We start from the raw sequence: 72,089 nt of genomic DNA, 5'->3' as shown, positions 1-72,089 counted from the left end.
CCAAGTTTTGGTCCTAAAACTTTTTTGTGTTTTGGTTTTGCCCAAAAATTCTCAAAGGTTTTGGCTTTGGGTCTGGAATTAATTAAAACTTGTGAAAAATAGGTAAAATCATGTGATTTTGAGCTGTTTTTGCGCCTACATAACTATTTTTAGCATTACCGTTAATTTCCGGTCATTTTATCTATTAATAATTATTGCATTCATTATCTACATGCAGTCACTGAATACTGAAAATTACATCCTCGAGTTTTTCCAACAGATTGACACCAGTAGTAAGAATAAGAGGTCATTAGATGGACAGAGACAGCAGTAGACATTTAGACAAGTAGATAGACCAAGGTGGGCTGCAACCAGAATAAAAATGTTGAAAGACCACACATACTATATTTTGAATGCTAGAGGGCATTCATAATTGACAGTCAAACTACAGTAAGCAGAGGTCATTAGACGGACAGCAGCATTTAACAGATAATGATAAACCAAGGTCATAATGTAAAGTAGTGCAAGATGGAATTGTCCTTGGGCCCATGCACCCACCCATATGTTGAAGAGGACATGCACATAACTTAACAAACCAAGCACTTCAGCGACAGGTAATGACACATTTGTGGCTGAAGTGCTTGATTTGTTTGGGCCCCCACAAAAGCGAACATTTTGGTTGTTGGTTGTTGAAATGAAGAAAAGATAGGGATGTTAACAAATTACTCAAGGGCATATGGCTAACAGTGGTCATCTATGTGACAGACCTGGGACCTATAGTGGGAATATCGTTCCAATCCAGTCTGTCCTCAGTGGGCCAATTGAACAACCGTGGCCCACTCTGTTATTAAATGCCGCCCGGTGGTCAGATCTGTTGTTGCAGTGGTGTCCGGAGAGGGTGGGGGGAGGCAACTCACAGGAAGTGTGAAACAGCTGTGGACCCTGTGACATCAAAAACGAGTGGAAGGGGTTATAAAGAGGAGGGTCGGGATCTTATCTAAATTCAGGAGGGGGTCTCTGCCTGTTTGCTAACTATTGTGCTATAGGCAACATCTCCACTTTTTCAAACCCACATCTTGATAAATTTACCCCCAAGATTTGGACCTGTGATACTTTTGCTGGGTGAAGATATGATTTGTTACCATTAAATTACACCAAATTCACTGGTGTAGGGAAATTATTGTACTTAAAAAACTAAATATACACACAATATGTTATTTTCCTTGTTGCGCTAATGATTATCAATATATACTAAGTTTAATCCATAAACAATTTTCTGAACAATGTATGACAATCCAAATAAAGTCCATGTAAAATCCAAATAAAAATAGCAGTTTCTTTCTTCTAAAATCCACACCCGAAGTGGAATTATCTAAACACAAGAAAAATAGGAAAAAAGGGTGATCATAGTGTAGTAATTAGTGTCAAACCAATAAAAAGAGGATAACTGGGGAACCTGCCAACAACAAATTTTTTTCAAGCGTCTGACAGATAAGCTTTATTTCTGTTTGAAAAATGTACGCTGCTTTTAATCAATAGTTTTATTGGTTTAACACCATGGGGATATTCAATTAGGTTTCCGGTCTACGGGAATGCGCCGGAACGTGCTGCAAAGTCATTCCACGATAACGCAATAACGTGGATTTTTGTGCGAACCCCTTAGGGTTGCGTAGGAAAATCTGCATTATTGCGGTACCGTATTACCGTCAATACTGCGCAGGTTCCGCGGTAAATCGCGTTACCGCGGACCGGAAACCTAATTAAATATGCCTCTAATTATTACACTATGAGCGCCATTTTTTCCTATTTTCCTTGTGTTAAAAAAACATACAGCAAATTGTTTACACAAGGTATATCAAACTAACGCTTTTATGGCTGCATGGGCCCCTCTCTCTGAGTTATATTACAGCAGGTTTTTTTTACTGTTGGAGAATTTGCGAATAGTGATAGCATTAATTAAGGCACTTAACATAGCCTTGACTGGACCAGTTATTAATTTTGAAGAGACTGTAAAATCGCACATTACAAGGAAAAAAAAAAAGCACTGAAAATGTTGTAGTGAAAGGGTCAAATGAAAGTAGTGTCGTTTGCAAACAGGTCATAAGTGCTGAGGATAGTTGGTAAACTTAAGTAGCTCCTAAAACTGTTGTTGGTGAATTATGCTAATTGATAATATCAAAAGATGAACATATTTGCACTTAGCTTTTTGGTGGCCATATTAGATAAGCTTTCATGAATTTGGGTGTCAATTAAATTCAGATTAACAATTCTAAACCATCTCATTTAAGGTGGTTTCATATTTTACTCATCAGGAACCTGATTTTGACTTAGGAGCAAAGCAAAGAAAAGGAGCAAATTTGCACATTTTCAAAAACATGTTGCATTAGAGGGGAGGTAAATTTAAAATGTAGGGACAGATTTATAGTTGGTATACGGCATGTCATAGATCAACTTTAATTTCAGTGTAAAAAATAAAGCTATCAAGTATTTCTGTGCTACATGAAAAACAGCCATTTCCTTGTGTGCAAAATATAAGTCAATCTGTACCCCTGGCATTGTAGCATGGTTTTCCCAGGTGCAAAGTTATTTTTAGGTGTAATTTAGTTGAAAATTTTACAATTTGTACAAGTAACTTATAAATAAAGAAAAAAATATATATTTAGGGTAGATTTATCACACATAAAAAGGAAAAGTGGTAGTGTTGCCCATAGCAACCATATTCTAGCTATCATTCATCTAGTACAGTCTAGAAAATGATAGCTAGACTCTGATTGGTTGCTATGGGCAACACGTTCACTTTTTAGAAGGTTTGGTGGACACTTAGCCAGTAATGCTCAAGTTTAATTCTCAATTATTGACTGCTCAACCTTAAAGAAATGAAAGCACTGTAATAGTATTGTAGTAACAAAAATATAAGGACGGCAACAGAATAGCATTAATCATCTAGAGTGAGATTGACAATTCCGCTGGACATGGAATTTCTCTAGTGGAATTTGGTCTTAAGTATTTTGTGTGAAATTCACCCAATTAATTTTGTTGCGCTCAGACTTTGATACCCCAATCACAACAGAGACAAAAAAAGAATTGATACCAGTATTGTCCCAACATTTATAGACTATAAGCTAAGCAAAATACACAGTGCGGAATACATCAATTTCTTCTCATAAGTAAAATGCAGGTCAAAGTTATGGAAAATTGGGAAATGAAGAATAATGCTGAGAATTATTGGCACACCAAAAACAAAAGATCTACTAGCTGTTACGACAACCAGTGCGGCATAAACTTACAGAACTGGTCTTCACCTTTAGCAGCCGCCTTTACCGTAGAGACTGGTTATGCTCACAGGTACTCAGATGCCCCCAGGTCTTAAACTCAGAGTAGTATATGTTTATACTCACACAGCTGCGCACAGGTACAGGAGGTAACACAAGGAACAGAGGCAGGCCAGCGACCTGCAGACTGGACAGAGCACCAGAGGAGATGTCAGGTACTAGCACGATCAGGGTCACAGGCAACGTTTCAGAATCCGGGGACAGGCAATGGATCACGATCAAAGGCAATGGTTCAGAGTCCGGGTACAGGCAATCGGTCCAGGTCACAGGGAATGGTTCAGAATCCGGGGACAGGCAAAAGGTCATACACGGGTAATCAATCCAAAGGTTCACACCAAAAAATAGCTCAGGAGAAGGCTAGACACAGGAAGACTGAAAGTATAACTGGCAGGGAGGCTAAGCCCTCCCTGCCCCATATACAACCACTGACCAATGGCAAGCAGGGGAACCAGCCATCTAATAATCCCCAGGAGGTGAATAATATTATAAATCACTCCCCATGTTTTGCGCATGCGCCCAGCTGCCCCTAATGCCAGGATGCGGCGATACATACACGGAGAGTCCCGACCGTTGTCTAAATACGAATAGAAATAGGAAGTGATGTTCCGGTCGTCCTGGAGATGGCCGGGACGCTTCCTGTTGGGCACAGAGAGTCGCGGCAGCCTGAGGCACCGCCGCGGCTCATAACACTAGCCTACATTTACTGTTGCAAGACAGCTCCCAAAGTCAGGAACCAATACAGATGCGGAAACTACTACCGTAGACCATTTAACAAGTAATTCTCAAGTATATACAGACATTAAAAAGCTGTAGAAACTGTTAGAGACACAGATTTAGAGGAGGCTGCGGTCAATAACAAAACAAGAATTGGACTATGCGAGAAATATATTCAAATATTACTGGACAAAGTTGAATTTTTTTTTATATACAAAAAAAATACACACATACACTATAAAATTCAAAAGAGATCCTTTATTTATAGACAATATAACATGCTATATCATTATTGAAAGATTATCTCCTGATACATCTATATATTTTGACTTTGACACCATTTAATGACCCCCTAAGGGATATTTTAGTAAATATTGTGAGTATCTCAGAGAATAATGTAATAATGATAAAAGCCAGAATCTTCACATTAAAAGAGCATCAAGCCTTTCAGCTCATATTTCTCAAGACTTGGCACCACAGAAAATAATTAAAAGAAAACATATGAGACCTTTGGTTTAATATTTTCGATGCCAACAAATTTGCTTGTTACATTCATTTGGAATTGCATTTAATATTAAAAATTAAAATCTTCATTTCAGATACTTAGAGAACGCCCAGGAAATTTTGAAAAAAAATAAATAGTAATAATAACAATAAGTTTATCAAGAGAATATGTTCAAACAGAAGCTGGTCCTGGAAATCCTGGTTCAAGACAAAACTCTTTACATCCATGATGAAAATGTGACGGAAAACCCTGTCTAGGAATGAGACACTCCGATCGAACGCGTGTCAAGCCACGGTTGCCTACTGAAAGCTCTGATTCAGAATGAGATTTCTTAACTATGTAACATCAAAAAGAATCTGTTCAACACACTGACACTGGTGTTTTCAATGAACATCACCCTGATAAACCTCCACTGAGTTCACACAGTGACCAAATCCTAAACCAAAAATTCAACAATACTCTTCATTTACAAAAAAAAATAAAAAAAATAATGAGGGACATGCAACTAATAAATAATCTAAAATATATCACAAAAAAAGTTATGCACAAAAACTAAATTCAACTCTTCATTTAAAATGATTAGGGAGACAAAGAAAATATGTATTGGTGTAAATCTTTTAATATATTTTACACTGTAAACTATCATTCATCTACTCCAAACATAGCAATTATGAACATTCAGAGTCAACTATTTCTCCTCCATTTTCAGTGTATTGCAATATGGAGTTTCTTTGGTTTGAAAAGATAACAGGCTTAAGAAGAGAACTCTGCAAAATACTCATAACAATATAGAACTAATAAAAATTTTAACTACACAAGACAATTTTTTTTTTATATGGGAGGGGTGTTACCCATGTTTTCAAATTTCTGACTTTAATATACAGTATCTTGTCAGTTTAGAGTCCTGGGGTAAATGTACCAAGCTGCAATTTTGAATTTCCAGCAATTTTCTCAGGTGATTTTATAATCGCCGATTTATTAACTGGCAATTTGATGTAAAATCACCAGAGATGTGTTTCTTTCAAAATCGCCATTTTTAAAATCACCACAAATTGCAGTCCTGGGGGTAAATGTATCAAGCTGAGAGTTTTCTGGCGGGTTTGAAAAGTGGAGATATTGCCTATAGCAACCAATCAGATTCTAGCTAGTATTTTGCAGAATGTACTAAATAAATGATAGCTAGAATCTGATTGGTTTTTCAAACCCGCCGGAAAACTCTCAGCTTGATACATTTACCCCCTGACTTCCCCCCACTATAGCTATACAAATTGCCAAATGTATGAAGCTACGATTTTGCAAACTCGTCTGAGTTTGAATTCAAAATCGACAGATACAACACGTTACTTTCTATAGACGGGATTGGCAAACACATCACTGTTACACTGCAGGGCGATGTTAATATAACAGGAGGCATAATAGAAGTTTCAATAAACCATCTTTCTTGTTGTAGAGGGGCAAAAATTTTGTTACGGGGGACAATTTATTTTAAAAATAAATTAGTGCCCCAAATGTAATTATAGATTAAATATAAGGGTTTTTTTAATTTATTTTTTTATTACAGTGGCTTACTATATCATCACCAGTGGGACAATATTTATATTTTTATGATATGGGAACACTTTAAAATTCCAGATGGGGTCACCAATTAAAATTGTCCCTCGTAAGTAAAATTCATAATCATGTTTGCCCCTCTACAACAAAAAAAAAAAAATGGTTTATTGAGACTTACATTGTGGCTCCTGTTTTATTAACATTGTCCTGCAGTGTAACAGTGATGTGTTTGCCAATCTCGCCAATAGAAAGCAGCGTGTTGTATCTGGTGATTATAGTTTGACTATAAGATTGGAGAGATAGGTGTTTTTAAATCTACACAAATCACCAGAGATTGGATTTAGGAAACTCAAAATCGCTTGTTAATACATATGGCGATTTTGCACTTTAAATCACCGGTTATATTTTGTGATTTGCGGCGATTTTAAATCGCCAGAAAAATTGCAGCTTGATTCATTTACCCCCAGGACTTAGTTCAAAAGTTACCCACTCAGACATTTCTGTGGTATGCCCCCCCACCCCCCACCCACTTTGCTCTAATCCTAGCCGATTTTTAATATTGGTACTCCGTTAAATTAACGTTTTTTATTGCTCTGCATAACAGTGCAACAGCAAAGAAAACTTGTTGCACAAAAGTTACCTCAATTGTATATATTTACTGACCATCTAAATAATTAAAAAATATTATATGCTTATTTTATTTATCTATGTTAATTGTTAAAATAAAAATAGTAAAAGTTTTTGTAACCAACTCAGTAAAGTACAGGCCTGTAGTGAAGGCTGAATCTGGTTTGTCCTTTATTTTATTCCCTCTGTCTTTCATATATGTAGTTAGCAACTCCTTGAATATTTGTACAGTTCCAATATAACTGGACCTTATACAAATTGCCAAATCAGCAACCTTTAGTGTATAACATGAAAAATAGAGGACACTGTCACACTCTAAGGAGCTGCTTGCATGCACTTCACAAGTCGGGTATCAGATTTATTGTGATGATTGCAAAAGACATGGGTGAGTATCAGGGTGGGAGAGACCCAGTAGTATAAGTAGCCAGGGATCTGAAGTAAAGACAATGGATCTTGGAACTTAATAGATTCTCAGAAGAGGAAATTGGTGCTACAGGCTATGGTCCAAACCTGCATACTTGTTCCCATGATCGCCAACAGAGATATGGCAGAGACTGTAAGCAGGGCCAGGGATATAAAGATCTGCAGCAGGTGCTGATCATTAGGCTGAGAAGAGGAGATTAACTCATCAGAGCCTGAACTGAATTGCCACAAAAGCAGCGCTGATGGAAATGAGATACTGCAACAGTGATCTACCAGTGTCAAGATGTATATACAGTGTTTCTCAATAAAAAAACAAATTCAGCATATACACGGAATCAGCATTGTTATAGAAACACCATTTTTCATGTGGTTTGATGTCGTTAGCTGTTCAGTAGCATTTCTGTCCATGGGTCAAGTTTTCTTATTAAAACTATTGACTGATATATTGAATTTCTTACTATACTGCTGTATTAATCATTAATCATTATCCATCATAAGGGAATAGCAGAGTGTCTTTATTACATGAGTCTCTGTTGTAAGTTTTAATGTTTTTTTCCCTATAAATGCTCATTACCATACAAATGCACATTACCAAGTTGTACATGGGTAATAGCATTGCATTGAAGGCATAGGCTGAGGCACTATCAGCGCCACTGACAAAGACATGAAATAATGCATTCATTTTATGGGGGGGGGGGGGCGCTACTTGATTACCCACTGAGGAATAGCCCTATAAATGTGCTCTGACCACCCCTGGAAAATCATTTAATTATATTGGTGCATAAATTGAAATGCTGTCCTTGTATGTGGGCGAAATACAAGTGCACTTAGCCCACATTTAGCTAGGATCACATCAGAAAGCACGTCACAAAACATTATTTGTGCTGTCAGCCTGCTTCTTTCCAGTTCCTAAATTATGTTTTGTGATTCTTTCTACTTTTTACTCTCATGACCATTTCTGTAGCTTAGTTATTCCTGGGCTTTAATAAATATGAATATGCTGTAGTGGATTCTCAAAAACAAATCCACAGCAAATCCTATTTTTTTCTGAAAACTGAACACAAATCTCAGGGACAACACTCTGCTCACTTTGCATGTCATTGTTTTGATTTTATGTATTAAAAGTTCATTATTTTCATATTATAATCCTTTACTCATAAATCTAGATAGGACTGAAAGACTTATTATTTTTATACATTTGGAGTATGGTAGGGGTAGGGTCCATTGAGAATCCAGCAATGGACATATATCAGGTTATGGGAAGGAACAGGAAATAATCTCATATTCATAATCTCCTGCATTGACTTTTGCATTTCCCTCCTAACTGCTTATACCCTAATCTGACTTTCACTTTTACAATCAATTTTGAAAACAGTGACTAGAGTAATTTTTCGCGTAAGACGCTCTTCTACTGCTACTCTGCTCTGTCATTTCATATATTGATTGCCCATATTGTACCAAATCCAATAGAAAACACTTCTACTGAAATACAAGGCCAAAGACAAATTGTGCCAAATTTCATCTACTCCCTTGTTTCTGTGTCTCTCATCCACAGTCATTACCTGCTTCCATTCCGGGTTACAGGACTTTTTGGGCTGCACCCACTCTTTGGAGTACTCTCCCTCACACAACAAGCCTACAAACCTGCTAGCGTTCCCTGAATACTCACCTCTTCAGGCAATCTTATAAAATTCCCAAACCACCCTTTTATCTTCCCTAGAGTAATCTGTCCAAATACCTCCCTTCTACGCAGTTCACACAAGATCTTCTCTTTCTAAGTGCGAACAACACTCTGACCCTCAGACCGACATTGCTATGTGACTGGAACATACAGCCCCACTAAACACTTTCAAACCTGGAAAACTAGTTGGACCAATATGCAATATGTGGCACTTAACCTCATTTATCAAACGCCTATTGTCCTATAGATTGTAAGTAGGGCCCTCTTACCTCCTTGTCTGTATGTCGATACTTAGTCTTCTTTTATTACTGAGTTTATTTCCAATTGTAAAGCGCTACTTAATATGTTGGCACTATATATACGGATCAGCCACAAAATTAAAACCACCTGACTAATATTGTGTAGGTCCCATTTGTGCCGACATAACAGTTCTGACCCATAGAGGCATGTACTCCACAAGACCTCTGAAGATGTCCTGTGGTATCTGACACCAAGAAGTCAGCAGCAGATCTTTTAAATCCTGTAAATTGGGCGGCGGGGCCTCTATGGCTTGGACTTGTTTTTCCAGCACATCCCACAGATGCTTGATCGGATTGAGATCTGGGGAATTTGGAGGCCAAGTCAACATCTTGAATTCCTGAACAATTTTTGCAATGTGGCAGGGCGCATTATCCGTCTGAAAGAAGCCACTGTCGTCAGGGAATACCGTTGTTTAGGTAGGTGGTAGATGCAAAAGTAACATCCACACGGATGCCAGGACCTAGGGTTACCCATCGGAACATTGCCCAGAGCATCACACTATTTCCGCTGACTTCCCTTCTTCCCATAGTGCATCCTGGTGACATCTCTTCTCCGGCTGTCCACATGATGTAAAAAAAAGTGATTCATCAGAACAGGCCACTTCTTCCATTTTTCCATGGTCCAGTTCTGGGTCTCACGTGCCCATTGTAGATACTATTGGCAGGGGACAGGGGTCAGCACGGGCACTCTGACCGATCTGTGCCTATGCAGCCCCATTCGCAGCAAGCTGCAATGTACTGTGTATTCTGACACTTTCTATCATAGCCAGCATTAACTTTTTCAGCAACTGACAGACTAATCCTTGCTCCCAACGCGCATCAGTGAGCCTTGGTTGCCCATGACCTTGGACTATTTTTGGTAGGTACTAACCACTGCATACCGATGCTCTGACCCAGTCATCTAGCCATCACAATTTGGCCCTTGTCAAAGTCGCTCAGATCCTTACGTTTGCCCATTTTTCCTGCTTTCAACACATCAATTTTAAGAACTAACTGTTCACTTGCTGCCTAATATATCCCACCAAATGACAGGTGCCATTGTAACAGGGTAATGAATGTTATTAACTTCACTTGTTTAATATATTGGCTAATCAGTGTAAATAAATAATAACAATAGCATGAAGGTAGTGCCAGGCTAGCCTTGTTTTGTGCTGACGCCAATATCCTGTACCAACCGACACTATATGGCAAGTTTGAGTGAGGAGAAATGCGAGGGATGGCAATAATAACAATCACTACTTTGTGCATTTACCTTGTGTTGCATGGTTCACATATGTATTTTACCAAGTAAAGTACATTGTGGAATTAGTGGCGCTATATAAAATGATGATGATGATGATGATTGTGTGTGTCTGTTCAGGTGACTCTGAATACAGATATCGTCCCTGGCTAATAATGCCTCTGCTGAATCCACACACTCCAGCTGAGCACAGATTTAATTAGGCACACATTGCCACTTGGCCTGTCTTACATTGAAAGGTAGTTTTAGGTGCCTTGATAGATCTGGTGGTATGACTCTCTATGTGCCTGCAAATCATTGTTACTTGCTGTCCTCTGCAAAAACCTGGTATGTTAAAATCAGTGGCGGGCACTGCTGTCCGCCGAGGGGGTGCAACCGCCGAGTAACTGCAAACAGCGTCCTCTCGCTGCACTGCCGACATATAGCCAGTTGCGAGGCAACAGAGATTGGGACAGCTGTGAGGGCAGGGGCAGGCTTGGCTGGGGGGCATCTGCCCCCCCGGACGTCTCATACTCTACTACCTGGGGTGGGTCACTGTGCCACCTCCATTTTTTTCCCTTTATATAGGAGTCATGTCCTGCCCCCCGGGCTGAAATCATCATCATTTATTTTATATAGCGCCACTGATTCTGCAGCGCTGTACAGAGAACGCACTCACATCAATCCCTGACTGATTGGAGCTTACAGTCTAAATTCTCTAACATACACACTCACACACACAGACAGATAGAGAGACTTGGGTCAATTTTGATAGCAGCCAATTAACCTACTAGTATGTTTTTGGAGTGTGGGAGGAAACCAGAGCACCCGGAGGAAACCCACGCAAACACAGGGAGAACATACAAACTCCACACAGATAAATGCATGGTCGGGAATTGAACTCATGACCCCAGCGCTGTAAGGCAGAAGTGCTAACCACTTAGCCACCCTCCCCTGTGTATGGGTGCATACGTTTGTGTAGTACAGGTGGGAGTAGGGTGAGCTCTAATAATGAGAGGGGTTTCAGACAGCCTTTAAAGATTTACATGCTGGAGGAGAATCTGATTGGGTGTATTAGGGAATTTTAAAGATAGATAGAAAATCAATGGGGTGGGAACACATATATAAGTCCATATATCAAGTGGATATCTTGAAAGTCCACTACAGGACCGATATACAGTCAAGTCCATAAATATTGGGACGTCGACACAATTCTCATATTTTGGGCTCCAAAAGTAATGGGACAAACTAAACAATCCTACATCAAACTTTCACTTTTTAATACTTTGTTGCAAATCCTTTGCAGTCAATTACAGCCTGAAGTCTGGAACGCATAGACATCACCAGATGCTGGGTTTCATCCCTGGTGATGCTCTGCCAGGCCTCTACTGCAAATGTCTTCAGTTCTTGCTTGTTCTTGGGGCATTTTCCCTTCAGTTTAGTCTTCATCAAGTGAAATGCATGCTAAATTGGATTCAGGTCAGGTGATTGACTTGGCCATTGCATAACATTCCACTTGTTAGCCTTAAAAAACTCTGGTTGCTTCTGCAGTATGCTTCGGGTCATTGTCCATCTGCACTGTGAAGCGCCGTCTAATGAGTTCTGAAGCATTTGACTGAATATGAGCAGAAAATATTACCTGAAACACTTCAGAATTCTTCCTGCTGCTTTTGTCAGGAGTCACATCAATAAATACAAGGGAACCAGTTCCATTGGCAGCCATACATGCCCACGACATGACAATACCACCACCATGCTTCACTGATGAGGTTGTATGTTTTGGATAATTAGCAGTTCCTTTCCTTCTCCATACTCTTCTCTTCCCATCACTCTGGTATAAGTTGATCTTTGTCTCATCTGTCCATAGGATGTTGTTCCAGAACTGTAATGGCTTTTTTAGATGTTGTTTGCCAAACTCTATTCTGGTCTTCCTGTTTCTTTGGCTCACAAATGGTTTACATCTTGTGGTGAACCCTCTATATTCCCTCTTGTGAAGTCTTCTCTTGATTGTTGACTTTGACACATATACACCTACGTCCTGGAGAGTGTTCTTGATTTGGCCAACTGTTGTGAAGGGGTTTTTCTTCACCAGGGAAGAAGTTAAATCACATCTTGTTTGTTTCATTTCAAATCCATTGTGGTGGTATATAGAGCCCAAAATATGAGAATTGTGTCGATGTCCCAATATTTATGGACTTGACTGGACTAAAAATGCACACTTGGATTATTCACTGTATTCATTAGATCTAATCGTGGTGTTTGGTGTATATAAATATATAATCCAATAATGTCATTCACATTTGCAACCCCATAACAGATGGCCTTTGTACTAAGGCTCACGTGCAGTTTTCGATATTGAAAAGTACAGAACCAGGGGAACAGCAGTTCTAGGGGAAAATGCACTAATCATGTAGATTACTAGCACTAATTATTTGTTATTCTAAAGGTGTGCTACTAGTGATATGTCCTTAAAGACCAAAGAAAATAAAAGTTGTGCTCACATTTTACCAGATTACAATTAAAGAGTTTTTGCTTAGGAAAGCTCCCCCTCTAGTGGTCCAATCATTGCTGTACATGCCACTATCGGTTTCATTAAGGAAAGTTAAGCAGAAAATTGAGTACGTTTTCTTCGTCAAGTTTTCTGGACAAAACCATGTTGCAATGCAAGGAAAATAATTTTTTTTCATGTAGCACACAAATGCTTGATAGCTTATTTGAACACTAGAATTTAAAGTTGATTTTGGACATGCCCTACCCCATATATAAATCTGCCATCACATTTTAAATTTACCTCCCCTCCAATGCAACATGGTTTTGCCTTACTTTTGCTTAGCTTTCCTACATGGCCTATATGTCCATAACTGTATTTACTATACAAGTCACAAACTAACTTGCTGTGGACTAAAATACTTAAAGGGGTTGTCCACTTTTGCATGATCCACTATTGTTGCACCGTGCCCTCACTCCATGTAGTGCTTCTGTGGGTGTAGGGAGACAAGGGGAATACAAATTAAAAAATATTTTTTAAAAATAAAAATTCAATTTCACTGGAAAATTCTGTTAATTTACATTGATAAATAGATAAGTTATTATACACACCAAAATATAATCACATTTTTCTTTTTAGATGTATCTGGAACTATAATGCTTATTTTGTCCATCTGTCTGCATGTACCCAATAGTTGCAGCCAATGTAAGGAGTAAAATATCTCACCAGGGCCGTGCTAGCATGTCTGGCGCCCCTTTGCAAAAAATACATTTGCGCCCTCCACTTTTATAAATTATTTGTTCATTTAATAATGCTTCTCTTCTTTTAATACAAAGCATATAATAAACTTTATTAAAGAGAGTAATACAAATAAGTACCTTAAACAGCGAGCATTTATTGCTATATGAATAATATAAATGAAGAATATGTGTTCTTTGTAATACAGTTTTACATTTTTGGCAAATTAATTTAGTGAGAAGTATAGAAGACAAAAAAATGCCCCCTTTTTCATCACACTGTGCCCTCCATCACAATGTGCCCTCCTTCGTCACACTTTTGCCCCCTTTTTTTGTCACACAGTGACCTCCTTTATTATAGCACAGTGCCCCACTTCATTGTCAGACTCTGCCCCCCTTCATACTACTGTAAGACTCTGACCCCCTTCATTTCATTGTCAGACTCTGCCCCCCTTCATTTCATTATCAGACTCTGCCCCCCTTCATTTCATTGTCAGACTCTGCCCCCCTTCATTTCATTGTCAGACTCTGCCCCCCTTCATTTCACTGTAAGACTCTGACCCCCTTCATTTCATTGTCAGACTCTGCCCCCCTTCATTTCATGAACTGTGTTGTTCTCTCCTACCTGTTACTGCAGCTTCCACAACCTGCTGCTGGTTTCTTGTCTGGATCCTGAAATGTTGGGGTCTGTTTGGAAAATATATAAGTACATGAAATATGAAAACCGAACAATAGGTGAACCCTCTATACCTCCATCTCTCCGAACCAGCCTGGATGTTAAATCAACAGCACCCAAGTATAATAAATAAGCCTCAGCCCCAACATTAAATTAACAGTACATCACAATCACTCAGCATATTATACATAGATTTAACCTTCAAAAGGACCGCACATTACCCCAATGATGAGAGTAATAAAACAGCGCAAAAACGACCTGGTGACAGTGAATTGGAAATGATTCGCAGCCACCAGCCATTCAGTGGTTGGTGGCTGGTGCAGCTAGTCTCTGTCCAGGAGAGAGGCCTGTGCAGAGCTTCAGAGAAGAGTCAGCAACGCAATCATTACAGAAGCCAGTGGGATCAAGCAAGAAGACACAGGAGCAGAAAAGAGAAAAGAGAGCTGCGAGAATAAGAAAGAAGATGTCGGAAGAGGCAGAAGAAGAAAGAAGATGGCATCATAGAGTGCAGAGCTGGAGAGCCAGAAGACTGCTGAAGACTCTGTCCAGAATAAACAGCAGCAGCAGGGGGAAGCGAAAGAGCTGTCATGGTCCCTGCCTGCTGCCAATGAAAGCTGCTAGAGTCCTTTGGGCAGCTCTCTTCCAGGCTCACACCTACACTCTGTCTTTCTTATACTTTGGGCACGAGGCCTGAGACCCTGGGCATATTTTGGAAAATAGACCCTTGCAGCAGCAGTGGGCATAAGACCCTGGGTATTCAGGGGTGCTTAGGTTAATTGTATTTTTCTTTAGGGCGCACTAGTTTAAAGTCAGTCTTAGTCTATAGCCCCAAGTAATTAGCCAGTGGGCACCAGTTAAAGTACAGGATCAGCCTGTGGACACCAGTTAGGATTTTAAAGTTACACGACATCTGGTCACTAAGTACGGTTGTTAGGACCAGGGCGCTGTTGTTTACTTGTTATTATATCTAGCACTGGTGTGGTAGGTACATATTAGCCCGGTAGACAGCATTGTGGGTGGGCTGGCTTGTGACAACCCTTTTTCTAGATGCCAATCCTAGGAGTGCAAACGCCAATCAAGAGGAGGCAGCGATAATCCAGTGAGTATTATCTTTCGGTTTTGTCTCTTCCTCTCTTGGTGGGGGCCCTCAACAGTCCAGGGCCAGACCAAATCGAGGTGTCGGTAATAGGAGTAGAGTGCAGGGTCTCTACCTCTGGCTGTAACCTCGTATACCCTCTTCATTCCACTCTGTATCCCTGGCCTCCCGTAATTTGTTGTGATTTCTTACCTAGACTGTAGCGGTGTGGGGAGTCCGTACGAACAGTAGGAGAAACAGTCGTGATGAAGGTATGAAGTTTTGTGTGCGTCTGTCCATCCACGCAGATGCTACACCAACAAGGGAGAACACAACAATTTAACCAAATTAATTGGCTTATTTTACCCAGGCAACTCTGAGTTGCCAACTAGAAAACAGTATTATGGACAGATAAGACTAAGTCTGAGGTATTTGGCAGGAAGAGGAGAACAAATGTGAGACCTAGAGAAAATGAAAAGATGCTGGAGGAGTGCTTGATGCCTTATGTTGTACATAGCGGAAGAAGTGGTATGGAGCTGTTTTGGTGCTGGCAAAGTAGAAGATTTACACAGAGTGCAAGGGATAATGAACTAGAAACGTTACCACTCTATTGTACAACAGGCAGCAGGACAAAGACCCTAAATATACTCCGAAGCTATGCAAAAACTATTCTGTGAAGAAACAGGGAGTACAGAGTACTTGATGGACTGGCCAGCACAAGCCTGTAACTGGGATAATATTTCTAGCAAAGGAACTGAGATGCTGTAACAATGAGAGGAATAAGTGAATGGAGAAGGGGGAAATTAATAGCACAAGATAAGTAGGTGACTCAGGGACAAGGTATGCACTGATGCAAGAAGGGTGGAGGATGGGAAACACAGAGTTGGGGGAAAGGTAGAGGAATATGCTAGGATCATTGGAAGCAGTTCCAGGCTTCTGTAATATATTTTAAATATTGCATCTTAAACACAGTAAAACTAAGTTGTTTCTGTTGTATTAGAGAGGTGTTGGCAGTTTTTTTGATGCCTAATATCAAATGGGTGAAAAAAATGTTTAAAAGCATGGGTACAAGTGGGACATAACTGGATGAGGCATAAGCCTGGCATAAATTGCATATACCACCACTTCAGCTTCATAAGCACAAAAATATATTACATACAATAAAGCATTACACCACTGAAGTGGTTATTTCAGCTACTATATGATACTTAGAGCGACAGCCGTTTAATTGGTTGCTTAAATTATGAAGAGGATTAATCTCATGCAAATATACTTAAATCATAGTTGTTGCAAAATCGAACAAAGCTTGCTGATATCTAGCATCAAAACCCGGGGATATATCAACCAATTACAGCTGCAATATGTAGAAAAAGAAGTAAAGGCCGTAGCAGACCGTTTGAAAGGCCAACTGGGATAAAAATGGTAATAACCACAGGATCAAAGAAGGCATTGACGGTGGACGTTAGGTGTTCTGTTTAGTGTGATCAATGAGTGTATAAGCTTTTAGCATCACAGCTGATTATAACTGAGCTATTATATTTGGAGGATAGGCTAGTGCGTTATAATTATATATCAACAGACATAACAGTCATATCTGGCTATACTGAAATCTATAGAATGTTACTGATATACATGTTGAATAAACATTGCATACCAATCTAACCATTAATGGGAGGAACATACAGGCAGTCATATCAAAACTACAGTGGCCAAAAATATAGATATGATCTGAAATGTGATCCATATACCATACTACGATGAAGAAGCAAATGAGCCCAACTTATGGATGAAATAAGTAATCATTCATTGGCCTATATATTGGTTAAAAAGTCTCTCATCATGGTACTGACCAAAGGTTCCACTAAGAGGAAGGATACTAATAAGAAATGTTCATTCATCCCTTTAAGATTCGTCTGTCTGGAGTCAGTTCCAATTAACTTTAATGATTTTAGCAAAATTGATGGAATTATCTGTGTTTATTTTCACAATAGGAATCATATATGCAGTAGCTTCTCTCCTCATATGAACAAGTAGTGATAGGCTATTGTTGCTACATACTCGTCCAACAGCATCAGTTACCTCTCTTGTACAGTAATCTCCCTCAATTAACAGGTTGGCCATCGTGTTAAGTGCTCCATAAAGAACTACTGTTCTTACTCTCAGAGGTTGTGAATGTGGTCAACCTGTTTTAGTGGGAGCGGATGGAAACTAGAAGTGGATAGCAAAGTGTTCTGTAAGCTGTTATTTAATTTATTAATATACGTTATTTTTTTACATGCGAGGAACAACTCATATGTACACAAAGTAGCCATATTCCTGCCATTCTAAATTTATCCTTCAACATTATTTTAACCCATAACTTAAACCCACAGTGGAGTAAAATACGCAAATATTTACTGCACATGCCCACAAAAAGTGTATGCCTAAGTCCATATGCAGATTTGCTCTCATTTGCCACTTGGGGTGTGTCTGAAGTAGAGATGTTCACTAAAATCCATGTTTTGGTTTTGGATCTGAATTAACTTCGTGTTTTGGTTTTGGTTTGGGCAAAACCACCCTCATGTGTTTTGGTTTTGGATCCCTATTTTTTGTTCTAAAATCCCTACTTTTTTTTCTAAAATCACATAATTTGGCTCTTTTTTTTGTTCCTATATTATTATCAACCTCAATAACATTAATTTCCAGTCATTTCCAGTCAATTTTTGCTACACTGCTAATTCTGTTTCTGTGTGAGCAATGGCACTGGAGACTGGAGAGTGACAAGAACACTGCTAACCCTGTTTCTGGGTGGGAGTTTCGTTTTTTAATTGTCATTATTTCACCGTGTTTGTTTGTTTTACAGTATTTTATTTATAGATGAACTATAGGTCCCAAGGAGCCCTGACTGTCTGGGCATGCTGGTACTTGTAGTTCTACAAGTGCCTGCACCAGGGCCGGTGCTAGGGTCCTTGGCGCCCTAGGCACACTTTCACATCCGCGCCCCCCCAGGCACACTTTCACATCCGTGCCCCCCCCCCCCCCTCCCCACGTCTTTCCTTACCTTTACTTGCCACCATAAAGCTGCTCCTCTCTGCTCCGTCTCCTCCCCTCCACTCACTGACACTGTTGGGCCGTGATGATGATGTCACGCCCGACAGTCAGTGAGTGGAGGGGAGGAGACAGAGCAGAGAGGCGGCGGTGGTGATCCATAGCCCCTTCCCCCTAACCGTGGATTTATTGGAAGCTATGCGGCGGCCGGGCTATGTATGGTCAGCGGTCGCCGCACAGTTTTAAAATTATTTTTATTCTGTGGCGCCCTCCAGAGCCCGGCGCCCTAGGCAACTGCCTAACCTTGCCTAATGGGAGCACCGGGCCTGGCCTGCACACCCAGTTAAGGGCCGCTAGGGCTTGATGGGACCAGTGATGCACCAGCAAAAATGCTAATATCTTTATTTTACAAATTGATTACCCTAACACCCACTGCACAAGGGTGATGGGCAGAGCCCTAGCACATTCAGCATTGGGCGTTATTCTTCTAGAAGGGACCTGTATTTTTCGTGGGACCAATTCCTCTAGGGAATTCAGGTCTATGCTGAACAGGCTACAGCTGAGTGACCGTACTCCACGAGTTTCCCTGTTATAGTGAAGAATTCAATTGTCTGCAAAGTCCCTCCGGACCGGTCTGGGGGGCACTCCACGGCAGTGTAATCCATGATGTTGTGGTAGTCTAGTACCAGGAAATGTGCTCAGCCACGTTGTTCAGCGAAACATCACAACTACTTGAATTCCCTTTATAGTGTTACCAGCCCAGCCTGTCATAGCCTAGGGTTGGAAGCACCTCTTTCGGGGGGGGAACCCCAGACTATTTGTTCCCCTGAATTTGCCGCTACCACTGTAGGCTATTAGCGCAGGTTCAGGGAACACTTTATGGACATAGCCACGCCATTTTAATTTATTAGCTTTTTTAACACTAGCAATAGATACAGCACCTGTATGTACTGCATGTACTATATGCCATCTGTGTGAACATACCTTTACTGTACACTGCCTACACTTGTTCATCTATACCCTTCTCCATCCTGCCTCTCTAAGCAGACGGAGATGCAAGTATCAGATTCCAGCAAAGCTACTTGTGAGCATATGGGTACATTCAATTTGTGGGTAGGTGCAGGCCAAAATTGCTATTATACTCTGTGCAAACAGGTGTATACTCAACTCTGCATCAACCCTCTCTGTCTGTATGTATTACCCAGTATTGTCTTATTAATATTTGTTCCCAATTGTAAAGCGCTACGGAATTTGCTGGTGCTATATGAATAAATGTTGATGATGATAATCCCTACAATGTTTAGCAACTCCAACCTATTGACAGGCCTTAGATTTGATACATGAGAGAGATCAATTTTCTTTACCCAAAGCACTAATAGACACAGCTAAAACTATGTTTGACAAGAGGCCAGGACACCTCCTGCCCCCTCACAGGTAACCAGCAGAGGCTGCACATATTTCTCATTTTTGCATGAAAGTCTAATAAAACTTGGACCTGAATACGGCAATATATTTAAAATTATAGAGAAGTGAAAACGAAAAAGGAAAATAGTGCTTCAAGTATATAAAATTCTAGTGTATAAAATGCTCCTGTACCAGTCACAGTGCTGGGTTATTTAAGTATTTATTTGTATATATTACCGTGGCTAGTGTCCATTCAACAATCACAATACTTCATCAGGTAAAAATTGTGCGTCCTTTTGAAGTTGTTATATAAATTGTTATGTTTGTTCAGTCCTAATGGTCTTGTGTCTTTTTTTCTCATGAAAGCACAGAAATGTTGTTGTATAGTTTTTATTGCATGCTTGTGTTCCGAATCTTTTGGTAGAAGATATTACACTAGTAGATGTTAGTTATCCCATACACAAACTCAACTTAAGGGATTCTTGTTGTTTCCTATATGTAGGTAATAATATTAGAGACTATTAGCAAATAATTTAAAACGTATTATTATTTGAAAGTGGTGTGGCTCATATGAGTATCCTGATGTACTATGGAAGTCAATGGCATAAATTACTGACTATATTGCTTCATTATTGTCTTAAATTTCACATTTAACACAATTACATTATTACATTATTCTCATGGTGATTGAGCATATACCAGCCCTGCGGAATTAGTGGCGCTATATATATAAATGATGATGATGATGATGATGATATACCAACACCTAGACATTAGGGATGTGCACCGGCGACTTTTGAGGTCTCGTGTTTTGTGTTTTGGATCCGGATTTTCGTTATTTTTGAGGTTCGGATTTGTCTCGCAAAACACTTGACGAAAGGTCTCGGTTCGGATTTAAGGTATTGGATTCGGATTTTTTTTGAAAAAAACATAAAAAGTTTAAAAATCAAGTTTTTGGGCTTATTTTCACTCCTAGGCTATTATTAACCTCAATAACATTCAATAACAAGCATTTCCACTAATTTACAGTGTATTCTGAACACCTCACAATATAGTTATTAGTCCAAAACGTTGCAACAAGGTATCTTTCTGGACTGCGTAGAGGAGTGGGTCACCACAATATATTATAAACCCTGAACTTTTATGATTCGCACCAATAATTGTACCTGGACTGCGTAGAGGAGTGGGTCACCACAATATATATTAAAAACCCTGAACTTTTATGATTCGCACCAATAATTGTACCTGGACTGCGTAGAGGAGTGGGTCACCACAATATCTTAAAAACCCTGAATTTTTATGATTCGCACCAATAATTGTACCTGGACTGCGTAGAGGAGTGGGTCACCACAATATATTAAAAACCCTGAACTTTTATGATTCGCACCAATAATTGTACCTGGACTGCGTAGAGGAGTGGGTCACCACAATATCTTAAAAACCCTGAACTTTTATGATTCGCACCAATAATTGTACCTGGACTGCGTAGAGGAGTGGGTCACCACAATATCTATTAAAAACCCTGAACTTTTATGATTCGCACCAATAAATGTACCTGGACTGCGTAGAGGAGTGGGTCACCACAATATATATTAAAAACCCTGAACTTTTATGAATCGCACCAATAAATGTACCTGGACTGCGTAGAGGAGTGGGTCACCACAATATATATTAAAAACCCTGAACTTTTATGATTCGCACCAATAAATGTACCTGGACTGCGTAGAGGAGTGGGTCACCACAATATCTATTAAAAACCCTGAACTTTTATGATTCGCACCAATAAATGTACCTGGACTGCGTAGAGGAGTGGGTCACCACAATATATATTAAAAACCCTGAACTTTTATGATTCGCACCAATAAATGTACCTGGACTGCGTAGAGGAGTGGGTCACCACAATATATATTAAAAACCCTGAACTTTTATGATTCGCACCAATAAATGTACCTGGACTGCGTAGAGGAGTGGGTCACCACAATATATATTAAAAACCCTGAACTTTTATGAATCGCACCAATAAATGTACCTGGACTGCGTAGAGGAGTGGGTCACCACAATATATATTAAAAACCCTGAACTTTTATGATTCGCACCAATAAATGTATCTGGACTGCGTAGAGGAGTGGGCACTGGGCACCACAATAAAATATATAAAAAACCTTCAACAGATCTGCATTACACTACACATACGGCTGCTCCTCCATCCTCTCCATCATATACATGTTGGAGTTTTAGCGTGTGACAACCTCTTGTTTTTGATAATGTCAGTGCATTTGGAATATTTTTCAATTTGCCCCACACCACTGAATGTACTTTATCTATGATACGCAATACGCATCTATCTATCTTGACTGCGTAGTGTGGTGGCCCCGGTACACAATTTGGTACCGAGGCCACAATATAATTTAAAAACCCTCCACGTGTCGGAATTCCACCAAACAAGTATCTGGACTGCATAGTGGGGTGGCCCCGGTACCCAATTTGATACCGGGGCCACAATACCTCCTCCAAACATGCTCCAGACAATTCGTCATTGACAGACCCCAGACAGACAGGGTCGTAGTGTTATTGTTTGACTTTGTAAACCCAAAAAAATGTCCCTGTTGCACATAGTCGTGCAATGAAGACTGACTTTTTCATTTAAAGGCACGATCTTTAAAGTGTAGTGTTTGTAAGTCTAAGTCATATTATACTTTTGGTAAAATTGGTTTTTTTTGTTCCTCTTTATGGTAATTAATTAGTAATAGAATTAAAGTAGGAAATAGAATTAAATAGAATTAAAGTAGGAAATAGAGTGGTATAGAGTTGTAGTGTGGTATAGATAGAGTGGTCCACACAATATAATAATAAAACCCTCAACTGGTCTGAATTCCACCAAACAAGTATCTTGACTGCGTAGTGTGGTGGCCCCGGTACACAATTTGGTACCGAGGCCACAATATAATTTAAAAACCCTCCACGTGTCGGAATTCCACCAAACAAGTATCTGGACTGCATAGTGGGGTGGCCCCGGTACCCAATTTGATACCGGGGCCACAATACCTCCTCCAAACATGCTCCAGACAATTCGTCATTGACAGACCCCAGGCAGACAGGGTCGTAGTGTTATTGTTTGACTTTGTAAACCCAAAAAAATGTCCCTGTTGCACTTGCACATAGTCGTGCAATGAAGACTGACTTTTTCATTTAAAGGCACGATCTTTAAAGTGTCAGAAAGAGAGAGAAGACACAGGAGAGGAGAGTTGTAGCTGGGGACCTGGGGTGGAAGCTCCCAGGCTCCCCCAGCATTGCCTGGAAGTCTGAGCGTGGTGACTGAGCCAGGGCAAGGAATGTGTGCCCTGGATGAGGGGGAGAACTCCATGCCACTATAGTGAACCCAAGAGAGAGGGGGACACTGCACATGGAAGAGGCCCTGGAGTGAGGGCTGCTACAAGAGGCATGGTAGCTGTAGTGTCAGATCCTGAGGCTGAGAGTACACAGAGTGACGTGTCAGAGCACAGGAGACATTATCCCCGCAGAGGAGGGATGAGCTGCAGTTGAGAGGTCTGTTGTTGAAATAGGACATGCACACTTTAACAAACCAATCATTTCAGCGACAGGGCCTACCAAACAACTTTGACTGAAATGATTGGTTTGTTTGGGCCCCCACACCAAAAAAGCTATTCATCTCTCCCTGTACAGACTAAACAGGCTCTACTGAGGCAAGATGTCGTCCTCATCCTCAACCTCTGATTCCTCTCCCCCTACAGTGTGTACTTCCACCTCATCACACATTATCAATTCGTCCCCGCTGGACTCCACAACCACAGGTCCCTCTGTAGTATCTGGAGGGCAGTGCTGTACTTCATTGAGGAATTGATTATTCATTTTTATAAACATCATTTTTTCAACGTTGTGAGGAAGCAACCTCCTTCGCCGCTCACTGACCAGGTTCCCCGCTGCACTAAAAACTCTTTCCGAGTACACACTGGAGGGGGGACAACTAAGGTAAAATAGAGCCAGTTTGTACAGGGGCTTCCAAACTGCCTTTTTTTCCTGCCAGTAACAATATGGACTGTCTGACATGTCTACTTGGATGGTGTCAGCAAAGTAATCATCCACAATTTTTTCTATTGTCACAGCATCCAATGCAGCGAGAGTAGACATGTCTGCAATGGTTGGCAGGTCCTTCAGTCCGGACCAGATGTTATCAGCATCCCCGCCAGTGCCTCTTTTGGGAAAACTGAGCTTTTTCCTCGCAGCCATAGATGTGGAAGAAAATGAGGGTGGAGCTGTTGGCATGTCACGGTCCTCTTCAGAGGACAATCTCCTGACCAGCAGGTCTTTGCACCGCTGTAGATTTGTGTCCGCCGGAAACAGAGACACAACATACGCTTTAAACCGAGGATCGAGCACGGTGGCCAGAATGTATTCCTCTGACTTTAAAAGAGTGACCACCCTCGGATCCTGGCAAAGCGTACGAAGGGCTACATCCACAAGAGCTACATGCTTGCTGTAATCGCAATGGCTTACCAGCTCCTCCCTCACTTTCTCCAGCTGCTTCTGCAACAGCCTGATCAGGGGAATGACCTGACTCAAGCTGGCAGTGTCGGAACTGACTTCTCGTGTGGCAAGTTCAAATGGCTGCAGAACCTTGCACAACACGGAAATCAGTCTCCACTGCGCTTGACTCAGGCGCATCCCCACTCCTTTGCCTATGTCGTAGGTGGCTGTGTAGGCCTGAATGGCCTTTTGCTGCTCCTCCATCCTCTGCAGCATATAGAGGGTGGAGTTCCAGCGCGTCACAACCTCTTGTTTGAGGTGATGGCAGGGCAGGTTCAAGCTTTTTTGATGTGCCTCTAGTCTGCGGTAGGCACTGGCTGAATGCCGAAAGTGTCCAGCAATTTTGCGGGCCACCGCAAGCATCTCCTGCACACCCCTGTCACTCTTGAGGTAATGCTGCACCACCAAATTAATGGTGTGGGCAAAACATGGGACGTGCTGGAAATTGCCCATATTTAATGCCCGCACAATGTTACTGGCATTGTCTGACACCACAAATCCCCATGAGAGTCTAAGTGGGGTAAGCCACTGGGAGATAATTTCCCTCATTTTCTCTAATATGTTGTCAGCGTTGTGCCTCTTATTAAAGCCTGTAATGCACAATGTTGCCTGCCTTTGCATGAGCAGCCATTTTGTAGATGCTGCTACTGATGCAGCTGTTGCTGTTGCTGCGGAAGGGGATGCATCTACCCAGTGGGCTGTCACAGTCATATAGTCCTTCGTTTGCCCAGAACCACTTGTCCACATGTCCGTGGTTAAGTGGACAGTGGGTACAACCGCATTTTTAAGAGCACTGAGGACACTTGATCGTACTTCTCTGTACATTTTTGGTATCGCCTGCCTAGTGAAGTGGAATCTTGAGGGGATTTGGTACCGGGGACACAATACCTCCATCAACCCTCTAAATCCCACTCCACTGATGGCGGACACCGGGCGCACGTCTAACACCAACATTGCAGTTACAGCCGCAGTTATACGCTTTGCAATAGGGTGACTACTATCGTATTTGGTGGTCATGGCAAACGACTGTTGGACGGTCAATTGTTTGGTGAAAGACTTAGCGGTCTTACGACTTCCCCTCTGGGAAGATGACCGACTAACAGCAGCAACAGCAGCAGTGGCAGTAGTAGGCGTACCGCTGCAGGATTCCTCGGATGAATCCCGTATTGAGGAGGACTCAGTCTGGCTGCTGACTTGGGCTGCAGGACTGAATCTGATGGAGATTGTGGAGGAAGTTGACGAGGAGGGTGTTGCTGGTGTGTATCCAACTGGACCACGGGATTTAGGTGTCCCTGTACCGATGAGGGTCCTAGCCCCAGTTCCTGAACTAACCACTGAACTATGAAGGTTATTCAGGTGACGTATAAGGGAGGATGTTCCTAGGTGGGCAAGATCCTTACCCCTGCTTATTTGAGCTTTACATAAGCTACATATTGCCATACATTGGTTGTCTGGATTTGGATAAAAATAACTCCAGACCGAAGAGGTGCATTTTTGACCAGGCATGACGATGGGCTTTTTCATCCCATGGACATCAGCTGTTTCCCCCCCTGGTGCCTCATTTACAATAACCACATCACCATCCTCATCATCAAGTTCCTCCACAGCGCCAGCTACATCATCAATAGCCTCCTCCTGAGCCACCTCTTCCCGTACAGTGATGGGAAGGTCAGGCTTGACAACCACCAACACCCTTGGACTCGCCTTGGGGATTTGTGATAATTTCTCTTTAGAAGGCAGAGTTGTTTGCTGTTTTGTTGCTGACAGCATAACTCTCTTCAATTTTTTGTAGGGGGGGGAGGAGGAGGAGGGCTAAGATCCGTGGGTGAAGCTGAACCACTAGTCATGAACACGGGCCAGGGCCTAAGCCGTTCCTTGCCACTCCGTGTCGTAAATGGCATATTGGCAACTTTACGTTTCTCCTCAGATGATTTTAAGTTTCTCTTTTTGCTACTTTTTCTTAACTTGGGCTTTTTGGATTTTACATGCCCGGTACTACGAGATTGGGCATCGGGCTTGGAAGACGACGTTGATGGCATTTCATCGTCTATGTCATGACTAGTGGCAGCAGCTTCAGCATTAGGAGGAAGTGGGTCTTGATCTTTCCCTACTTTATCCTCCAAATTTTTGGTCTCCATTATATGTAGCACAAGATACTGCAGAATGTGTGAACTTGGTAATATTGCAGTACCAATGGACTTAGACTGCTGGATTGGTTTTGCAAATTTGGTTATAATTATTATATATTTTTTTTTTTTTTAATTTTTTTTTTTTTTTTACTTTTTTTTTATTTTTAAAAAACTTGGGAATAGTGGGGAAATAACTATGCCCTTAGAAGCACAGAGCACAGGACACAGCACCACTGGACTGAACAGGACACGGCACAGGACCCAGCAGCACTACGGAACTCAGCAGGACAGAGCACAGGACACAGCACCACTGGACTGATACTGCAGAATGTGTGAACTTGGTAATATTGCAGTACCAATGGACTTATAATGCTGGATTGGTTTTGCAAATTTGGTTATAATTATTATATTTATTTATTTTTTTTAATTTTTTATTTTTTTTTACTTTTTTTTTATTTTTAAAAAACTTGGGAATAGTGGGGAAATAACTATGCCCTTAGAATCACAGAGCACAGGACACAGCACCACTGGACTGAACAGGACACGGCACAGGACCCAGCAGCACTACGGAACTCAGCAGGACAGAGCACAGGACACAGCACCACTGGACTGATACTGCAGAATGTGTGAACTTGGTAATATTGCAGTACCAATGGACTTATAATGCTGGATTGGTTTTGCAAATTTGGTTATAATTATTATATATTTATTTTTTTTAAAATTTTTTATTATTTTTTACTTTTTTTTTATTTTTTAAAAACTTGGGAATAATGGGGAAATAACTATGCCCTTAGAAGCACAGAGCACAGGACACAGCACCACTGGACTGAACAGGACACGGCACAGGACCCAGCAGCACTACGGAACTCAGCAGGACAGAGCACAGGACACAGCACCACTGGACTGATACTGCAGAATGTGTAAACTTTGTAATATTGCAGTACCACTGGACTTTTACTGCTGAATGTGTGAACTTGGTAATATTGCAGTACCAATGGGCTTATACTGCAGGATTGGTTGTGAAAATTTTGTGGTAATTAAAAAATATTAAAGTAGTTTTTGGTATTTTTTAAAAAACTTTTTTTTATTTTTTTAAACACAGGGGAATATTGGGGAAATAACTATGCCCTTAGAAGCACAGAGCACAGGACACAGCACCACTGGACTGAACAGGACACAGCACAGGACCCAGCAGCACCACTGACCTCAGAAGGACAGAGCACAGCACACAGCACCACTGGACTGATACTGCAGAACACAGCACAGCCAGGGCCGCCGAGAGGGGGGGGGAGCGGGTACTAATTACCCGGGCCCGGCATGTCAGGGGGCCCGGCCCGGGCCCTTGCGCTGCTGATTTTTTTAAATTTTTAAATTTTTTTTTTGAAAACGTTTTTTTTTCCTTTCCTTTTTTTTTTTTTTTTTGGGGGGGGGGGGGGGGGGGGGGTGGGGGGGGAGCTCGGTCGTTGGTGGGGGGAGCAGGCTAGTTTAAAAAAAAAAAAAACATACTCACCTGATCGCGGAGCCGGCATCCCTCCTCTCTGCTGCTCTGTGCTCTATTCAGACTGTCTGAATGCTGGGTGTGATGTCATCATGTCATGCCCAGCATTCAGTCAGTCTGGAGCACAGAGCAGCAGAGAAGACCAAGAGAGGAGAAAAGGTAAGTGAAGGGAGGAAAACGAGGGGGGCACAGAGGGGTTAAAAAACGGGGGGGGGGGGGGGGGCAGCATGACAGAGGGGTTAAAAAATGAGGGGGAGCACAAAGGGGTTAAAAAACGGGGGGGCAGCATGACAGAGGGGTTAAAAAATGAGGGGGCACAAAGGGGTTAAAAAACGGGGGGGCAGCATGACAGAGGGGTTAAAAAATAAGGGGGGGCACAGAGGGGTTAAAAAACGGGGAAGCAGCATGTCAGAGGAGTTAAAAACGGGGAAGCAGCATGTCAGAGGGGTTAAAAAATTAGGGGGAGCACAGAGGGGTTAAAAAACGGGAAAGCAGCATGTCAAAGGGGTTAAAAACGGGGAAGCAGCATGTCAGAGGGGTTAAAAAATGAGGGGGAGCACAGAGGGGTTAAAAAATGGGAAAGCAGCATGTCAGAGGGGTTAAAAAATGAGTGGGGGCACAGAGGGGTTAAAAAATGGGAAAGCAGCATGTCAGAGGGGTTAAAAATTGAGGGGGGAGCACAGAGGGGTTAAAAAACGGGAAAGCAGCATGTCAGAGGGGTTAAAAAATGAGAGGGGCACAGATGGGTTAAAAAATGGGAAAGCAGCATGTCAGAGGGGTTAAAAATTGAGGGGGGAGCACAGAGGGGTTAAAAAATGGGAAAGCAGCATGACAGAGGGGGTGAAAAAATGAGAGGGGCACAGATGGGTTAAAAAACGGGGCAGTATGGCACAGTGGGGTTAATAAACAGGGGTCAGCATGGCACAGTGGGGTTAAAAAATGGTGGGCAGCATGACACAGTGGGGTTACAAAGGGGGGGGGGAGGCATGGCACAGTGGGATTGAAAAAGGGGGGGAGCAGCATAGTATAGTCTGATGAAGGGGAGCCAGATGAAGGGGGCAAAAACAGCATGGAGGGCACAGTGTGATCATAAGGCATGGCGATGATGAAGGGGCACATTATTGTAATATTGGAGCTGGAGGAAGGCCTAATTATTAATCGTGGGTGCTATTGATTTAACGCTGGGGCTGGCTGTAATTTTCTAAATGTAGCCATTTTTTTTTCAAAATAGGTCCTTCAACATTTCTGGATCCGGACAAGCCACAACTAAAGAAAGCAGCAGCCACAGGTGGAGAAAGTGAGAAGAACAGGTAGGAGAGAGCAGCACAGTGTGTGAAATGTTGTGATTCTAGTAGGGACAATACCAATTTTTGGTGAATGTTGTGTCCAATGTAAGGTGTAGGCCAAGACTGAACTGTTTGTGTACACACTGCATTGTTTGTATACTACCCTGTGGTGGTAGATGTCCTGAAAGTCAGGAGTGCTTAAACATATGTGACGCTCCGGCGAATTGAGAGCCTAGTGGTTTTTATGTTAGCCACGCCCCAATGGCACGTTTGCCACGCCCCCAAATGCATGACCGCCCCTCCCAAAATTTTTGCACTGCCGTTTGGCTAGCCACGCCCCTGAATATATGACCATATACCTAATCTTTTTTGCGCCGCCGTAAGGCGGCGCAAAAAAATTTTGGGGCTTACTTCACTATGAGGGGGGCCCCATGAATTTGTTGTACCCGGGCCCTGAATTCTTCTTGGCAGCCCTGAGCACAGCACAGCACAGCACAGCACTAAACAGCACAGCACTAAACAGCACAGCACAGCACAGCACTAAACAGCACAGAACTAAACAGCACAGAACTAAACAGCACAGAACTAAACAGCACAGAGGACCACCTAACACACCCTCCCTCTACCCTGATCAATGCCCGAGTGAAGATGGCGGCGACTAGCGGGGAATTTATAGGATCCGAGTATCGCGAGATCCGACAACGGGATTATGAGTCAGAGCCTCAGTTTCACTTTTGAATTTGGCGCCAATACCCGGATCTGTCTCGGATCCGACTCGGATCCGCAACGTTCGGGTGGGCTCGGATTTCAGAAATCCGAGTGCGCTCATCCCTACTAGACATTAGAGGAACTTTAATAAGTCACTTTAAGAAATTACTCGGATTACAATTTAGTATACTTTAGTATCTTATATGATGATGACTTTGTTCATGTTCAATATTATTAGTATTTGTGCCTCATTGAGTTGTGAGAACAAGTCAGTTATAACTGATACTATTCAATATTCATATTCACGTCTCCTGTGTTGTGCTACACATATATCGCCACATAATAAGACCACGTATCTTTTGTGGTCAAATAGTGTACTGCTTGATGTTTCCATTATACATGGTGGCCTATCAGCATATGTTACAGATGCTGAGCTGGATATATTAGCTGAAATTCGCTATTTTTACATGTGAATTTCGGGGCCATAAATGAAACTCCAGTTGACTTCAGCTCTGCATCAGGTCCATAGTATGTAATGCTACAGGGAAATTGAGAAGATGCTTTAAAGGCTCTGTATGTTCTCCCTGTGTTTGCGTGGGTTTTCTCCGGGTGCTCTGGTTTCCTCCCACACTCCAAAAACACTGGTAAGTTAATTGGCTGCTATCAAAATTGACCCTAGTCTCTGTGTGTGTGTGTGTGTGTGTTAGGGAATTTAGACTGTAAGCCCCAATGGGACAGGGACTGATGTGAGTTCTCTGTACAGCGCTGCGGAATTAGTGTCGCTATATAAATAGATGGTGATGATGATGATGATGCTAAGAGTAAGGATATGGTTTCTCTTCACTCTGACAGAGAACCCCCAAATATCACTTCTTCTAGCAACTAATTCAGGAAGACCTCGGCCATCCACAGCATACACTGTACTATATACAGTAGATGTATCAATCTGGCACCAGATTGGGCTTGCTGTGGCTCCTGCTCATTATAATTTTGCATTCTCTATAAAAGTGTAAGAACAGCAGGTTTAAATTACCGTACCCACAATATGGATTATTTTTTCTCTGACCAGGACCACATTTCCAAACCAGAACATCATAGGCACAAACTCATTACTGCTTTAAGTGTCACCCCATCCACTGGACACACTTTCATAAGTCACGTGCACACAGCTCATTGAAAAGAGATGGTACTATATTTGTATGAATAAAGAAGATCAAAAGGAGTTGTTCATACACACAAAATAAGAACAGATACTGGGAATTAAAGGTAGTGTGCAGAACAAGGTAGGTGGTGCTGTACTGTGTCTGCCAGGGCCATCTTTTCAATTGGGCACGATGGGCAGGTGCCCGGGGGCCCCACGTGCAAAGGGGCCCCATAGGCGCGGCTCTGAATGAGAATAAATAATCCTGCAAAAGAAAAAAACCTGCAAAAAAAACCTTCAAGGGTCACTGAGCAAGTACATCTATCTATCTCTATATATCTATATCTATATACGTCTATATATCTATATCTATATCTATATCTATATCTATATCTAGGGGCCCCGGTGCACTGCTTTGCCCGGGGGCCCATAATGTTGTTAAGATGGCCCTGGTGTCTGCACACAGAATACCAATATACTGAGATGTGTCACAGCAGCTCAATGACTGCAGTCCCCCTGCATCAGATCCCATCAGAACACAGCTCCAAACATATGGAAGTGTCTGTAATGGAGTGGGAAGGTAATACTTCACTTTTTGACAGATCTGCAGTCAAATGTCAGGTTAACACGGAGCAATGACGTTTACCTTAACCTTTCATATCTGAAAATGTCAACTTTAAGGGTTAGTGGTCCTCTAACTAAGTCAGAGGTGAAAAGTGACATCTGGGGGTATATTTACTAAACTGCATGGTTACTGGAGGTTCCTTTATTCCAGTAGGTCGCCCCAAAGTCTCCAGTAGCCCAGTAAAGCTCTCCTATCTGTTACTAAAACAAGCTTATAAAGTACACACAATGGCGCTGTCAAAGACCCTCTTCTGTGAACTTCACCGGGGCATCAACAATACTAATGCTTACTTGAAACAGGCAATAGTAGGATAAAGGAGAGCAGAGGTGAAACATTAGGGGGAAATTACAGAATCAGAGGACTGCCACATACCAATTAAAAAAAAAACTAAACTTTTTTGGTTGAAAATAAAGAATAAATTACTACCATGACTGACCACTTTTGGTATGTAAGAGGAAACATAACATCTATAATAATTTGAGAAATAAACTTTGCAAAAATGTTGTCATAATGTAAATAAAATATGCCACACTGTTTTTTTTTGTTTTAAAAACACACTACAATGTATTGATAAATATCTCTCCATATATTCACTGCAACTGTGCAAAGATTTTTTACACAAGCATGTAATACACTGTGCCCTCCTTATTTCTATTCCTGAAAGCTATTTTACACAATAGGAAATGCTCATGAAATGCGTTCATAATGCATAAACGGTACAGCATAAATAATAATAATGATGATAATAATAATAATAATAGCAAGAATTGCAATACATCCCTGGCTGTATTTGCAAAACTAATACCAAGTCCCTCTCCTGAAAACCTTCCAGGGTCTCCCCCCCTCTTTGGAGTAATGAAATCCCTGCAGCAGACTACACAGGAGGAAAGTTTACAGCCTGCAGCCCTTACTCCCCTCTCCCACCCCCAGCACTGGGTGACGTCAGGCCGCCGTGCGTGCTCCTAGAGTGGGTACAGGCAGCCGGCTGGAGGGGCACAGAGGGCAATGGAGTTGGAATATTGTTATGTGAAGCGCTCGCTGGACCCTCTATGAACTCTCCGCACGAAGAATGGGCTCCGGGGTCGGCTTCACCTCCGGAGTGATTGTGCTGGGAGTCCTGCTGTGCAACAGCTGTCTGCAAACCAGAGCAGGTAAGAAGTGCACAGCCCCACCTGTGCCCCCACCCTGTGTACACTCTGCCAGCCCCACCTGTGCCCCCACCCTGTGTACACTCTGCCCTCTCAGGGGTAATATGCACCCCCCACTGGGATATGTACACTGACAGACAACCCACTCAGGGGTAATATGCTCTGCCCACTGGGGTATGTACAGTCTCAGGGATAATATGCATTCCCCACTCAGTCTTATAGAAGTGATTTATTATATTCAATTTATTGTTAACCTTTTGCTGCTTTGTCTGCATGTGTCATAGATATTATCAGCGTGTCATTCTTTTAATGCTAATACCGTATAATACAGTATAAAGTTTTTACTGTGCTGAACAAACAACTTGCACTAATCTCTAACATCGGTTGAACCTCGATGCCCATCAGCCTTGGAAAGGGGTTAAACGGAACGTTACTGTTGCCAGTATAGTCACACTGTGCTTTTTAGATCGCAATATTAATATCACCAGCAAAGGATATGGTGAAAAGTTCAATATTGTACATATATTGGATTTATTGTCTACATAAACTGTAGAATGATGTAGATGTAGATCCTGACATAATTTACATTAACATTTACCTTTTGCTGTTAAGACTATTTTGTTGATATTTTACTGTGATTCAATTGTCTATTTAAAATAATCTGTGTTGTTTATATGACTTTTTATTTTTAGTTTACTTTTTATATTTAAAGTAGATTTAATTCCCACACGCTATTAAAATGCTTCTAATTCACACACAGTGAGCTTGCCTATTAGATGTTATAGTGACACACGATTAGCATATCTGCCTCAGAGTGCAAGCTCCATGGGTGTTCCCACTGGGTTCCTCTGGGTGCTCCAGTTTCCTCCCACAGTCCAAAAAATATGCTTCAATGAAATTGACCTTAGTGTGTGTGTGTGGTAGAGAATTTAGACTGTGAGTACCTCCAGGGCAGGGCTGATGTGATTGATTAAACATTATCGTAAGAGTGCTGCGTAATATGTAGGTGCTGTATAAGTTAAGGCTAATATCAATACTAATCTATTGACTTATAGCTTTATGTATTTTTGTTACTGGTCACCATCTAAGCTATAGTAATACGTCACCAAAACATAAACAATATGTAGCAATGTTTCTACTGCACTGCATTATACAAGCTTTCCTTGTAAACACTCAAGTGATGACATCAGAACTCACTCATTATAAGCAATGGCATCAGAAGTCACAGTTTATGCAGATATTATTTGAGTATATATATATATATATATATATATATATATATATATATATATATATATATGACATCATCTCTTTTTTACAGTAACGCATTTCATCAAATCTTCCGTTTTTAAGATACAGATGTTAATGCAGGTAATGAATAGTTTCTGCAGGTCTTTACATCTGCACTGCCACCTAGGGAGGGGGTGGAGCATTACAGCTCTACCGTCCCCCAAAACCTAGTGGGGCCACTCCATGCAGCCATTTTCGCTGGGTTCCGTGGTTAGTCTTGCGCAACTGGCTGAAAACTGGGGGTTTAAGAAGTAGGACCAATGATAACCCAGAATCAAGGACAGTGTAGCTTCTCACACCCCTGAAGAAAAGAAAAAGTGGTAAAAATTTGTTTACTTCTTTAGGTGATTATGCAGCTTTAAGCTGAATATTTTTATGCACAGGTATAAATAATATCTATTATCTTGAAACCCATCAAACTTAAAATTATGATCCTTGTGGATAATGTTATACACTGAGACATTATCACCATACTCCATCTCCTACAGTCACTATCAAGAGTACTGATACACTGTTGAACAGGTGTCTCCAACTACAATAATATTTTTTTCCCCTGCAGTGGCTAGCTTCAAGGACGGGGTCCCTGTGGTGGTTAGCTCCAGGGGCGGGGTCCGTGCGGTGGCTAGCATCATGGGCGGGGTCCCTGTGGTGGCTAGCTCCAGGGACGGGGTCCCTGCGGAGGCTAGCATCAGGGGCGGGGTCCCTGCGGCTGCTAGCATCAGGGGCGGGGTCCCTGTGGTGGCTAGCTCCAGGGACGGGGTCACTGTGGTGGCTAGCTCCAGGGACGGGGTCCCTGTGGAGGCTAGCTTCAGGGATGGGATCCCTGCGGTGTCTAGCTTCAGGGATGGGATCGCTGTGATGAATAAGCTTTTACTGAAAAGGAGAATGTGAGGGGCAGTGTGGGAAAGACAGAGAAATGCCATTTTGTAGGCATTGTGTTCCAACTAAAGTGAAGACCCTTATCCATCAAGTTCCAAACATTCTTGATTATGGATCTTGTACCTGTATTCTTAATATCTGGAAAAATAAATAGAAGATGTTTTCAGTGTATTGCTCTTTTTACTGTTCACAGTGTGTAATGTAATTCCCTGCAGCAATTATGGCTAATGTGTCTCCCCTATCATCTACATTTCTGAAGTCTGTAATGTGTGGAGGAGTTACAGGGATTAGAAAGCAGATGTCATGTACTACTTTAAAGACTAACAGCTGAGACCCATCCTAAAATATACAGAAGTGCAGATTTGTAGTCTTCGGAGCTCCTTAACACATTCTGTGCCATAAAACACTCATTTGGTGGAATATCAAATGAACAAGGCCACATTTATAACCAGTTAGTAAAGTATGTATCTGTGAATGCCAAATATCAGTCAGAATATTTGAATTAGAAACTATTTGGAAAAAATACTGACAATTTATTTTTAAGATAATAAGTTAAAACATAATAAGGGTTGTTTACCAGGCTACATATCATCCAAGTAGACCTTTTCTTTAATTGTAACTTGATCTAAACAGATAAAATAGAGTTACTCATTGGTTGTTAAGGGCTAGGTCCAAATTTGCACTTAAACGGAGTGTTAGTAAATATTGCTCAATGTGTATGTAACTGCCGTACAATTTGCAGGGCTGTCCCCATTAAAATGAGCTCTACAGACCTTCTTAGCATGTGATCTATAACATCTCTCTGGGTGGACACTACAGAAAATTTCTAACAATGCGATATCGTAGCAGTCTTACCAACGACTGACGTTCTGATCAGCATGCCGATTCATGCATACACACTATAGACATTTGAAACTATTTTTACATGATTTAACGTCCGAGCTGTTATTCTTGTCTGTCATAACCATCTCAAACGATCATGACTCCGTATTCACTGTGTCGCTATATGGCCTCCCAGCAGCAATATGCTATATAAATTTAAATAAAAGACTGAACCTCAGTGCACACAACACCCACAAAGATTCAGGAAGAGAAAATACATCAACACCATTCATTCTATTGGACAACTTTGGACAACTTTGTGTATAGTGTAACTCTGCAGCTGCACAATTACTATGATTTATTTTAAAATAACGGCCACAATAAATCAACAGAAAGTTGTGTTTTTTTGTTTTTTGCTATGGCAAGAATACTGCAAACACAGACCCAGAGGGAGCGAAGGAAAAATAATAATACTTATTGGACAAAGGAGTGGTTCCAGAGGAGAGCCTCGCTTTCACATATGCCCCCGCTACAGGAGATACTGGACAACAACCCAGATGAGTTCAGGAATTTCCTGCGGATGAATGATAGTCTCTCTTAAGTTGTGGGGGACGTAGTGTCTAACCCATAGGCACAATAGTAGTTGGCAAGTTTGTCTCACTTACGAGAAAACATAAGCAGTGCACTCGCCATAGTGAATGATTCATATATACTTATTCGCTCACTCTCCCGGATTGTCTAGGAGACTCCAGAATTTCAGGTAGATCTCCCGGGAGAGCAGGCAATTCTGCCGCATCCTGCCCACTTCCTAGTGAAGTGGGCAGGCTGGGAGACTCCATGATGCTATTTGCAGTAAATCGTGTCCTTTTGGCCCTGCGGCAAAAGAACGCGAGTCGGTCATGGTGCCAAAATGACATGATTCTCTACTCCCTGGCCCCTCCCGTCCTTCTACCGCACCTCCTCTCCGGGATCATGGAGTGTACGAACAAAGGTTGATATACATGTACGGTCAACCATGGTTATTACAATTGGATAAGTGGGAAGATTGTCACTATTCTTCCAAAAAAACCTCTCACTCAACTGACGAGGTGAGTGGTGGAAACCACTGTCTCAGGCGCCATTCCAGAATATCCCGTAAATGCTCAACTGGATTCAGATCTGGTGACTAAGAAGGCCATGATATATGAATAATATCAGTGCCATGCCCATCAAACCATTGGGTGACCAGATTAGCTCTGTGGACAGACATCCTGGTAGAAACCCCTCTTGTTAGGAAAGAAAGGCCGGAATATGGGACAAAAATGAACCCTCAGTACCATTGAGTAGCGATTAGCATTGACCTTGAATTCTAAGGTAATGATTGCACCCAAACCGGACCAAGAAAATTGGCCCCACAACATTACGGAAACTCCAGAAACTTTCACTGTTGGAAACCAGCGCTCAAGGCTATAGAGTGCTTTAGGTTGGCACCATACATGCCTCTGCTCTATGTACCACTGACTTGAAAATGTGTATAGATAGGTTTAATGAGTGCAACCTGACTATGATATCCTGCTCTGTGGAGTTCTTATTGAACTGTTTTGTTATTTACACCACAGGTTGAAATGTTCAGTCATTTCGATTTGCCGTTGCTCGCTTGGTTTGCCTTGCACTTTGAATTAATGTACAACCCTGGATTATGGGTTTTCACCAATAGTTGACCTTTGTTGATGACGACTTTCCCTTGGTATTCCATGCTGACATCACCTTAGACACCTCTTAGAAGAATATTTCTGGTGAAACATTAGCAGTTTCAAGTGTCTTAATCACTGAATATCTGGCCAAGCACCTCACCAATCGCCTCTTTCAGAGCTACTACGGTCTTCTCTTGCAGTCATGCTAACCATAATTATAGGCAATCAGGACAGTCTTATGCTTTTATACATAACACTGACTATGCTGTGTGGAAAACCTTACTGTCAATGTGATTGGTGTCTGTCCACTAACTATATGTGGACCTAAATATTTGCAATTGGGTCACAGTTGTATCCCTCTTTAAATAAATCATCTATCCGTCTGGTTACACCTTACAAAATGTGTGACCCTTTTAGTCTTATCTGTCATAGATTTTAATTATAACTAGAAAAGGTAATTGACAGAAGAGATCATAGCATATAGTGAAGGATATATCAAGGCGTTTTACTGCTGGCAGTTGTTTTAAGTATTTACGTGCCTGGACGAGTAGCACTTGGAATGCAGGAATACTGTGGAAAAGAGGTCTGTTTATTTTATCACTGTTTGATTTTACAGAGGAATTTCTGACACATGTAATTTTACAATACAAACAACTTTTATTATTTATTATTCACAAAAAAAAGCTTTTGGTTTAAAAACATTGCACGTAATTATTAAATGAGTTGAGCAAAACTGAACAACCCTTTTGTAGGTAGAAGTAATCATAACATTCAGGTACTGTATTAATTTTATTACATGCTTTTGTTAAATTCCCATATAGCACAGGTCTGTGTTCTGTACTGTTTGAGACATATGCAGTCTAACACCTTTATATCCACAGGGTTTCTGCCCTTTTGTGATCAGGTTAATTTTTACATTTCAGTGATCCTTCATTTCCAGCAGGAATATTTAATTCATTAGTGATGCGTTCCTGCGAGAGGGTAACCGATCTTTACGGTCTGCCGTCAGCCAAAGGAACTTTTTCAAGGGATGTATACATCCCTTGAAAAAGTCACAGAAGTGACGAAACCGGTCAGGACATATCACAGACAGGAAACAGGAAGTAGTGTGCGTTCCATGGTGGAATGCACGCCCAGTCTCAATGATTTAACCAGTTCCTTTGGCTGATGGCAGACACTAAGGATCGGTTACCCTCTCGCAGGAGCGCATCACGTAGAGATTCAACATTCTGCCTCCACTATATCACAAGTACTCTGGGCGTTTTTCGCTCCATAACCCCAAACCCTTTGCCTTGTATTTGGAACTCTTATCCTATATGTATATTTTGTTTTGCATTATTTTTAGTGAGAGTAATATGAAGTCAAATATTGTTCTTTTTAAGAGCATTGTTCATATACAGTTTATGTCCATCTACTATACTGTCTTTTAGCGCTGGATTATCATTTATTTTTGTACCTGATACAAGTTAGGATCACCTTGTTATATCTATCTAGCAGCTTGGACAGGACACAAGTTTTCTTTGTCTGATTCAGTGCACATATCATTTGTTTTGTTCTATGTCATGAGTTAGTTTGGACTGAAGTCTACTTGCTGGTATTGACACAGCTAAGTTTGGAGGCGCATCTGGTCTTCATCAGGGAGTTTGGAGTTTGCTGCAAGAGACGCGCAGGTCGCAGTCCTCCGAGTTAGCCACCAGCGAAGCAGCGGGTGAAGAGACATAGTTGTGCAATCCGAAGTCAGGCCGTGCGGGATGCGAGGTACCAAGGGATGAAGCAGAAGCGTAGTCATGAAGCCAGATGTCAGACCAAGTGATACTAAACAGCCCAAAGGAGAATCCAAGTGCAGGATCAGGTAAAGCCAGGTCAAAAGCCAGGAGGTCAGTCAGGATGCAAGAACACGAACTGGAGTACTGGAGCATAAGAGGACCTTGATTCTCCGGCACCCTAATGGTGCATGAACCTCCCTTAAGTAGTGTGAGAAGGCTTTAGCCAGTGGATTTCGAAAGTCAGGAAACAGCTGACTGCTGACAGGAAAGTCTAACAGTATCCCGTTGCCTAGCAATGGAGACGCGGGCGTAGTGCACATGCGCCCACAGGATGCCGGACCAGAAGGATAAGAAGCGCCCCGTTGCTAGGCAGAGAGAGAAGGCGACCATCCCTGCCACCTAATATAGGTGTGGGAGGGCACCTGACATAGTAGTTGACTCTAGTGTGCAAAGTGGCTCGTAGTCTAACACACCCCTGGTGTTCACCATGGACCCCCACAAGGCGGTTTGGTTTTAGCTGCGTGGGACATGCAGGTCGCAGATCACTAGTGAGGTAGCTGTAATCATGTATAGAGCATAGTGGATAAACTGAGTTAAAACCAGAGCGAACAAATGAAGTACCAAGAGATATTCAGGAAAGTAGTTAACGTAGCCGAGGTCAGAACCAGGAGATCCAAACGGGGCTAATATGTGAAGCAGAAGAATAGTCAGAGTAGCTAAGGTCAAACAAGGAGATCCAAATGGAACCACAACACGAGGCAAGGATTGGTGAGGAACAGGCAAGGTCAGCAATAAGTAAGTCTAATATAGAAGGAAACCAGAGGTGTATAAGGAACTGGTAACACACGGTAACCAGGAGCAGACTTCAGATGTGATCCAATACTCTATCACTGGATCAGTGCTAGTGCTTTACTTATATAGGTTGCCCAATGGACACACTGAACGGCGATATGTCTGCTTAACTGTGGGATGCGCTACTTGTCTGTCTGAGAAAAGGAAGCATGTGAGACGATGTGTAGGCAATTCTCTTGAGAATAAACACACAAATTGTCCTGGCGCAATGGAACTGATCTCCAACAACCAGCCAATTGTCACTTGATAGAGAAAAAGCCAAAACACACCCGCTGCTGAAAAGACCCGTGGAGTCTTAAAGGGTTAAATGCAGAACGAAATAAATAAATCAGAGCTGAGTGTGATTCGGCAATCCCTCACCAATATCACATGGATTAATGATTAAAATAACATTTATTAGGCATGTGCACAAAACAGATAACACATTAACCCTAAAATGACCGGCTGGTAACAATAATAACAATTAACTCTAATGAGTCAGTGTTCGGTGATAGTCCGACACGGAGTGGATAAAAAGTATATTGCCCAATATATCACTCCTAGAGAGGATCTGTGTCGAAAATGTCTCAGATGCTCAAACTCGAGCTGTTAATAATCAAACGCAACCTCATGAGGTCTATGAAGCAGGTGTGCCTGTTAGATCAAAGGTAGTTCTTCATCAACGAATCAACCGGATATCTATACGAGCCAATGATGGTAGTCAGTCACAGCAACTGACTGAAGTTGCTCACTAAGATAAATACTGGTGATATTCAATACATGGAAATGTTGTTACAATTCGTCCGATATTAAATAAACAAGTAGAATCAATATATTCTCCACTCCATCAAACCCAAACATGGGATTCCTGGAAAAGCGAATCATTCACTAGGAGTGAAAATCACCTTTATTGTTTGGAGGGGAGGTGAGTCACGGGCTTTATCTTTTGTATCTGTCCTAAACACAAATAATTACAATCTCAAGTTTGTGAGTAGATATCATCCGACAATTATGGATTTTTTAGATCTACAATTGACAGTTATAGGTGGTAAGATAGAGACTTCTACATTTAAGAAGAAAATAGACGTAGCCAGCTATCTGCACTTTAAGAGCTCGCATTACAAAAAGTGGAAACAGAATATTCCCAAGGGCCAGCTCATGCGCTTTAAAAGGAATTGCTCCACCCCGACAAAGTTTGATCTACAAGCAAGGGATATGTTGAATGATTTCATAAGGAACGGATACCCTAAAGACCTTCTTGATAGAGCATTGGATGAAGTTAGAGGATTGGATAGGGAGGTACTCCTTAAGGGTAAAGACCCTAATCAGCAGGTTGGTTGTAGGATCGAACAGGGGGACTCATCATCCTTTGTTGCTTTCATTTCGAAATATAATAATCAATCGGGAGCAATTAAGAGAATTATTAAGAAGAACTATGGCATTCTCCAACAAGATAGCTCACTTAGAAAATTATTACCTAATAACCCTACAGTGATTTTTAAGAGAAATATTAACTTGCAAAATATTCTTGCACCGAGCTTTATTAGAGATACAACTAAAAAGATAGTACAACCAACAAGTATTCCCAACTGGATTCCAACACGTTTAGAGGGTTGCTATAGATGTGGGTTGAAGAAGTGTACGACATGTCTATTCATAAATAACAAACTGACAGAATTTAGGTGTGGAGATAAAGGATATAAAATTAGAGGTCTAATTAATTGCTCCACTTGTTTTGTTATATATATTCTAAAGTGTAGTTGTGACCTAATTTATGTGGGTAGAACCACAAGAGCCCTTAAAGTAAGATTTATGGAACATCGGAGAAACATTCTGAATCGCAAAACCAATCATAGTGTTTCACGTCCCTTTGATCAAGTGCATAATGGTAGAGATGAAGGTCTCACGATTTGTGGGATTGAACATATTACACATACCACAAGGGGGGGCGACCGCTTTAAACGGTTATGTACACAAGAGGTTTTTTGGATACATCAGCTGAACGCCCTGAGTCCTGTGGGATTGAATGAAGCTCTAGAACTGAACGATGTTCTGTTATAACATCAATCTTTTTATGTTAGGTCTCAAAGTTTTGGTATGTCTGTGCATTTATTTGCATGTAACTAGGTACCTTTGGATACCAGTGGTGGAAGACCACTTTTTATTAGACATTAGTTTAGATTCATGGTAGCAATACACTTCAGTAATAATAAAGGGGAATATAAGATCAAAGTGGTCATAAGTATCGATATATTGTTTTGTTTTATTTTTATTATTTTTATTTTGTTGAAATATATAAGATGGGTAATCTCATTATATGATACTGGTTTAATTTCCCGCCTTTTGAGTAGGATAGGGTTTACGAATGATTTAAATCTCATTGTCAGAGTGAGAGAAATTAAGCTTATATATATATATATATATATATATATATATATATATTATAACAAATGCAAAAAATGTGATGGATTCGGGAAGGGTGTCTCCTATGTGGTCTTCTTCCGTACTAGAAGGTTAAAAATATGTTTTCCCGTTTATGGGTTTAATGTATACGCATGGATTTAATGGTATGTTATATGTGTGTGTGTATATGTATGTATATATATATATATATATATATATATATTTGTAATATATATGTATTTACATGTATGTGTATATGTATGTATATTTTTAATATTAGTTTCCTATGTGCATCTCTATAGATATGTATCCAGTGGTTATACTATCAATATTTGGACCGAGGGTTGGTCTCTATCTATTTATATCTACATATATATATATATTTTTATATTTGTATTTTTTGGGTTGGATTTTTATAAAGAATCTCAACTCTTGAAGTTTTATTTTTAGTGTTATATTTATTTTTATTTTTATATATATATTCTCCATTATTATTATTTTTTATTAGGTGGATTATTAGTATTAATCATGTGAACGAAAATTAGTTAGGTATAGATATGACTGTGAGTGCTGCAGATTAAAACAGGATGCAGCAAGAACTTGTCATCTACATTAGATCAAGAAAAATTTAGATCATTAATGAAGTAATCAATTAATCAGATTGTATTTAAGAACAAACCACAGGAAACTATTCAGTACCTCTGATGAAATCACCACCTGGTGATGAAACGCGTCAGCTCACGTGACCAGCTGAATTGACTCACTCGTGAAGTGGCTATCGAGCGGTGTGCTGTTCGTTACGAGAGATCGGGGCATCTCCAATTTGCTATTTTCTTGAATGTGTCATTATACCAACATTTACGGACCAACAGTCCACTTCCAAGGAGGTCTGCTACTGAGACATCTGACCTTCTATTGTCTGGCAGTGAAGTAACTACACAACCCAACAGGATCAATCTTGGGGATTCATCTTAATACGGTATCGTACTGCGTTTTTGCTAATTACCGGATAAAGTTGTGACGCCATTTTCACTCTTAGTGAATGATTCGCTTTTCCAGGAATCCCATGTTTGGGTTTGATGGAGTGGAGAATATATTGATTCTACTTGTTTATTTAATATCGGACGAATTGTAACAACATTTCCATGTATTGAATATCACCAGTATTTATCTTAGTGAGCAACTTCAGTCAGTTGCTGTGACTGACTACCATCATTGGCTCGTATAGATATCCGGTTGATTCGTTTATGAAGAACTACCTTTGATCTAACAGGCACACCTGCTTCATAGACCTCATGAGGTTGCGTTTGATTATTAACAGCTCGAGTTTGAGCATCTGAGACATTTTCGACACAGAGCCTCTCTAGGAGTGATATATTGGCCAATATACTTTTTATCCACTCCGTGTTGGACTATCACCGAACGCTGACTCATTAGAGTTAATTGTTGTTATTGTTACCAGCTGGTCATTTTAGGGTTAATGTGTTATCTGTTTTGTGCACATGCCTAATAAATGTTATTTTAATCATTAATCCATGTGATATTGGTGAGGGATTGCCGAATCACACTCAGCGCTGATTTATTTATTTTGTTCTGAATTCTCTTGAGAAGCTTGCGGGGGCATGTGAGCTGGGAGATGGGTCGGTAATTTAAGTTTGGGTCAGTAGTTTGTTTTTTTCAGAATAGGAGTAATCACTGCATGCTTGAATAATGATGAATATACCAGCAGAGAGAGAGATTACAGATTTTAGTTCGGGGTGGGATGAGCACAGGAGACAGGGATCTACCGATTTGTCAGGGTATAGGGTCAAGGGGACAGGTGGTAGATTAGGAAGATAAAGAGAGTAGATACTTCATCTTCATAGTATAAAGAGTGGCTGGAGCAACTTGATTAAGGGCTATTGCTCGGGTTTGGCGAAAATGAGTTTCTGCCATATCTGGGGAGGAGAATGTAGGAATTGAGTAAAGAAGGTGATGGAGAGAGGAGAAAAACGTTGAAAATGAATTAAGATTTCTGTGGTCATAAGAAGGCTTGATAGAGTTAGGCAGCAAAGAAGTTAGAATATTGGGGAAGAGTTTGTAGTTGATAAGGTGATGATCTGAGAGAGGGAAAGGAGTGTTTAGGAAATCAGAAACTGAGCATAATGTAGAGAAAACAAACTCAAGAGAGTGGCCATTCTGATGAATAGAGAGGATTCATTCCATTGGGAAAGGACAAGGGTTGGAAGTTAGAGAGAGTAGTTAGTGGAATGTGGATTATGAGTGGTGATGGGGGAGATGTTGTAAGATAAGAAATGAGGGAATCATGCAGAGAAATGTTCAAGAAATTGTTGGTAAGGTCCAGTAGGGACTATGGATCAAAGCAACTCGCATAGAGAATGAGTTAAAAATTCAAATGACATGTACTTTAAAAGAGGTGAACGTGAGTGATGGGACATTTGGTAGAACTGTGAATGTGCACTGTGGTGAAAGATGTAGTCCGCTTCCAGTTCTGGAGGTGTGGATAAAACAAAGGCTACCATGTGAAAGGGCTGCAGGTGAGGCAGTGTCTGATTGTGTAACCCGTGTTTCTTTTATTGCCGGATGGTTGAGAGGAAGAGGTCATGTATGAAGTTAAGTTTGTTACAAACAGAGTGTGCATCTCATAGGGCACATTTAAAGAATTTTGGAAGAGATTGGGGACAGGCGATGTGTTCGAGGTTGGCTGGAATTCTGTAGTGTATGGGGGGATGTGGGAAGGACCTAAATTTTGTGGTATACCACCAGCTAATAGGGATTGGCTTGCAGACTATAAGCTACTAAAGTGAGGGCTGAATTCCAGCTGAGGTATGAATGAGCTACATCAGGCCAATCTGTGGCTCTCCAGGTGTTGTGAAACTACGAGTCCCAGCATACCCTGCCAGTTATCATCTGGCTGTCAGCTGGCAAAGCATGCTAGGGCTTGTAGTTTCTCATCTACTGGAAAGCCACAGATTGTCCAGACCTGGGCTATACCATTTTGAACATTGAAGGCTAATACTAATTAATTACTACTAATACAAATTCACACCTCCACACATGACGAGAATGCAGCTGATCGTGTATTATAAGCCATTGGCTTCACTGAGACACAAACTATCTGTGATGACACTAGATACTGTGTAGGGGTGTAGCGACCACCATGGCATCCCATGTGGTTGCTATCGGACTCAGTGGTGAGTCATCTTATGCTTCAGAGGCCCCACTTTTTTATTCTGAGCTTGTGTGGGAGCCAGCACTGGGCAGTGGAGCACTGTTTGGGGTTTCAATTCCACTGCCTATTTTTCTCATTCATATTGCACATATCTTACTGCAACATGTTTGTTACTTGAAACTTCCCAAATAGTTATTAGCTATTTAGCTTAATATGTTTTCCTCTTTTGTTTGTTTTTATCTTAATTGTCTCTTACCTGTCGTAGCTTCTTTTTATGGTGAAAGTTACATTGAATTGAAAAAAGTTGAATCGTTTGCCAAGTCATCTCTCCAGTTGCGTTTCCGAACCAGCAAAGCAAATGGACTACTGTTTTTGGCAGCTGGGAAAGATGACTACTGCTTGGTTGAGCTACACACAGGACGTGTACAGGTAGGACATGTACATTATAATCTTTGACTAGTTGCTTCTTTAATTTTTCAGAGCCAAGTATCTTGATGACTTTTTGTGTACTTCTGACTAGTTTCAGCGCAGCACACTCTCTTATATAATTCCCTTTTCAAACAGTCTGCTAGCACCTTGCTCAATAATTTAAAATGTTTTGCCCCCTCAACAACAAAAGCCTGTTTGAACAGGTGTCATGGTAGACCAGCCATACATCACTTCCAATGCACACCTCTCATTGATAACTATCTGAGTTTTACCCAATGCCTGTACTTCCGCAGCCCCTGAGGCAGTTAAAGCGGCAATTTAAGGGGTCCCTGAAAGAGTTCTTATGTAAGGGTCTATGGAGTGATTATATAGCAAGTTTAGGTCTATTGGAAGTTTGATAAATGCTGGACAATATTGAGGTGTTCGTATGACAAAAGGCTTCTTTCCATAGATCCTCCTGAATAGTAATGTTTGCCATATTAATATCCAGCGTGCTCTTAAATATTTGTGATTATAAGATTGTATGTTGATAGACAAAAAGTAATCTGTTTTGTTTGGAATTTTGTAGGTGAAATTGAGCCTTGGAGAAGATGAGCCGGTACTTCTCCTTGACCATGGCCTTCACTTAAATGACTTGGAATGGCACTTGGTTACATTACACCATGAAAACGCAGATGTTACACTTACAGTGGATAAATATGTAAAAACTAGTGTTATAAATCCTGGTGGGTCAAGTAAACTCGATGTGCAACATGGTCTCTATGTAGGTGGATTTGGAGACCTCAAAGTTCCATACGTGAAAGACGTACATGAATATTTCAGAGGGTGCCTGGACGATGTTGTGTTCAATGAGTATGAACTACTTTCTTCCCTTAGGCCTTATCCTGGTTTGAAAAATGTTCACGAGGTTTCTCTAGGATGCAGTGATGAGTTCTTTATAAGCGAGGATGATCCCATCAGTTTGTTCAGTTCCAAGTCTTACTTGGTCTTTCCACGTTGGACCTTTGAAGAGACAGCAGTCTTGGAGTGTTTGGTGCAAGCCTCTTCCGGAAGAGGTTTGCTACTGTACCAATCTGGAAAAGCTGAGGATTTTATTTCTCTGGAAATAATAGACTGGACGGTAAAAGCCACTGTCAGAAAAGGAAAAAGTATTGTACATCTTAATTCCGCAACTGCTGTTGCTGAAAATAAATGGCATTACATTAAACTTAAAATCACATCAAGACATATTCACCTGACACTGGATGAAACAACGGAAAAAGCTTTGCTCACCTCTCACATTAAAACCCATGGTTCTTTGTATGTAGGTGGTGTCAATGATGTTTCTCGTGACCATGTAAGACGCTTGGGTCTAATAACACTTTCCGGAAGGCATACAAAAGGAGGATCATTTAAAGGATGCATTAAAAATATAAAGGTTAATACAGTTAAGTTTGGATTAAAAAATGTTTTGGCTACTAGAGATGTTTCCCCCGGCTGCAAAAGTGAAGCTGTAATGAGCACTGTTCCAGCAACAGAGACCAGAACTTTTCATTTAACAACTGTGGCTCCTGCCACTTCAATTGCTACCACCATGGTAACAAAGAATAATGAAAAAGATAACTTTCTTGGCCTTAATAATTTAGTGGTTCAGGAGGGTAGCAAAGCCACCTTACAATCTAAACATATAAAATTGAATTTGGATTTTAAAGGGCTTGGCCTCCGTCAGTCACAAGTTTCATTTAAGATAGCTGAGTACCCACTACATGGCCAGTTGAAAATGGATGTTTCTTCACAACAAGAAAAAGATACGTTTACTATGCTGGATCTGTGGCACGGTCGAATTACTTATGTCCATGATGGCTCCGAGGGAACAGCTGATCATTTTAGCTTTTCTGTTACTGCAACCACCAAGAATGAGATGCCCTTGTATCTACGAGACAAAAAGAAACATGTGTTCAACATTACTGTGACGCCGTCTAATGATGCTCCAGAACTGTCTCTACCTGAAGGGAATTTGTTTACCTTACTGGAAAACTCACAAAAAACTCTTCCTGGTAATTTGATAAAAATTTCCGATGTAGATACGGAGCCACAGAATCTACATTTGGTGGTACTTGGCAACCTCAATAAAGATGCTGGATTCTTAGAAAACATAAAAGATCCAGAAAAAGGAGTTACCACATTTTCTTATTCTGATCTACTTGAAGGCAACATAGTGTATGTCCACAATGGGGTGAAGAATGCCAGGCTTGTGTTGAGGGTTAACGATGGCGATAAAGTGAGCAACACTGTTGTGTTGAGGATTTTGGCAGTTCCTCTTAATTATAAAGTAGTGAACAACACAGGGATTGTAGTGATCCAAGGAGGGAGTGCTTTACTCCAGACCAGCAACATAGCTGTGGAAACCAATGCAATGAATCAGGACATAGAAATTAAGTATGACGTCATCGAGATGCCAAAGTTTGGTCAAATCCAGAGGAGATTCTCTGGAAACGAATGGAAACTAGCGGCCTCATTTACTCAACGTTCTCTGGAACGCGACAGGGTGCGATACCTTAGCACTTACAAGGAAATCCAAGAAACTGAAGTGATGGACAACGTTAAATTTAAAGTCACCATAGCAAACCGGTCCAGTGAAGAACTGTTGTTTCCAATTAAAGTTCAGTGGCTTAAATATACTTTAATAAAAAATATTCCTTTAACCATTGAGACTGCAAAAAAGACTACAATTGGATATGACAACCTACTTGTTACTGTCGAGGGAATCAAAATAGAGGACAAAGAAATTTTTTATAAGATACAGTCTTTGCCCAGTAAAGGAAAAATTATAAATAATAACGAGGTTTTAAGCAAAAATGCCATGTTCAGCCAGATGGATATCAAAGAAGGAAAGATTGAGTATGAACTAAGTAATCAACATCATGAAGACTCCCAGGATTCCTTTAAGTTCATATTGTTCAACAAATACGCACAGTCCAAACCATACAATTTCTCTATTAACATTAAAGCCGATTTGAACAGTATAATTTTGACAAATAAAGCCTTGTCAGTAGTAGAGGGTGAGACTCGACTTATAACTAAAGATGAACTCTTTGTGGAAACATTAAGTAATAAAATGTTTTATTTTAGGGTTTTGAAAAGTCCCCTCCATGGCAAGCTGAAGCTGATTAACTTCTCAGATTCCCTTCTAAGCAACGACAACATCACTGCATTCTCTAGCCAAGACATCTTGGGTGAACGACTCATGTACGTCCACGATAACTCAGAAACGGTGGCAGATTCCTTTGTCATTCTTGCCTCCTCTGTTGCTTCCGAGCTGGAAATTATTGACCTTGGTGTTGTGCCTGTGCAGACAGAACTCCCTTTTAATATATCGATAGAGTTGAAGAATGACGAGAAGCCCATCCGTGTGGTTGACAAGCTTTTTCACGTGGTTAGGAATGGTCGGAGGTTGGTAACTCTAGAGGACTTGTGCTACCATGACCCTGACTCTGATTTTAATGATGGCCAGTTATTATATTCCAGGCGTGGCATTCCAAATGGGGACCTTGTTCTATCTAATGATACTTCAAAAAAGCTTTATCAGTTTACTCAGAAAGACTTAAAGGAACAACGTGTACTCTTCATACACCATGGCGGAGACTATGGTCGCTTTGTCTTGTTCGTAACTGATGGAAAACATTACACATCCTCACTTCTAGAAGTTAGTGCATCAGAACCCTTTATTAATATAATAACTAACACAGGGTTGTTGGTGCAGAAAGGGAAAGAGAACATATTAAACATGGCCAACTTCAGTATTGCTACAAACATGTATGTTGAACGTGACCGTGACATTCTTTATAATATTCGTATACCACCAAAACATGGAAAGATTTATGTACAGAACTTGATGAAAGGATCATTCACACACCTTGATTTAAAAAATAGCCATGTGGTTTACAAACATAATGATGGCAATTATCTTTCTGACACATTCAACCTTACCGTAAACATTGACACAGTGACTGCCGATGTTGAAATTAAAGTTCGCGTTTATTTGGAAAGTCATCAGCAACTTCCAACAGTGCAACATCTTAATGACCTTGTAGTAGAAGAAGGAAAGCCAGTTAAAATAGATAGAGACAAGTTGCAAGTGAGTACTTTGCATGACTCTTACATTACTCCTTTTCCTAATCAGGCTCTACCTCCCTCCAAAGCTTTAAGCAGACTCTTAAAACCCACTTCTTCATCAAAGCCTTTCAGAATTGCCTTCTAACTCACCCCTACTTCCATTGTCTTACCCTCTCTGATTCACCACCGTTCGTCTGCCCTTTCCTTTAGCTTGTAAGCTCTGACGAGTAGGACCCTCTTCCCGTGTGTCCTCCATCTTCCAATTTCATTACCACCAGCATGCCTATGCCTTCCCTCCTTTTCTCAATCATGGACTCTGATCCTTGTTTTCCACTCCCACTCTACTGGGTACAGGCTCAGCTAGTGATGTTTTGCTCCCTTTAATTCTCCTTCTTCCCTTGTCTTGCGTTTTAGATATAGGTTCTCCCCCTCCTACCTCGTCAGTGCTGGTTTTATTTTATTGTTCTGTCTATGTTGTAGTGATTTGCCTATTGTACTGTTTATGTCTTTATTGTTTTGCCCTGTTATTCCATCATCATCATCATCAATGTTTATATAGCGCCAGCAGATTCCGTAGCGCTTATTGTATACTCTCTGTACGGTGCTGCAGACTCCTTGTGGGATAATATTTTGTATTTTGGTGGTGAGAAATCAGTGTGATAATGCCTCTGTCAGAAATCTACATCATTGAAGCAAATCTACTATAACATTTCTAGAAGTCTATGAATCGCTAATGGCTATAATTTAGAAATACTAATAAGCTATTTAAGAAAAAAAAACTAATGCATAATGTACATAACAGTAATCTTACATCTTATTTATAAGCAGTTGCTACCCAAATTTTAGGCTTAGCTGTGTATTAGGAACATTTAAAAAAAAACGTAATTGCAGGTAGCCCAATGACCAAGCCCAAGGTAGCCCATTATGGGCCTTGCCCAGCTAGCCCCTGTTGTTGTCCTTCCGCTCCACTACTGTACAGCAAATAGGGTTATGCCCCCTTTTTGAACCCTCCCCCCCAATGTCGCCTAATGTTAGGGAGTTGGACTGTAGCTAATGCTGCTCCTTTTTGCTGCAGGAAGAACTAACACATTGATATCCTCCCATAGCTCTTCAATAGTGTTTTATGGAAATCATCCATTGGGCTATACTGTAGAGCTGTGGATAGAGCCAGTTCTAAGCTTCAGGTAAAAGCAGTACAGAGAAGTTGTGCTTTATTCTGAAGTAGTCATCCAAAAATAGACCGCCCCTTTCAGCTATACAGTAACAAATATCTTGTTTCCTCTAATTCAGTGATGGGCAAGAGGCGGCCCTCAGTGTCTTTACCTGTAGCCTTCAGCTCCTTCCTCCCTTATTGTCAGATTTGTTAGTTGCAGCTTGTAACGTGTTTAAAATACCTGCTGGTATGTTATTACAAATAGGTGTCTCTTTCTTTAATTAAATGTATTGTTTTAATTTATTACTGAGATTAAAGGTGATCTGCGGCCCTTATGAAGGTTAGAGGGCCGCCCCACGTGGCCCCTGATGTGCATCTTGCTGCCTATTACTGCTCTAGTGGATTATAATGTGACATGTTATATTCTGATATGTCTTATAACCATTTTATAGAAATAAAACAGAGTCTTCCAGCATCAAATCTTTATCTTAAATAAATCCTGGAATCAAAATCTTTATAAGATAAATTGTAAGGATCCCATCAACTGAGATCAGTAAGGCCAGGATGTATAAATTATTAGAAATATTTGTAATGAACCACTTTGGAGTTTAAAATTCTATCAAATCCATTTAATTTATAATTAAAATACACATAATTAACAGAATTTTTTTTGTTATCGTATCCAGAAAGAATTAAATATAATTCAACATGACGCAAAAGAGATTTTTGTACATAATTCAGTATCTTAAATACGACTGTCTGATCCTCATAATGTGGATATAATTCTGAATTACGTGCAAAAATATTTGTTGTCATGTTGTATAATATTTGCCTAATGTAAATATCAAGAGATAAATGGTATCAATCTATTTTTATTGCAGCACTTTACCGATCTGTTAGAAAGGCCTTGTGCTCTTGAAAATGGAGTGCGATTGTTTTTTGTCTGTGTCCCATAATCCAGGGGTTCCCAAAGTGTGCGCCATGGCTCCCAGAAGTGCCGCGGCCGGGAAGAGAAAAAAACAAAACAAAAAAAACTTACCAATCCGGCAGCGCCCAGGACCCAGCATCTTCCCTCCTCGCTTCTCACTGAATGTCGGGTGTGACGTTATCACGCCCGACATTCAGTGACATGCGGCAGGAGAGAGGAGCATTCAGAGGGGCGCAGAGTGAGTGGATTCAGAGGGGCGCAGAGTGAGTGGATTCAGAGGGGCGCAGAGTGAGTGGATTCAGAGGGGCGCAGAGTGAGTGCATTCAGAGGGGCGCAGAGTGAGTGGATTCAGAGGGGCGCAGAGTGAGTGCATTCAGAGGGGCGCAGAGTGAGTGGATTCAGAGGGGCGCAGAGTGAGTGGATTCAGGGGGGCGCAGATTGAGTGGATGAAGGGGGGCACAGAGTGAGTGGATGAAGGGGCACAGTGTGAGTTAGCTGTAAATTTTTATTTGACAGAAATAGAATTGAAAAAATATAATTGAAAAATATTATTTTCCCTTGGATTTATGTGTATTATTTTTGCATACAACTAAATAAGTATTTCTGTCCTGGCCTAAATACTTTTTAAATTTTTTTGACCCAACTACTTATAAAGTGGGACTGCTCGGTAATTATTTTGGAGGGGTGCCTTAAAAAACTTATGGAGACTCTAAGGGTGCCGTGAACTGCCATAATCCCTTTATTTCTCTCCAATGTCTTTCTGTCAGTTTTACTGGTATGAAATAATTCATTTATACCACAGATGGAGTGAGGTCTTGGGGACAGATTTGCCATAATTAAGAGTGTAGTCTATATTTGGTGCGTAGCCAGTTCTGCAGGGTCTTAAAATGACAGAGCAGGCTCGGGGGAAACAGAGAATCCTCTAAAATTGGCTCGTATGCGTTAAGTTAAATTATTTTATTTGAATGTAAATAATTATGAAAATTTGGTCTCCCATCATTCTGCACGTGTGTCTCTTTTTCCAGGTTGTCCATGAAGATAACACACCGGATGAAATTGTTTTTTCAGTGGTAACACATCCGTCACATGGATATATTCGTAGATTTCATTCTGCTGAAGGTCGCTTCCCTGAACACCCAAAGTCTATAATGACTTTTACACAGCAAGATATCAACGAAGGAAACATTCAGTATGTACAGACGGAGGCTGACTGGTTTCATGATAACTTTACATTGGATGTCACCAACGGTGTGAGAGAGATAAGTGGGATTACACTGTCTGTGGACATAATCCCCATCGGGATTCCACTGGAGGTTCAGAATATCACTGTGAGGGAAGGAGCATCTAAAGCCTTGACACAAGAACATCTATACATTCCTAACAAGCATTTTCAGGGTCTTAATTATGAATTTGTTTTACTAGATGTACCCAAAAATGGCTATATTCAAAATACAAGATTTCCTGGGATTAGATTATCAAAATTTACCAGAAAACAGGTACAGTGTACGTTACATGATTTACACAATCGCCAAAATCCAATAATTAAAATGTGGGCATTTTGACGTATTTTAATAGTACAGTGTATTTCATTATACAATTTCGTATAGTTTTGGTATGCAGTTTCCTTTATATTGTGTTGCAGGGTTTGCTTTTTGTTCTTTTGTGTGATGGGAGCATAACTTTTTTTCTCTGAGGGTTTTAATGTGCATTTAATCAGGAGACAACACAAAATGTAATATGGGCAGAAATGTCTGATCTGCTTAATAGATACAATGCAATGTTTGTCCTTCTAATGTGAAATTTATACATCTGTCATTTGTTTAATTTTTATTTCAAGGTGGTACAAGAGCTGATCTATTATGTGCACGATGACAGTGAAACCTTACAGGATAATTTTACCTTGATTGTAAACAATACTGACGTTTCCAAACAAAGTCTCCCGCGGTCAATATTTGTGACTATCACACCCGTAAATGATGAATTCCCGGTTATAAAGGCTAACAAGATTTTTCAGGTAAAGTTCTATTTATCTTATATGTCTTGTGCTGTTACCAGTCTTTGTCTGTGTCTCATGAATTCAGTGAATGAACATAGGTCTAACACTACTCTGGTGTACACACTAGATAAGGAGGTAAAGAGGTTACACCACACAATATAAACAAAAGAAGGGCTTTATTGATCCTTAATACAGGTGAGATAATATAAATACCCATCATGCCATTAATTCCACCCCCTTCTACCAGCTGACAACATTCAGCCGTTGATTAAAGAGGATATTGGTTTCCTCCTCTTAAGCTGTAATATAGCACCCACTGGGTGGAATCAACCCTCCAAGACCCATCTTACTAAAGTATCTGTGTTAGATCCAGTTTGCCCTGAATCCTATAGTGCTGGTAAAATAGGAGACCCTTGATGCAAGCTCCCAACATCCTCACAAGTTAATCTTTCAGCTGTGATAAGATCTGTTATAATTGGACTTTGCTTTTTATATTGCATGGACTATTGATGTATTAGCGGCAAGCACACATATACAATATCAACCAATGGTTTTACTTGCTCTTGCATTTAATTATGTTCTTTTCTATATATGATAATATTAATGTTGCAATTACCATCTTAATGCAACGGACTGATGGCTCAATCACAGTCAATCCAGTGGAAACAGTGAGATATTCAGGATATAGAACGGAATGAAGGAATGAATTGTTTATAATAATTTGAACACCGTATCACACAGCAGTAGCTGTACTCTTGTGTCAGTCAGTCAGTGGGAATTATCTCACGTTACCATTGATGTTTTGGTGATCATTCTGGAATCAGCAGGTGGTTTATTACCGGTAATTGAAATTGGGATTATTCAGTGATTTCAGCTTAATTTTAGAATAACAAAATGTTTTGTCACAGCCATGGGGACTTTCCTTCTGTAAAATGGACCTTGCTTTCCTGTCTTGTAGGTCTGGGTTGGCTCGGTGACGGAAGTAACCACTGACGATCTTTCTGCTGAAGATGAGGACTCTTCTCCTGCTGAGCTTGTGTTCTCCATTACACCACCCAGCAATGGCCACCTGGCACTTAAGTCCCATCCAGATAAAAGCATTCTTAATTTCACTCAGCAGCACATAAATGAGGGCCACCTGGTATTTGTACATAAAGGTAAGCACTGTGTTTATCTCTTCCTGGGTCATGTGACTCTCAATCTGCCTAAACCGGACTTCTTAGAGTTAGCAGGGAGTGAAAGCCACATCTAGAGAGATCATTCACATGTTATGACTTGTCACTGGAGACATCATTTAAACATGAACCAGTTTCAATGTAAAGGAATTATTTTTAGTGTGCCATTTTACTAGGATTAGCACGTACTTGTTTTAAAGTGGGCAGGGTTAGAACAGCCTGTAGCCAATAATATCAATAAAAATATCCACAACAGCACAAATTATTTCAGGAGATGAATTTGCTGATTTTTTTGGAGGCTCTGTCCTTCCCATTCCTGTGGTTATGTTTGTGAGGATAGAGGGGGGGGGGGCACTGTGAGAATATGAGGAGGGGAGTGGAGGTAAGCAGTAACCCACAGGCTGAGGGTTAGATTGTCAAAAAAGCAGAGTTAAAGACTCTAATATATACTGGGAATTGCATATAATCATGTTATTTTCGATTGATTGCATTTTTATGGTATCTCCTGCTTTTATCCTATTTTAGGGGCTATGTCCGGAGGGTTCAACTTCCAGGTTACAGATGGTTTGAACTTTGCGCCAAGACAAATCTTCAGTATTACCGCAAGGACACTAGTTATTAATATAGTCGTTAATAAAGAACTGGGTGTTTTTCCAGGTAAATGTTGCATATTGGCCAGTAAGTTTGTGTATTGTTTTTGTTTTATTTGTCACCACTTCACTTACGGCAGACATAAGAACCTTCTGTATATGATAACTATTTTTTATTCATGTTGCCTTCTTCCAAATCACAGACTTTAACTACGTGTTATAGACATTGCTAATATAATTCTGTAAATTTTCATTTTCCAGGAAAGCGGAGAATCATTTCTTCTGATGTATTAAAAGCTGTAACCAATGACGAGGGCCGTCTGAATAACAGAACTATAACTTTTGAAGTTTCTAGCCCTCCTAAACATGGGCGGCTTTTAAAGTTAGGACCACAAAATACAACTGAGGAAGTGTCCAGGTTTACACAGTTAATGGTGAGTATTCCCTTTATTATGACATTCTTTTTATTTAGTGACAGCTGAAATAAAACATTGCAAAAATGTCGCTGCAAAAACTTTGGTTCTTGATTGCCAACATGACTTCACATGCGGAAATGCAAGTTGTGTAACTCTTCTCTTAAGGATAGGCTTAATAGGTAGATGATGATACTAAAATAAAAGGATACCATCGCCTGTTTCTTAGAAGCAGATGGGGCGGGAAAATTGTGCTCTACTACCTAGTGTTGCAAGAGCATCCCTCCCTAAAGAGCAAACAATGTTTAAAAATTGGTTAGGCGCTCATTTACCCTTGAGGTGGATAACCAGCCTGAGATAAACTTGGCTAGGGTAATCCGAGATCTATATCTGGAATATGTATAATAACACTGGATATGTACCCCAGCCAAGTTTATCTCAGGCTGGTTATCCACCTCAAGGGTCAATGAGCACCTAACCAATTTTCAAACATCGCCTGTTTCTTGCCTCCACTAAAATTCTAAAATTATTAAAATTATGAATGGGCATCCCCATATTGGGCGGTCGTTGCATGTCATCCGCCATCCCACTGTTGGTTGTAAGATATGCTTTGTGACTGTCATTATCATCTTTATTTGTTTGATTGTTACCTAAGCTTGAGCAGCTGCTTATATAATTATCAGTGTACATACATATATATATATATATATATATATATATATATATATATATATATATATATATATATATATATATATATATATATATAATCTGCTGTTTTTAACTCTCCAGGCAATGTAATTCGTTGTGAGATGTTTATCTATTATGTTTAATAGCAAGTTAGTAGAGGAGGAATTTTTGCATTCAAAGATGCAAACGTTCTTCTAGTTTTGGGGATTGTCTTAGTTTTTACACCTACCCACCTTAATCGGTTACCTAATAAAAATCAACAATCCTAAATAGCCTAGCTCCCAATATTAGTGGATTTCGAGCTGGATTGAGCCAAGGAGCTGATGGGAATGGCAGCAAATTATGGCTACTCATGTTTGGGCTTATTCTTATTATTATTTTTATTTCCCTCCCAGTTGGGACCTTTGGGGTCTCTACTCCTCTCCTACAGGTCTACAGTTGGCACCAGGTGAAGACTAATGTGATGGGGTCACTGCCTGGATTTGGGAAACATGCAGGTTTGGGTCTAGCGATGGAGTAGTTGACCTCAGAACCGGTGACCTCCAAATTTTGCTTTTTTAAGTAACATTCTGGGATCTATATGTACCCCATATATTCTTGTGGAACTTGTAGTTTGTGGACCCACCGATGGTCGCGATATATCTCTTATTTCAGCTAGTTTCACAGGAGCCCTGTGCATGCGCATCTTGTGCTGATGGTTTCCAGGCTATGCCCCATTCACAGATTTTTTATTATGGTTTTGGTTATGTGGTTTTACCTCTACAGCAGGACTGGACAGCAGTTCTCTGGGATTTTGGATATACAAGGCAGCTCTTTCTAAACTATTATAGCTTTTAAGCTTGTAAGCAAGACCCGCTTACAGTTTTGTCTGTCTTCTTATACCCTGTAGAGTTTTATTACTGTATTTGTTCCTAACTGTAAAGCACTGCAGTTTTATAGTGCGGTATAAATAAATGTTAATATTACTAAAACTCTCACTCACCAGATGACAGAAGAAGAAGCTGATTTATGGGTATACTCCGGTATATAGTCTTCATCAATGAATTCCTTCTCATTAAAGCCAGGTGTTAGTGACCGGTTTTGGCACCCATGGCTCAGTTTTAGATTCTTATTATAATGTATTTCCTTCTAAATTACTGTTGTCTATAATATTTACTTTAAAAAAAAAATAATGAGTAAAATATAAACTTTTCTAAAATAATAAAATAAAATATTATTATAAAGGTTACGTTACAGAGGGCATTGTGTATGTGTCAGCACAGCACAATGCACAGGGCAGCACAGTGGCCTCGTGGTCAGCACTTTTGCCTCACAGCACTGGGGTCATGAGTTCGATTCCCGACCATGGCAGAGAGGAAGCTCCATCTGTGGGGAGTTTGTATGTTCTCCCTGTGTTTGCATGGGTTTCCTCCGGGTGCTCCGGTTTCCTCCCACACTCCAAAAACATACTGGTAGGTTAATAGGCTGCTATTAAAAAAAATAATAATTGACCCTAGTCTCTCCCTCTCTGTCTGTCTGTGTGTGAGTGTGTGTCTATAGTAGGGAATTTAGATTGTAAGCTCCAATGGGGCAGGGACTGATGTGAATGAGTTCTCTGTACAGCGCTGCGGAATTAGTGGCACTATGTAAATAAATGATGATGATGATGTGTCATTGTCATGATATTAGGAGGAGAAAGGAGACAAGCAGACTGAGACAGACCCACAGGTCGATAGTGGAACGAGTAGGGCCAACAATAGGACATTAGGGAAACTTGAGCTGGAAGATTGAAAATACACACTATGTGAAACGTCAATTTGTTCGGGTTTCAACCCACAGGTCATGAAAGTCTTTCGTAAAAAAGGGTTCAACATCACCCATCTGTTTCTGATGTAATATTATTTTGTATCTATTTAATGTTTGCAGGTTGATGACGGTATAATTATGTATGAGCATACAGTTACGGAAGCCTTGGTGTGGAGTACAGAGGATTCCTTCACATTCACAGTGTCCTCTTCCCCAGTTGTTCTAGAAAAGCAGGTGTTCCTTATCACAATATCATATGAGATTTATGATCCCAGCAGAAATACCCGTCTTGTCGCCAATACAGGTAAGGCAAGGTTTTTCTGCGACGGCTTAAAAATGATCATGCTGCCCCATGCTTGCGCTTGCAAAGTCTGTTTTCTAAGCATATGTCAGAATTTGTTGTCCCCTTATTAAAATCTTTATTTTGTATGTTTATTTTGTATTAGGTGCTTCCGTTATGGAAGGAGGAAAAGTTCAAATAGACAAGTCAAAGTTGAATGCATTAAATCTTTTGGCCAGGCTGCCAGAATCACAGCGGGCCTCGTACGAAGTCTGGTTCCAGGTGACTTCATTACCAAAACATGGTGTGATCGTAGTTGGAGATAGGAACATTACTAAAGAAAAACCCAACTTCTCTCAGTACATCGTTAGTAAATTTGGAATTACGTACTTGCACGATGGAGCGGAGTCGCCTACAGATAACTTCACTTTTGCCACATGGTTAAATTTAAAGAGTAAATCGGCTGTGAAGCCCGACATTGACGTTCTAGAAGAGATGTTTAATATCACAGTAATTGCTGTTAATGATCAGGCTCCTGAGCTGAAGACAAAACGATCCAATCTGAGAGTGCTGCAAGGCAAAATTATTGCGTTTGGTCCAGAAAACCTTAATGTTGAAGATCTGGATAATCCACCAGAAGATATAAAATACACTGTTATAAGTCCACCAAACAATGGTTACCTGGCAAAATCTGACAACTTAAATGCTTCCATCCAGTATTTTACACAGGCAGATATTAACAAAGGTCACCTCTGGTTTGTATCGGATGGAAGCGCAAGCTCAGGGGTGTTTTATTTTAGCGTGACAGACGGTAAACATAAACCATTGTATAAACTCTTTAATCTGGATGTGACACCTGTTTCCATTACCCTGGTTAATAAAACAAATCTGATCCTTCGCCAAGGGCAAACTTTTGTAACGATTGCCAATAGCAATCTTGCCGCGACAACAGATGGAAAGAGCACAGTGATTAACTATGAGATATCGCAGCCTCCCATGTTTGGCGGGATCATGATTGACAACTCGCCTGTGACGAAGTTTGATCAGGTCGATATAGAGTTGGGCAAAGTAACCTTCCACATCGCAAACCTCACCACATCTCAAGATAGTTTTAAGCTGGTGATCTTCACTTCAGAAACCAAGCTCACGGGACTGGTGATGAACATCACAGTGCAGCCCCTTATAAATGTTCTACCTGGACTTAGAATACCAACAGGCCTGATGTATACATTAAAGACTAAGGACTTGGATGCAACTGAACTGTCAAATTTGACCAGCAGTGACCCAGAATATCATATACTTGATGGACCAATGTATGGGAGAATACAGAGAAAAATATCTCCAAAAAATGCTTTCGAAGATATTGATATGTTCAAGCAAAGTGACATTGACACAGGACGTATATTCCTGGATAGTCATGCCAACGTCACAGATCTGGAAATGTTGAATGATTCCTTTGCTTTTATGCTCAAAGCAGACGGAGTGCCACCATCTTTGGGTTACTTCACATATTCTGTGGTTCCATATGAACCACTGCTCGTGGAGTCCACCACAACTGTAGAACTTCTGTCAACCAGCACTGCTGCTTCCTTGTACACTACTGTGGCTTACAATAAAAGCACAACCAATCACTGGATGAATAAAAACCACACAGAAGCTCCAATAAAAAAAATTGGTAACCGCAACCGTTGGGGAAACCAAAAGAGCGAGGAACCCTTGCTCTCTGCGGATGTGACTTCCACTAGTTCTTCCATTAGAGAGATCACCACTAAACTGGTTGTTGTTAGTCTAAAAGCAGAACCTAGCCAAGGCAGTCCACTGTCAATCATTATCCCGCTGGTAGTTCTTGCCATCTTGATACTTGTAATCATCTTTATTGTTTGGTTTCTTCTTATGAAACGAAAGGCGAAAAAGTCTGTCCCACATGTGAGAAGCCATTCCTATAGCATGGTGCCCCAGATCCCATCTCCGTACACTGAGAGAAGTGCCACTATACCAACCGTGACAGTGACCCCTCTACAAAGACCCAATGACTGCTGTTCTGTAAGCCCATTGCTGCCTGTCAGACAGGGCCATTTACTTACAAGTTCGGCTCCATCCCTTGGTGTCAATACTCCTCAGAATTGGATGGAGATGGATCCTGAAATGATACAGCATTGTCGAAAGACTAATCCTACCCTTAAGAACAACCAATACTGGGTATAGCAGACTATGCCTATCGGAACTCATATTATATTATATTTTGAACATATTTTATAAATATGTATATTTTTGGTATTAACTGAAATAGCCATTCTATTTATTTTGTTATGTCATATTCTATAAGAGAGACAAGTGGTAATACTTAGTGATTACTTATTAGTTTAACAGTCAACTATTATGGTCTATTGACTGTTAACCTGATTAAAAAGTTGACAATAAGTTAATAGGCACACATTTGTCTTGTGATCGCTTTGCAGTTAATACTTTTTTGTGTGGCATTTCAAATTCCATTATGACATGTGTGTGTTGGTTGACCTTTAATCCTTATGATTTAAACTTTTTTTACATCTTCCCACTGTTTTCTATATATCTATGAACATGCTGCTTTGAGATTAGAGATTACGAGAAAGATGTAATCTAATACTGACGCTAAACAGGTCCAATCATGGAGCATAGGCCAAGATCCAATCATTGTGGTACCTGGCAATGTGGTCACTGGGACATTTAGAAGTTATTTGTAGATAATAAAAGTTTATAAAAGCTATCCCTCTCCCTTATAGCACAGCCATTTTCAGCAGAGGCCAGAGGGCTAGTACCAGCTAATGGGAGCAACATACATACTTCCTACTGGTCTTTTAGGAGTTAACGGAGAATAGTTGCAAAGTGTATTGTAAAACAGGCCCGTCCAAATACCAGAACACAACCCTGTGGTATAAATGAGAAAATCCTGCAGTTGTTTCATACTGATTAGGTTTTGGAAGAAATTGTACTTTAGACAAACTTGCATGCCCAGCAAATTTAGCTAAAAACCCTTTCTGTTGTTATTAGCATTTTTAAAATGCCTGCACACTCCACAGTGCTTTACAATTGGGAACAAACACCATCTATAGGAAAATAGGTGTTTGATACAAGTGATTAAGTGCCACAGATTGCATATTGGTCCAACCACATTGCAATGGGAAAAAGTGTTTAGTGAGGTTATATGATCTAATCACTCAGCAATGTTGGTTAGGGGCTCAGAGGGTTGAATGAGTATATAAAGAGATCAATGTAAGTTTTGTGTGGACTGGGTAGGGGATGGTAATTGGTTAATATATCATATGGTGGTTATGAGGGTGGTTTGGGTATTTGATAAGCATGCCTGAAGAGGTGAGTGCATTCCACATAGTGGGTGCAGCCCAAAAAAAAAGTCCTGTAGCTGAGATTGGGAGCAAGTGGTGAGTATGAACGAGAAGCTCAGATTCTGAGCAGAGAGGTTAAGTTGGGAGATATTTTTGGATAAGTGACAGATGTATGTTTTGTTAATGCTTTTGTATGCTAGTAAAGTTATTTCTATTGAATTTGGTAAAGAACAGGCAACCATTATAGGGACTGACAGAGTGGTGCAGCAGTAGAGGAATGTTCATGGACTAAGGGTTTTGTTGTGATGATGTCGGCATTCAGGAGATGTTTCTAAGATGCATGTAACAGGATATGAATAACAGTTTGATATGGAGAACAAAGTGCAGTTCTGAGTCAAGGATGACACCTGGGCAGCAAGCTGGAGGGGTAGGGTTTATTGTTATGTTGTCAACAGAAATAGTTGGTGAGATAGCTTCTGTTGGTTTGTGGAAAAATGATGAGATCAGTTTTTGAAGAGTGAGTTTGAAGTGGCAAGAGGACATTCAAGATAAAACGACAGAACGACATTCAGTCATTTGGACCAAAAGAGATGTTGAAAGATCCAGAAAGGATAAATAGATGTGGGTATTATCAGCATAGAGTTGATACTGAAACTCAAAGAAGCTTATTCGTTTTCCAAGAGAAGTTGTTCTAGCTATAGGAGAGCAGAGAGGTTAGGACTAGGCCTTATGGGACTCCAACAGAGAGGAGGTGTCTTCAGAGAAATGAACATTGAAGCAGCGGTTTAATAAGTATAATGAAAACCAGGATAAAGAATGCAGCGTTTCTGTGAGACTTGAACAATCAAAAATGTTTATTGCAGCAGATAGGTCAAAGATAATTAGAGGTGAGTATTTTTCTTTTATGTTTAGTAGTGATCAAATCATTGACCACCTTCTGCAGTGCAGTGTCTGTGGAATGTTGGGAGCGAAAGTCTAACTGAATAGGGTCCAATATTGGTAATAGAGACTTATCTCAATTTGTGGGATCCAACAAAGAGAAGGTGTCCGTGGGTTCAAGAAAAGAATTGAGCATGTTGTTACTCTGGGAATTGGATACAGTGCCAAGGAGAAATATTAAAAATATTGTAGGGCTTTTCATTATTATGGTTATCATCCAAAACATCCGAACTGTGTTCCTGCCAGTTAACTAATCTGCAAACAGATACGAAAAGATAGTCTCCAATTTATTGCAATATGAGTCAATAGTAGGAGAACAAATATGAAAGAATATACATTTATTGAGAGTGCCACTCAGTATATCTAGCTTCTGGCCAGAAGTAATAAAATCAGCAATATAAACAGTATAAACAGATGGTAATGCACATATAAGTAAAATGTAATATGTGTAAAACACAAACTACTGTCCAAATATGCAACTGGAGAAGTAGCAGTGTAAATGACGCTGGGTTTCTTATAGAGGTAAGTATGTAAGTCTTGTACACAGTCACTAAGATCCTCTGGATAAACCAAACCAGAGCCCAGATGTTATGTTTGCATGCACAGTTCATAGGTAGATATTGATGGTCTGAATCCTTTTGTTTTTTCTTTTCTAAAGAGTCTACCAACTGATGTGAATAGAAGCGCACAATAGTTTTGATAAAGTTTGCAAAGGAACTTACATTTTTGAAGAGAGGCAGTGTGCGTGGCCTACTGGGGGGCTCTTCCAGTGGCTTAATATAATGGTACAGAGAAATCTTTTAGGGATCCTATTATCTCTTGGTGGATGAGGAACTGGGGTTGAATAATGTTACGAATGACTCAAGTCTGCCTCCTAGTTGCAGGGTTTCAAAGTGTCTCCCTTCCTGTCAAGCAGTCCTTGCCTCCCCTGAATGGACCGGGGGGGCATCGTAGTTTAGAAACTAGCTGTCTGCGTCTGGTTAGTGGGGAGGCTGCGCTAGCTCCATTCTACTGCAATTAAAAGCAATCGGCTAAGATCTGTACGTTCTCAGTGTGGTGATCTGCTCTCTGTAAGTGCCGACCACCATATCAATGAATAATAAAGGTACTTGCAGTAGTGTATATTGATAACAGGTGTGACAGTGTTTCAAAACCAACGCATTTCGCTCAAATGATGAGCGTCTGTTTAAATAGTCTATCCCACAGACACTGATTGGTGGGACAATCCGCCATCAGCTGTTGTCTCTTTGTTAATTGAAATTAGTTATGAAGCACTAGCCCATGCTGCTACAAATTTTGACAAACCCATGATTCTATAGGGATGTTCATACGTCATTTATTAGTTTCTGCTTCCTTTGCATAACTAATAGTGAACTGGCTTACAGCTACGAACTAATGTATAATCTGATACAGTTGCACAGATGAAACTAGCTATTTCACATTCGATGTCAAACACATGGTAAAGAAGAAGGTCAATCGCTTATTATTTTAAGTTAAAATAATGTACAAATGATGTCAATTATAGTAATCAATTAATAGGGACAGTGAAATTCATAATCAATGAATCAATTAGTAAGATGAAAAAAAACTGCTCTACACCACTTAAGAGTAATGGATAGATTAAATAAAATAAAATACAAACTAATCAGGAATGTCAGGAGGAATAATCTAAAGCAACACGGAGACAGCCCTGTCTGTACTGTGTGGTGGGAATTGCTATTTTTCCAGAAAAGTTCCTAGATCAAAGTCTAGGTTTAATCCTTTGGGTGAGTGTGTGCCCAGATCATAGATCCATTGTGCTTCTTCTCGTGAGATGATTTTAATATAGTCTCCCCCCTCCAATTCTTTGGAACTTTATTCCTATAAATTTCAGCAAGGCAGGAATGATTATGTTTTGCGAAATGGAAAGAGAAACAACGTTTTTCATATTAAATCCTAATATTCCTGATGTGCTCTGCCACCCTGGTGTGTAGATTCCTAATTGTACGCCCCACATATTGGAGGCTGCAAGGGCGTGTGAGCAGATATATTACTCTCAGTGTATCGCATGTGATCCTCTCTTTGATTTTAAAATCCATTCTTGTAGTTTATGATTTAAAATAAGTTGTGTGTTTGGTGTTTTTCTGTGACAAATGTAAGTATGCGGCTATGTACAATGTACTTTAGAAAGGGTTGTACAGTGTACATAGCCGCATACTTACATTACCTCCTTAAGAGCAGCGTTGACTATCTCACTGACGTCATCAAGTCCTGCCGACGTCTTCCTTCATTGTCATTGACTGAACAGTAGTCATGGATCCTTGTCGGGAAGCAGGCGTCCGGACTGAAGATGTCGAGGTAAGTGTTGTCGGTGTAGTTATCATCGATATGCTGACTACCATCGTTCATTTAAACATACTATCATCTCGCCCATTCTAAAAAAAACTACTCAAACCCACTTCACTCCCCAACTACCGCCCCATTTCTCTCTTCTCCTTTGCCTCCAAAATACTTGAGGCTTGTCTGCAACCGTCTCACCACTTACCTTTCTGAACACTGCTTCCTTGATCCTCTCCAATCTGGCTTCTGCCGTCTTCACTCCACTGAAACTGCCCTGGTTAAAGTCACCGACGATCTCCTGGCAGCTAAAGCCAGGGCCATTACTCCCTTCTTATCCTCCTGGACCTTTCAGCAGCATTCAATACTGTTGACCACCCCCTCCTGCTTCACACCCTCCAGTCCATTAGTCTCTCTGGTGCTGTCCTCTCCTGGTTTACCTCCTATCTGCCAACCGCTCTTTCTCTGTTTCCATCTCTGTCTCCCTCTCTCCCCTTCCTCCCTTCCAGTTGGGGTCCCACAGGGCTCTGTTCTTGGTCCTTTACTTTTTTCACTATCATCATTAGCTCCTTCGGCCTCCAGTACCACCTTTATGCCACACGACCCAACTCTACATCTTATCTCCTGACATTTCTCCATGCCTCCTGTCTAGGGTGTCTGCCTGCCTCTCTGCCATCTCCTCATGGATGTCCTCCAGATTTTTAAAACTCAACATAGCTAAAACCAAACTCATTGTCTTCCCTCAATCTAGATCCTCCTCCCCCTCGGACCTCTCCATCACTGTTGACAACTCCACTATCTCATCTGTTCCCAGCTGTAATGTTCCATTAAACCAGAAATAGTTGAACTCTATTGTTCCTTCAGTAGGTTCCTTGATTTTTCTAAGAAGTACCTTGTGCTGTCGCTTTCCTGTTTATGGTCAATGCAAGCCTATAGGTGCCTAAAGATCATTGCGATGATATACTACCACTTAATGTCCTTGAGGAGTTTTAGTATGTGTGTTGTGTCCTGTAGGTAGGATTGTTGTTTGTTTGACTACTTCCTGTAGAAATTGATATATGTACTGGGATAGATTCAATGTTAATGAATCTTTCCCAAATATGATATGTCTGCCCAGTGCCTTGGATGGATTTTAGTGTATTTTCGGGAGATGGTAAAATAGTTGGAGATTTGGGTGTTCATTGCTTATTTTTATTTAGCATTCCTGAGGTCAATCCTTGTTTTAGAATAATGTTAAGTTCATTCTTGAAAGACTGTGTTGGGCCTGGTTGAAATGTCCCATACATATTGAGGTCATTTAGTAAGTTTAAATGATTCTTCCATTTAGTTTTCCCTACCTTGGATGACTCTTCCACTCCCCACCCCTTTATCTGATGGTTTAATGACTATGTGTCCTTTTAAGTTTTTTAAAGCTTCTCTATTTTTGTAATCTCTTGTTTCATGCTCTGTATGTCATCTACTATTTGTTTTCTTTTTTTTGTGCTTATTTTTGCAGCTTTCCTTTCTGTTCCCTCTTGTGGCTTTCTTGTTAGTGTTTTTGGTAATTTTGGGGATGTGACTACAATTCTGCTTAGCTCTAAAAATGCTTCATGGGTGTCATGGGTGCATTTCCCTAATCTCTTAGGTTCGTCATGTAATCTTCCTGATCAGTGAAGCAACTTAGGTGTTTGTCACTCAATTCTGTATTTAAGATTATTGTTTCCTTATCCTTTCTCCCTTTGTTCAAGGAGTCCATTGCTATCTGTATGTATAATCTATTAGCTTGGTTTGTCTACCTTGTCTGCGTTATGCCAAAATTCCATATCATCTCAGATATCATGATTGGGTCTAATGAGATGGGGGAGTTTGTTTGATGAAGCAGTTTCATGTATTGTTGATATGACTTGTTGAGCGTTTATGCATACTGTGTCATGGTTATCGATTTTGTGAACCTTCTTTCTTTTTAGCTCACCTTCTCCCCTCAATGGTAGTCAGCTTGTAGTCTCTGCTATCTCTCTGAAGTCTATTTTTATTAATTTGTTACAATTCTTGCTCTGTTTTAAGTTTTTTGTTATCAGTGTTCCTAGATGTTTGTAATCCTGGCTATTATTTAATGGTTCCAGCTTATTATCTAATGTTGTGATTTCCTGATCTAGAATTTCTAGTTTAGTTTTTCTTTGTGTGACAATTATTTGTATCAATGATAGAGAACAGTCTTATTCCAAGGTATCATCAACTCCTTATTGTAGATGTGGATGCTTTTATAATCCTTTGAGCCCTTGAAATAATTATTTCTTTTAAATAGTGTTCCAATGTTGTTTCTTCCCATCATATTTTGACATTTTCTTGTCAATAACTTTTCTAGTTAGCAGAATGTGTCACAGTAAAGTGTCCACATTTGGCTGATCTATACAGTTACAATGTATTCTATGAGTTCTATGATAATTCGCTGTTACAGTTCAGATGTGTAAGTAAGTTGCGATACACATATCTGCATTTAGATAGGGAAGGCTCGTTATAGCAGCTCTAAGTCCCTTCCCGATGCCAATTGATGATGTGGTGGGCGCATGCGTAGACCCGCTCCAGAGCTTCCAAGGCACGATTTTTCATATATCTTGTTTTTCTTTATTCTGCATCAGTGCTTGCTCTGTATTACCTATGGGGAAGTACACCAGGTCGCTAACCAGCCTTCAGCTTACCCCACCTGCGGAGTGTTGCTGGAATAGAGAAAACCAGGTAAACCCTATGAACAAAGAATATAACAAACACCTTGCTGACCTGTCTAACTAGAGACAGAAAAAAAGACATGGAGGAAAAGGAGGGGTTGGCTTATATACTCCCTCTGAGGGGTGTTTTTGTTTGACCTCTCTAGCTAAAAGAAAACGGAAGCTAACCGATAGTAAAAGCTGGCAGGGATGAGTGAAGAAGAAAGGAAGTTTTTGATGACCTCACAGATTATTCTTCTTTAATTATCCAGCATCATCTTATTCCACAGTACTGTGTAGTCCAGGAGAAAAATTAAACATACCGTGACTGTTGAGACAAATGTCCTTACAATCAGTAAAAGGCATGTTGATGTCAGTAGCTGAGGGGGAGTGCTGGCATTGGATTGCTATTTGGAGGCTTCTGGGGTGCCTCTTTGGTAAGTTAGCTCTCAATTTAAAAACACATATGTATGGCCCAAATATATGGGACTCTCATTGTTTAAAGTAGGACCACCCTATTAGCAAAAGCACCGTGGAGTGGTGGGTGGCTTCAACATACATTTGCAAATGTGTGCAACTAAGACTTTTGCATTTTTATCTACAGTAGAAATAGCAGATCTGTTGCTGGCTATAGCAGTGTGCTGGGGGTATTTGTCTGTGTTTGTTCCTTTTAGGATAACCCCACCCTTTCATACACCTGATATAGCCTATAAATTGATTTGAGCAACTTCCATTTTCTTTATTTGTCTGAGAGGCATGTTGATGTCAGTAGCTGAGGGGGAGTGCTGGCATTGGATTGCTATTTGGAGGCTTCTGGGGTGCCTCTTTGGTAAGTTAGCTCTCAATTTAAAAACACATATATATATATGGCCCAAATATATGGGACTCTCATTGTTTAGAGTAGGACCACCCTATTAGCAAAAGCACCATGGAGTGGTGGGTGGCTTCAACATACATTTGCAAATGTGTGCAACTAAGACTATTGCATTCTTATCTACAGTAGAAATAGCAGATCTGTTGCTGGCTATAGCAGTGTGCTGGGGGATTTGTCTGTTTGTTCCTTTTAGGATAACTTCACCCTTTCATGCACCTGATATAGCCTATAAATTGATTTAAGCAACTTCCATTTTCTTTATTAATCAGTAAAAGTCTTCAAACTTGGACGTTGGTTGTTAGGAAATGCTCATTTTATGAATGCAAATAATATAATTAAGACCATCAAAAACAGCAATTAGAAACAAATAAAGAGGTAGTGAGGGGACAGAAGGATGTGCAATATCATTCTTTTTTTTTCTGATCAGCATGGATCATGGCTATATGGTTTGTTGGTGGATGGCATGGGGGAAAGGAGTGCTTTTGAATCCGCATTCTCTGGAGGTCAGATAGCAGGCAAACAAAACCAGAACAGAACCAGGGACTAGTTCAAGAGAGGATCAATATATGGGAAACAAGGAAAAATAAGATTGACTACTGTGAAGCTGGAACCTAGACATATCTCAGTATATTAATTCCTTCTTACAAATTCTAGTAATCAAAGAAAGTCCTAACTTATTGTTATCAACTGGCAAGACAAATATACTGTGCTCTGATATGAATTAACTTCTTTATATACTGTAATAGATCATAAGAGAGGCTGCAAACATAAAGAATCATGAAAACTGAGTCTACTCTAGACGTGTCAAATTGGACGGCAGCAATTATGTTCATATTAGAACATAACTATTTCTACATAACTATTTCTGGTGCTAAGAAAAGTGCTACTGACATATTCACGGTACTGCAATGGCAACTAAATTTGCCCACAGTTATGGGAACCTGTTTGTGGCACAAAGGGAAAACCTATCCATTTGGCGTATGTTTGGAGTGGCAGAGTTACAGTGAAGATGTTATCAACATATGGAAAGGCAGTCAGGAAGACCTATAAGAATTTATAGCCCACATCAATAAGAACAATGTGACTTTACCATTCACCACCACTAACAGCAAGGAAAGAGTAGAGTTCTGTATTTTGAACAATATGTAGAGTGGAGTAAATTATAGACTAGGGGGTAAATGCATCAATCTTCGAGTTTCCGACGGGTTTGAAAAGTGGAGATGTTGCCTATAGCAACCAGACAAAATGACAGCTAGAATCTGGTTGCTATAGACAACATCTCCACTTTTCAAACCGTCAGAAACTCGCAGCTTAATACATTCACCCCAAGAACTTTTTTAAAAGGGGTGGACTGTAATAACCATAACCATATTCCGTTAAAAGAATCCATAGGAAGGTCTCTAAATACAATATACAAGCAGAGAATTTATGTAAGAGATTCATTGGAAAGTCATATGAACCAGGACTGGTGAATAGAACTTTTAAGGAAACAAGAATTTTGGACAGGGATTTACTATAAGGGAACGGCCTTGTGTATGAACATCGGGATTTGTGTAAATAGAACCCATCCTGTTATTCTGATACCTCTGATTCATTTTATACCTCTTTTATACACCATTGGGCACCTCATTTAGCATATAAGGATGAAAACTTAATTGTGAAGTTTGATTATGAGGTGATACCGAAGTGGTCGGCATCCACGTTACTCCTATTTGACCATTATGCTGCTATCTGATAATACTAGTGACATTCATGTTACTCCTATTTGATTAATTTTTTTTGCAACTCGCCAAGGAACGGTGTCAGAATTTACACCTAGACTAGTGTAATGTACATATGAAATGCCTAGGTTTAAATTGCATTTTGATTGTATGTTGATTGTAATATTTTTATTATATCTTATCCCTGTATGAACAGAATCTAAAACTTTCATTGTATATGAAACTATAACGCAAGGTTGCTTTATACCGAAAACAACAAGATTTCACTTTCATAATAGCACCTTCCAACACCTTCCGAATTGGAAACGGATGAAGTGGGAGATAATTAAACACAGACAGCTGTTTTTCCTGCTGGCCTAAGAAGCCTATCAGGTGAAACGCATAGGATGTTATACACACTCTATGGAGACACTCGTGGGCTATAAAAACCTCTGGAGTGCATAGAAACCTGACTAGCAGCCCACTATGGGACCAGCCCAAGTGGCAGATGCCCCCCTGGCCTCCAGTCCAGCCTGCCTCTGATGGACCATATAACACAGTAAAAACTACCCCCGCTGACATATAAATAGGACTATTGGATTGTGATTTGCAACCCTCAATTAGAAGAATGATCTATAATTTAGTGGACACACAACTGTACAGCTTCATCAGTACACAGTGATGTGTGATCTTTTAGCACCTGTCTGTGTTAGCAAACAAGTGTGATATGTTCATTGCAGTCTGAGAACTTTAAACTAACAAACTTTATGTGCAAGAAGTTCAATACTGTCATTACTGAGAATATCTTCATTCAAAGTGGGCACTTTTTATGCTTTACAGTGAGAATACATTGTATCTTGGGGTATAAGTGTCATACTATTATGGTCTGACGACGCCTCAAAGCCATATGTATTTGGTTTTAACTTTTACTAAATAAATAGTTTATTACACACAACAGAATTAAGCAAAGACCGGTGATTGCAGATACTCCATACTTGCCAGCTTTGGCAAGTTGCAATGCGGGAGATTGGGAGGGGGTGGGTGGAGCTCGGTGAATCGTGTCATT

General features: G+C 40.4%; 1 protein-coding gene across 1 annotated transcript; it reads left to right on the top strand.

Moving 5' to 3' along the window:
- Window positions 1–32,618: 32,618 nt before the first annotated feature.
- On the top strand, window positions 32,619–61,931 carry LOC142100014 (chondroitin sulfate proteoglycan 4-like). Its single transcript, XM_075184019.1, has 10 exons — window positions 32,619–32,820; window positions 45,919–46,082; window positions 46,651–50,199; window positions 53,284–53,754; window positions 54,096–54,272; window positions 55,213–55,411; window positions 55,955–56,086; window positions 56,281–56,453; window positions 59,028–59,211; window positions 59,354–61,931. The coding sequence occupies exons 1-10, from the start codon at window positions 32,739–32,741 to the stop codon at window positions 61,390–61,392; spliced, it is 7,170 nt and encodes a 2,389-aa protein (XP_075040120.1). The 5' UTR covers window positions 32,619–32,738; the 3' UTR covers window positions 61,393–61,931.
- Window positions 61,932–72,089: the final 10,158 nt, after the last annotated feature.

This window comes from Mixophyes fleayi, chromosome 1 (genome assembly GCF_038048845.1).
Source record: "Mixophyes fleayi isolate aMixFle1 chromosome 1, aMixFle1.hap1, whole genome shotgun sequence".
In the NCBI taxonomy this organism is placed as follows: Eukaryota; Metazoa; Chordata; class Amphibia; order Anura; family Limnodynastidae; genus Mixophyes; species Mixophyes fleayi.
This window is presented reverse-complemented; position numbering and strand designations above follow the sequence as displayed.

Bases quoted from the DNA above. Each gene is read 5' to 3' on its own strand.
- LOC142100014 (XM_075184019.1), top strand. From the start codon at position 32,739: ATGGGCTCCGGGGTCGGCTTCACCTCCGGAGTGATTGTGCTGGGAGTC. The intron at 56,087-56,280 runs GTAAATGTTGCA...TTCATTTTCCAG, and splicing joins AGAACTGGGTGTTTTTCCAG to GAAAGCGGAGAATCATTTCT. The intron at 59,212-59,353 runs GTAAGGCAAGGT...ATTTTGTATTAG, and splicing joins CCGTCTTGTCGCCAATACAG to GTGCTTCCGTTATGGAAGGA.